The sequence below is a fragment of the Nycticebus coucang genome, chromosome 11 (assembly GCF_027406575.1).
Source record: "Nycticebus coucang isolate mNycCou1 chromosome 11, mNycCou1.pri, whole genome shotgun sequence".
Classification (NCBI taxonomy): Eukaryota; Metazoa; Chordata; class Mammalia; order Primates; family Lorisidae; genus Nycticebus; species Nycticebus coucang.
The window spans coordinates 114,083,827-114,146,365 of NC_069790.1; the positions used below are offsets into that span (position 1 = coordinate 114,083,827).

Below are 62,539 nucleotides of genomic sequence, written 5' to 3' on the forward strand. Positions count from 1 at the left end.
CTTCTCTCTAACTACTCATCCTCTGCTCACCCCCCAGTTCTTTCCTTAGCTAGACTTCTTCCTTCAAGATGATATCCAGTCTCTCTCTTTTGTGTTTACATTTACACATGTGCTTCAACTATGCCCTTCATGTGGATAATTACCAAAGCCCGGACTGGCCTCAAGACTCTAAGCTTATATCATCTTCCATTTAGTGGACATCACCACCAGAGGGTACCATGAACACTCCAAACTTAGCAAGTTAAAAATGTTCCTTTCTTCTCCTCCTCTGCCTTTCCTTCTCCTCTCAGCCTCCTCTACTGCTCAGTTGAATCTTTTTTTCTTTTACTGCTATGTAGTAAATTTGGCTTATAGCCTGAGTGAATTCCCACTCTTCCCACTCTGGTGAGCCCCCGAACCAATTTGCTCGGGCTATAAGCCAAATTTACTACATTGCAGTAAAAGAAAAATAGAGTTCACCTGTTTTCAAGTTTTATCTCTGTAGTGTCTTCATCATTTGTCCTCGTCTTCCCATTCCTGTGGTTTCTTGTTTACAGTCTCCTTCTCTCTCACCTGGGCTGTTTAGATTTTTTTCTTCAGCACTTTCTCCAATACACTGTTCTCCACCACTCCAATCAAAATGACCATTAATGGATTAATCTCTGAAAGTATAATTGATCATTTGACATACACCCCAGCCATCTTTCAGCACCTATTCAGCAAAGCACAGCCCTTCACACTTGGCATCCAAGGACCACCATAAGCAGCAACAGCTTTATCATTTACTGCTTCCACTCTAGTAGAATCCTATTTTGCAGGGAATTTAGAATGATCATTGTTCTGTGCATACCTGAAATTTCCTCTCTCCTGAAATGTACTTTCTCACTCCCAGAAGTACTTGTTCAAAATCCTACTTAACCTTTTCTTTTCCTGCTTAAGTTTGAAAACTTCTTTGGTGAAGAGTTTCTGGATGCCCACCCAAGCTTTGGTCTCTCCCACCTTTGAGGATATAAAAATTGGTGTTCCTCAGTTGTGACATGATTCTGTCTTGTGATTCTATTATTTGAATACTTGCCTTCTCTTCCTTAGAAAATGTTAAAGTTCTCAAAAGCATTGGCTGCCTTATACTCTTAAATGCATGCTCTGAAGTACTTGCTCGCTACGTTGCCCAGAATGATTCTGTTGCACCTGGAAACTAGCTATCAACACATGTACTCTCATCTGTATACTTTTATCTTGGATACCTACTACGCTTTTATGCCTGTCTTTAAGCTGCATTCCTTTCACAAGCTGACTGGCTTATTTTTTTTTTGGAAGTCACGCCTGTATTTCTCTTTGACTTATGCACAATGTAGAAATAATAAATGGGTGAGTGAGAGAGTAAAATTTGTCTGATTTTGTGATGCCTTTGACTTCTTTTCTTGTACATTTGCCTGTTGCTAAGCAACAGTGCACAGCAACCTTCAGGCCTTCCTGTAGGGATCCAAGTGAGGTACCGGGTCTCCTCTTTGTTCCTGAGCTGCCTCCCTTTCCAAAGCACCCTATATAGGAGTACTTTGTTCCTTTCACTCTTCACATCATTAGCCTAGGAGACTAGAACATCTTCCAGAATCTGAATGATTATCCCCGACAGGGACAAGTTCCCTTGCAACTTGAACAGGCAGGGAAAAACAAAAGTAAAAGCAAAGTTTGCTGTATTTTAAAAATACCTGCTAACTTATTATTATCATTAGTTTTGTCCATACTTCAACTTCATCCTGTATTACAATAATGACGCTAATAATGATCATTTGCGGAATGCCTATTTTGTGGGAGGCATGGAACTAAAACAGTTATTTACCTAAATCTTTTATGTACTCAATTCTTTAAAAACACACTGTAAGATGGAAACAGAAAGAGAGATATACTAAGGTTGCATGGCCATTAAATGAAAGAATTGGAATACTTTAGTGCTATAGTATTTAAAACAGTGTGGTATTGATGTAGATAGTAGGATAATAGAAAATAATAAAGGGAGAGAATAAATGAATACATTAACAGAGAGTCCAGATAATAGTTACACAAAAAATCACTTATGATAACTAAAGCATATTAAGCCAATAGGAAAAAGAAGTATTGAGGCATACTAGTACTCCAGTTGGAAAAAGAAAAGTGAAGTTAAAGTCAACATTTCATCATATGTTCCAGACAGATAATCTTTAACCTAAATATTGACTTTTTTCAAAGCCCCCTTTTTTAATTTTTTAAAAATAATTTCATGTTTTCTATATTTTATTACTTAATATACTGCCTTTAAAGTTTAAAGGTATGTTTATTTTGCTTTTGGATGTCATTGTAGAGTATATACACAAACTTCAACTCTCACAAGTCAGAGAAGCCCTGTTTTCTTAAGGCTGCCTTAAGCAAGACTAGAATATCAAATCATAATGGAAATCAATGGTAAATATGAGTACAGAAGTAATAAAAACTTGTTTTGAAATGAAGATACTAAACATGTAGGAATGAATTACTGAAGTCCTTTTCAGTTTTATTTGTTTATTTATTTATTTATTTATTTGTAGAGACAGAGTCTCACTTTATTGCCCTCAGTAGGGTGCTGGTGGCGTCTCAGCTCACAGCAACTTCCAACTCCAGGGCTTAGGTGATTCTCTTGCCTCAGCCTCCCAAGTAGCTGGGTCTACAGGCACCTGCCACAACACCTGGCTATTTTTTTTTGTTGCAGTTTGGCCAGGGCTGGGTTTGAACCCACCACCCTCGGTATATGGGGCCAGCGCTCTACCCACTGAGCCACAGGCGCCACCCACTTTTCAGTTTTAAAGGACAAGTAGCAGACATCCAGAAAATACTTACAAACATTTTTTAAAGGATGAAAGTTAATGTCTTTAATATACAAAGAGCTCTTACAAACCAGTAAGAAAAATACAAATAAACTAATAGAATGGTGGTTAACTGGCAAAAATAGATAATTCACACAGAAGGAAATGCACATGAAATAAAACTAATATTCAATTTTAATCAGGGAATTGCAGAATAAAAAATATTCTTTGCTACAAACACAACTCCTTAAGTTAGTAGTTTCACCCTCTTTCCCTGGAAATCATACAAGCGCAACAAAAAAGTTGAAAATGGTTCTGAAAACTTTATTTTCAGTGTAGCTGAGAGATAAATAATCCCCAAATTTTGCATTATGTTAAATCACTGTCAATCACAGCTAAAATCAAGAAAGTAAAATGAAGAAATATGAAGTGAAAGGGCCAAGTAGGGGCAGAATCTTTAAGAAAATTACAGTGAAAATAAACTTCCTGCAAAAAAGAGACTCATCTTGAAAAGGAAAATCCCCTTAGAATCATGTATTAGCTTTCTATTGTTGTGCAATAAATTGCTTTAATACTTAGTGGCTTAAAACATTTATTAACTCAGTTTCTGTGGATCAGGAATCCAGGCAAGTCTCAACAGGTCCTCTGGGTTTCTCACAAGGCTGAAGTCAAGGCTCATCCAGGCAGGATCTCTTTCCCAGCTCACTCAGGTAGTTGTTGGCAGGATTTAGTTCCTCATGGGTTGCTGGCCTCAGGCATCAGTTCCTTATGAGCTCTGGGCTGAGCCTCCTTCCATTCCAGGCCATGTGTCTTTCTCAGGGTGTGTTACTTCATCAGAGTGGACAAGAGGGCAGCAGAGAGTGCTAGGAAAACAGAAGTCACAGACTTATAAAAATAAGCTAGTCAATTTGCTCATGGATGGCAGCTAATATAAATGTGGGCCAAAGAAATACAAAACTATAAGAATCATGTAAAATTATAGTTATAAAGGTAAGCAGTAGAGTAAAATACTTCCCTTACAATTAATAGAACCACAAGCAAAAATGAAGAAATATACATCATAATAAGAATTCAAAGAAAAATCTCCAACCTTAAAAAGAAAACAAAAAATAAAATAATGTGTCAAAACTAAGACCAAACATATTGGACGTATAATTAAATAAAAATAAAAATGGATTTTATGCCTAAAACAGAGCAGTTTTCAGATTGGCTTAAGAAATAAAACACAATTATGATATTTATAGTAGCTATAAATAAAACAAAGTATTACAGAATGTTTGAAAATAAATGATGAAAATAATGTTAGTTAAATGTAAACTAAAGGAATTCCTGCCAATGATTAAATGAGGTGTCAAGATAAGTTTTTACTGTTGAGATAAAATGCAAAATTAAGTTAGAATTGGTATGAATCTCTATATATATGGTTAACCCAGTTTCTGTGGCAGGGAAAGGACAGTCACTTCAATAAATGGTGCTTGGAAAACTGGATATCTATATGCAGAAGACTATAACTAGATCCTATTTTTCACCATATTAAAAAATCACATCAAAAATAAATAAAAAAATAAAATAAAATAGAGTAAAGGCTTAAATATAAGACCTAAAACAATGAAGCTACTAGAAGAAAATACTGTTTTCTCATTAACATTGTAAGGAAACAATATTGATCAAAATGATACTATGCCAGGATCTGCTGTGCAACCAAATAAGTTAGCTGTTATTGGCAGATATTAACTGTATACACACAGAATCGAAAATATGTCTTTGCAAATACCAATGAAATCAAAACATTAGCCTGAGGAAAGCTTTCTTGGATAGCTTTCTTGAGTAACTCTCCAAAAGCACAGGTAATGAAAGCAAAAATGAACAAACAGAATCACATCAAACTAAAAAGCTTCTGCATGGCAAAGGACATGATAGTCAAAGTGAAGATACAATTTAAAGGAAATATCATTTTTTATACTTCATACAAGGCAAAGTTATTTTAAACGATAATACTTAATGTTGGCAAGAAAGCATGCATACACTGCTGGTAGGAATATAAACTGATAACACTTTTCTGGAAAGCAATTGAACTAGTATGTATCGAGGGCCTCAAAAGTCCATGTTCTTGAATCAGTAATTATTATAAAATCTATAATAAAAATAATCAAAGATGATACAAAGATTATTAGAAAAAAAAATGGGAGAATATATTCGCAAACTCTCCACCTGACAAGGGATTGATACTGAGAATATATAAGGAGCTCCAACAACTCAATAGGAAAAAGTCAAATAATCTGGTTTAAAAATGGGCAAAGGATTTAAATATATATTTATCAAAAGAAGACATAAAAATGGCCACAACAACAAAAAAAGTTAAACATCATTAGTTGTCAGAGAAGTGGAAATCAAAACTACCATGATGTATCCTCACAATCCGGTTAAAATGGCTTTTATCCAAAAGACAGGCAATAATGAATGCTGGCTAGGATACAGAGAAAGGGGAACTTTGGTACACTGTTGGTGGAAATAGTACAACCACTGTGGAGAACAATATGGAAGGTCCTCTAAAAACAAAACAGAATTACCACATGGCCCACAAATCCCACTGCTAGGTATATATCCAAAAGTGGGAAATCATAGGCTAATTGATATAAATAGGAGTTAAGTTCCTGTGGCATATTTCTAGTCAAAAACATTATCCAACTTCTAAATACATACCCCAAACACCTTGCAATTAAACATTGAAATAAATGTGAGCCATTGACACATTAAAGAAAGATTAATAAAAACAAGTAAGAAAATTATTTTCCCCATTTTGGGTGCATCAGTAAGTGATGATGGTAGTGAGCTAAATCAAGGGATGGTTGTTTGCAGCAGATATTTTGAGCAGTACCACTTATCACCATGAAGTTATAAAGCAAGCAATAAAGAGCAGGGCAGGCTCACTGAACACTTCTAAATTTCATTGCTTATTGTCATGCATTTGTATGACTATTGTATACTTTGTGAATTTTTATTTTTTAATAATTTGTATTCATTTCTTCATTTAGTTTTCAACCCGCTTATTCCAGTTCAAGGTGGCAGACAGCCAGCTCTGGGCACAGAAAGAGACCAAACCTGGACAAGATGTTGTCCTCTTGCAGGGATCATACACACACCTGCACTCACACACGCACTTGCACCCGCTGACACTGGGACCATTTAGATGTGCCAGTTAATGTTATGTGCACATCTTTGGGATGTGGGAGGAAAACCTGAGTGGCTAGAGCACACCCACGCAGACATGAGAAGACTATGCCAACTCCACCACTCAGACAGTGGCCTGGGATTGTAAACAATCTTTTTTTTTTTTCATTAACATTGTTAGAAAACAGCATTGATCAAAATGATACTATTCCAGGATCTGCTGTGCAACCAAATAAGCTAGCTGTTATTGGCAGATATTAACTGTATACACACAGATTTGAAAACACGTCCTTGCAAATAGCAATGAAATAGACATGAAAACTGAGATAACCAAATTGCACAAAACAAAAAACTATAACCCAATCTCACTTATGCATACAAAATCCCAAATAAAATATTAGAAAATAAAATCCAGCAGTGCATTAAACATTATATCATTACCAGGTATAGTCTAATCCAGAAACTTAAGGATGATTCAGTAACAGAAAACTCATTATATAACTTATCATATAAATACATCTAAAAGACAATTCATATGATCATCTCCAAAGATCCTAAAAGGGAGTTAAATATTTAATACTATTTTTTGATAAAATGTTCAGTAATGTAAATATTCAGTAATATGAAAAAATCTCTCAACTTGCAGCCTAAATAATGAATCTAGAAACATTCTTACAAAAATTGAGAACATTAAAAAGCATGATTATTATCATTACTATTCGTATTATAATGGTGAAAATACCCAATCTAATTAAATAAGAGAAAGAAATTATAGTTGTAGATATTGGAAAGAGGAAGCAAAAATACAGGCTTAGTTATGTATTTTTGAAAAAAATAGTTGAAAAACAATCCATACAGTCAACATCAGTGTCAATGTAAAAGCATCTATAGAACAATAGCAATTTAGTAAGGTGGTAGGGTAGAAAATGAATACACAGAGTGGCTATTTTCCAATCTGTAAAAATAACAATCAGTTGGAATATAGAATGAAAAGTTATTTTATTTGCAATAAGAACAAAAAGATAAAATATCTGGAGATAAATTTCATAAGAAATATTTAAGATCTACATGAAGGAAACTTTAAAGCATTCAGGAAGATGTGAGAAAGGACATGAACTAATAGAATACAGCATCATCTTAGATAAGAAGACTTGGCACCATAAAGAAGTTAATTATTCCTAAGTTAATATGTTGATTTAATATAAGACCTACAAAAATACTCTTTTCCTTTTTTAAAATCTATAAAAATAAGACTAAAATATTCTGAAGTTATTATGAAAATTGAAAGAAGCCAAGAAAGAAAATGGTGAAGGTAGACAAATTCTATTATATCTTAAAATCGAGTATAAGCCTTAAACTTTAAATGTATGTGTGGCCTGGCACGGTGGTGCACACCTATATTCCTAGCACTCTGGGAGGCCATGGTGAGAGGATGGCTTGAGCTGAGGAGTTTGAGACCAGCCTGAGCAAGAGCAAGACCCAGTATTTGATGGGACCTCATCTATTGTGCATAATCCAATAGTACATTTCAAAACTACTAAGAGTACAGTATAAATGTCTTATCACAGAAAACAAATAAGTGAGATGATGGCTATGTTAATCAGTTTCATTTAAGCATTCCATGTTGTATATCAAATCAGCACATTATACCCCATAATTGCGCACAGTTATGATTTAATAAAAAAAAAAAAAAGAAAAATTAGCATTCACTCAGGAGGCTGTGAGGCTGGAGTATTGTTTGAGCCCAGGAATTTAAGGTAACAGTGAGTTATAAAGATGCCACTGAGATACTGTCTCAAAACAAAACAAATCAAAAAAGAAAAAAAGAGTATATGTGGATATACACCAGTAGAATGTATAGTACTAGAATTCATATTCATATGGTAATTTAGTACAAATCCAATGTACGTAAAGTAATATTTCAAAGTAGAGAAAATGTAATGACTAATGTTCAGCTAACATTTGAAAAAAAAAAGGTAATGTTAAACTACAAACCAAGATAAAGTCCAGTATATCAAATATTTTAATGTTAATAATGAAATAATAAGAGTGTTAGAAAATATGGGAGGAGGAAGATTCTAGAAATCCTTTTAAGCACATAAAGAAAAAGATTGATAAATTAAAATTTAAAACATTCTGCATGGCAAAAATTTATAAGAAAGTTACAAAAAAAGAAAAAAGCTGGGAAAATATCTGCAACTTGTATTATAATAAAAATTTAATTTCCAATATATAAAAAGAGCTCTTAGAAATGATGAGGAAAAGATCAACACCCCAAAGAAAGAGAGAAAAGGCAAAAAATATGAATATGTAATTCACAGAAAAGAAAATACAAATGGTTTCTTCAACACAGGAAAGATACCCAACCTAATTTATAATAAGAGAAATGTAAATTAAAACTATAATGAGTTGCTATCTTTACACCATCCATTTGGCAAAACTTCTAAACTTTGAAAACATGCTCTTTTGCCAAGTTGTTGGGGGGAAGCATGCTCTTTTACACATTGCAGATGGAAGTATAAATTAGTATACTCTCTCTGGAGGGAAATTTAGCTGGGAAGAACATGTGAGGCATGTGTGTGACCATTGGGGCATCTCTTAGCCCTTTTATAACCCGTTCCACTATATACAGGTAAGCACGCCAACACTGCTTATAAGGACATGGCAGTGAGGACTCAGATTTCTCAAGGATGAGGGTCTGGGAGCCTTCATCAGGCGAGCTATCTAACCCAGCACTAAGTACTAGCCAAAGGTAAAAGGAATCTGGAGTGGCTAGTAGGAGAGCATAAAGATGTCTATTAATGATGGCCTCTCAGCCACCTGCAGCACGGGAGGCTGTATATGGTCTGTTTCACTCAGTCTCTCCTAAATTTCTCTAGGAATTTTAATCAACCAGAATCCCGATGAGGCTGTGACCAGATGGAGTGAACCTAAAGTGAAAATAAGGTAAAACTGGGTGGCACATGGGGTAGATTGCAACAGATGCTCAAGATGCATCCTGCCCCCAACCTGATGCACTTCACACACTAGTTTTAATTAAATAGATGAGTAGGACTTTACTTTTTGATGTTGGTGGCTTCCAGCTCTACTGACAGAGTCCTTGGGATGCTATAATTTGGGTCAGCACCAAAAGCAGGGCCCATTCAATTCTGTAAGGATCGGCTATAAGAACACTATTGTCTTTATTATTGGCATGTTACAAACGGAGAAGAAAAAAATTGCAGATCCAAAGAGTTAGGCGTGAAAAGCCTTTAGATTCTAACTCCTCTCTTCCATACTTGAGGAATCCATAAGGACACTGGGAAAAACTTCATTTCTCAACTTGAAGCCTATGACTTATATTTATGTGAGCCAATAACACCTCATTTTACTTTATATATGTTTGATTTTTTTTTTCTTTTGGGTGAGAGTCATGTTCTGTTACCTAGGCTGGAGCGCAGTAGCAAGATCCCAGCTCACTGAAAACTTGACCTTCTGGGCTCAAGTGATCCTCCTTCCTCAGCCTCCTGAGAAGCTAGGACTGCAGGTATACACCACTATGCTCAGCTAAGGTTTTAATAGAGATGGGGTCTTGCTGTGTTGCCCAGGTTGGTCTTGAACTCCCAGCCTCAAGTGATCCCCCCCCACCTTAGCCTACTCCACCCAGCCATGTTTGGGAATTTTTATTGCATGTATTATTATAGCTAAGTTTTTACAATTCTGTTTTTTTTTTTTTTAAATCACCTCCAACCTTTAGTAGTGAGACTAGACTTTCAGGGTTCCAGCAAATAAGACTGCAAACATCTTTGTATGTGTAACGTACTTTAGAGACATTACAGTAGTTTATGGCTATGTGAGGAAGATCATGATGATGAAAACATATATATGTTTTCTTCTCAACATTCCAGAGTCAGTTGCAAACTTTCTGCTTCTATCATAGCATTTATATAAAGTTTTGCCAACTCAGTCTCCTCAAATAACCAAATATTGAAAGCATCTGTACCAAAATATGTAGTGACACATCAAGTTTATTTTTAAAAAGAAAAGCAACTAACCTCATTCATTTGACAAATATTTCCTTTGTGTCACTATGTGGGGGATGTGGGGACTAAAGAAAGTCTTTGCCCATTGAAAGAACAACATATTTCTTTATAAGACCAAAAGCTCTGCCTGAAATTAAAGCACAAATTAAATGATTAAGGCCTTACGTTGTGTTCAGCAGTCTTTGAGCAAATCCTTTTAAGAGTCAAAAGATGAATAGTCATGAACACTTTGTGAGGGAGAATCAATGAGGCACAGGGAATTAAAGCTTTTACAAGTGCTGATGGGTGAAAGAATCATAAATTTTATACATTCGTAGCCTTTTTATTTTCACCAGAGCAGGGACAGAGAAACACACTGCAGAGTATTTTGACTGTAAGTCCCTTGGATGTGGGGTGCAGCTTGGCAGTTGCTTTGTGAAACAACCTTGGAATGTCCCTGAGCCAGAGGCATGTGCCGTGCTGCAGCTGCAGGTGCACCCACCCAGCCATGCACATGTCCACGAGCCCTTCTCTCCTCTGGAGCATCACATCCCAGAAGCTCTGGTTCTCTCACATCTAGAAGGATCTTAAAACTATAGAGCTTGGGGTAGCCAGACGCCATCCTAAAATTGACAGGATGCTTATTTGGGTATAATGAACTTGAATCTTGAGATGTTTTCATCTGCTTACCTCTGTTCACCATTTACATTTCGTTGCTTAGTTTAAACTTCAGACCCCAATCTGGTTAGGTCTGACTGTCTCATAGAAACTCTTAAAATTGAACTGGTTTCCTATGGGAGACTTGGCTCCTGGCTTGTTCCCTCCAGTTGGTCTAGCACTATGCTTGCTGCCTTTAACTCCCTCTTTGACTCCTGGTATTGCATGCATTGGTCCTGTGCTTGTTTTTAACAATGTCATACTTTATGAACTTGAATGATTTGTATCTTAGCTTCTCCTGGTCAGCCTGGCCCTGTGGCAACCAGTAGTAACCCAGCCGTGAGAAATAAAATTGGCAAAGCCTCCAAAAGGTTTCCTTTCTTTTGTTTTGACTTACAATTTGTAAATAGTTTACATGACCTTAGGGAATCCTGTGGAGTCAGAAACTGGAATTTGGAATAGGTGAATCCAGTGCCTTAATCATAGCCAGATGTTCTGATAACTAATTCCCAGGATACAAATGTAGGTCAAACCCTTTCATACACTACACTTGGCATTCTACTGCAGACACCCTACTCCTCAAACAATAGCAGAGACTGAGGAAGACACACATACAGAGATAGATACGTAGGTAGATAGATAGATGATAAATAGATGATAGATAGATGACAGATGGATAGATAGATAGATAGATACTGGTTTGGGCTTCTATTTTGGAAATCAAAGGACTTTCTTTGATGAGAAGAACTAAACACAAGGGCTCTTGAAGAATGTGTTAGTGTCTTGGAGTCAAGACCTAAGTTAAAATGCTAGTTCCTTTCTGCCTCATATTTATGCTGTCAAATTGGGAAAGTCATTATTCTCACAGGGCCTCAGTTATTGTATGTGTACAATGGGAGTAGAGTTTGAAATCCTCCATTTTTTAAAAACTTAATTCAAATTAATATGGAGGTACAATTTTTATGTTACATTCTTCTCACTTCCAGGGTAAAGTTCCATTTGTAGAAGAGCCCCCACCCAGGGAGTGTGTTATACATCTTTACAATGAGCACATTAGGTGAGATCCTGCTTCATGCCCTCTCTCCTTCTGCCAAACATCCTTCCCCCTCCCACTTCCATCTACCCCGAACTAGACTATATTAGTGTTTTATCGTTCTTATGAACATGTAATTGTTTATATATTGATTTAATATATAATCAATGTATGGAGTACATTGGATATTTATTTTTCCATTCTTGTGATATTTTACTAAGAGGAATGTATTTATTATTCAGCCATTAAAAAAATGGAGACTTTACATCGTTTACATTTATCTGGATGGAGTTGAAATCCTCAAGTTTTGATGGTGAAGGCAAGATGTCTGTGCTGGTATGGATAGTGGCAGTCTGTGTTTGCAGGGATGGGAAGGGCAGATGTGATGAAAGATTTAGTTGGATCAATTAGTCAAATGTTCAATATTTATATAGAAGATTAGTGGAAAAGCAGCAATAATTAAGTGTTTTGAAGATTAACGTAAAACTCTGCATAACGGTGGGACCTCAAACACTGCTACCTGTTCTGTCCTGCTCTGCCCTTCCTCCAGCCCCCATGCTAGGTTGATCACCTCAATATTCTCAAACCACAGGCTCTTCCAGCTTCAGGTTATTAAGGAGTTAAAGTAGAGTTCCTTTGTCTTCCTTAAATATATCTGTCTTAGTTTGTACTTGCTGTTATGACAAAATACCTGAGACTAGACAATTTACAAACAACAGCAATTTATTTTCTCATGGATCTGAAGGCTGGGAAGTCTACAATCAAGGTATCTGTAGGCTTCATGTCTGGTGAGGACCTGTTCTGTCGATAGCATTATCCCTTACCTGGTGCCATCTTCACCTGGTGGAAGAGATTGAACAGCCAAAAGGGCAAAAGGCAAAGGGCACTCCCTTCAACATTTTATAAGAACATTCTTCTATTCGTGAGGTTACACGCCCTCACGAATGGATTAGTGCTCTTATAAAATCCATTCTTGACTTAATCACTTCCCCAAATGCCCCACCTCTTAATACTGTCACACTGACCATTAAGTTTCAACATGTGAATTTCCAGGGACAAATTTAAACTATAGTAACATCACAAATAATTTATAAATTTAAAAACCTCAATAATTCTTTTGTGATAATATGTGATTATTTCAGGTAACTTAGAAAATAGAATATTATAAAAAAATTTAAAGAGGTCTAATTTATTACCCAGAGATAATCACAGTTAGCACTCATTAGTCCTGCCAGAAATTTCTCCTCACCTTGAATTAGGCTCATATATGTGCATTCCACAAAAATGTACAATGGAAATATGTCAAATATACAAACATAATTTTTCAAAATTAGAATCATAAATTTATATATATATATATATTTTGTTTTATATCATTTAATGCCCAGTCCCTGTTCAAATTTCTCCAATTGGTGGTTTGGGTTTTTTGTTTGTTTTGAAACAGTCTCATTCCATGCCCTGGGTAGAGAGTGTTGTAGCATCATAGCTCACAGCAACCTCAAACTCCCGGGCCCAAGAGGTCCTCTTGCCTCAGCCTCCCAAGTATTTGGGACTACAGTTGCCCACCACGACTCCTGGCTAATTTTTCTTTCTTTTTGAGACAGAGTCTCATTCTGTTGGCAAGGCAGAGTGATAAATTTATATTTTTTAATGTGTTATGATTATTTCCCTTATCTTTAATGACAGACACAAGAAACCCTTTTCATAAGTATGAAAATAAATTTCAAAAGCATAAAAAATATAAAATGATGAATAATGAGCAAAAGAATTCTTACCATTTCACATGAACAATCATTTGTTTTCATAGATGGCAAACTTCTAGAATATCCAAATATGGGGAAGTATTGTATAAAACATTAAAAAACCCATAATACTTAGTAGAAATATTTGATTAAATGAGTTTACCAAAGCAGAATTTTATTGCAAGTCTTTTTTTTTTTTTTTTTAACATAGCCTTCCTGGGTTTTCCTTAGTTATTGTGTTAAGAAATTTATATTCAAAAAAAAAAAAGATATTTATATTCTACATTTAGTAAGTTTCACATGTACCCTTGTAAGATGCACCATAGATGTGGTCCCACCAATTACCCTCCCTCTGCCCATACTCCTCTCTCCCCTCCCCTCCCTTACAGCAATTTAAAATGGGCCCAGAATGAAATGAGCTTGGTAATGTTGTTTCAGAATTCTTCCACCATAGTGATGCTCTCTGCCTCCCAAATCCAGCACAAATCCTGACCATTTTATTTCAGGCAAAATCTTTGTATCTTTGCTCATTGTTTTATAGTCTACATTGTGATGACTCTTATTGTAAACATTTCATTTTCTCTCTTCAGAGAGGAACTCATGGGCCACTCCTACCCAAGGTTCTCAGCCATTATAACATTATGCATTGTAACATTATGTCCCCTGGAGCATGCTTTTGTGTGTATTGATCTTACATTTCCTGTTTTGAACCACTGTAGGTAAATGTTACATTATCTAAGACTATCCTAGGTACTGTATTTGTTGACTTTCTATCACTTTTGGGATATTTATTAGGACTATTCTATTTTGTATAATTTTGCATGATTGCAGTGGTTTCTGTCTCTTACACATACATGTGCACACACACACACACGTACTCTGTGGTGGTAGATTTCATGACATTTGGAATGTAGAGGGCAGAGCATAGGGCTCAGAATGAGAAACGCTAACTATAGAAAATCTTCCTCTGGTGACCTTGGGGAAGTCGCCTAAACTCTTTGAGCATAAATTTTCTAATCTATTATGATAATTCCTATTTTGCTGATGGTCATCAGAATAAAATGTAATAATAGAGGTGAAATGCTTAGCATAGTGGTTGGTCGACAAGGTAGGCATTTAATTTATTAGAATCTAAATGAGGATTAGATTTCCAAATTAAGTTGTATACCTTATTTGGAATATATACCATGATATACCTGTGTCAATATATCCAAGCATCCACCAGAAATATTTGCAAAATTTACTTAAATTTTTACCTAAACATTGGGATAACACAGAGACAACCAACATGTATATTATTTTGCTATATATTCTAAGAACCAGTTATGGATACAATTCAGCACTGCAGGCTTCAGAGAACATGGTAAGAAGACTGTGTTAGCTTTCTATTGTTTCAGAACAAATTATCATGAATGTAATGGCTTAAATGACATTTATTAGTTTGTATTTCCACAGGTCAACAGTCCAGGTCTTGTGTGGCTGGAAGCCCTACTTAGGATCTCTCAGTGCTGAAATTAAATGTTGGCTGGGATTTTTATCCTCACTTGGGACTCAAGGTCCTCTTCTAAGCTCAGTGTTATTGAAAGAGTTCGTTTTTTCATTTCTAAGACTGAGTCTCCATTTTTTTGCTAGCTCTCAGCTCCTAGAATCCACCCTCAGTCCCTTACCACTTGGCCCTCATAGATAATTCACCACATGGATGTTTGATTTCTTTCAGGCCAGAATGAGCATATCTTTCTGACTTCTTCTGCCACCAGCTGGGAAAACCCATGCTTTTGAAGGTCATATGATTAGGCCATGCTCACTCTCATTAAACACTCACAAACCAAAGGGGAGGGAAGGGACATGAGAAAACGAATGGTCAATGACCACCTCACCCACATTGACATGTGACTGTAAGGTCAATTGATTTGAGACAGTCATAACCTATGCTAAATCCTTTCACAGAAGTACCTAGATTTGTGTTTCATTTAATAACTGGGAGGAGGTGTGTGTAAACCATGAGGGTTGGAATTTGGGGTCATCTCAGACTTCTGTCTTCTATGGAAGAATAATCTTGGTCTTTTTTTTTTTTAGTGATTTCTACTGTTTTTCTGTGGATAAATTTATGAAAAGCACTTTTTTCCTTGGGTATCAGCTATTTTAGGTACTAGTGACAAAAAATTCAAACTGGCTTAAGAAAAACTTTGGACATTCATGGGTTGGAAATCTAGAAGTGTTGTGCTGTTACAGACATGACATTACCCAGCAGTTATACAGTGTCCTCAAGGCTTTGCTCTTAGCTTTCTTTGTGATTGGCTTTTGCCAAATGCCTGGTGCAGATATATTCTTTCATGTGCTAGGGGAGGATGGTAGTAGGTGGCTGTGCTCACACACCCAGTGGGAGAGAAACCTTCTCTCTCGGCAGGATTAATCTGGCAAACCTCAGGGCAGCTCTAGACTGGCATAGATGCCCATTCTTGGTCCAGTACTTCTGCCCTGGGGTTAAAATATTCTGATTTTCCATTCTGGGTCATTGCCCAATCCTGAGTCATGATTGGAGTGTAGGGCATGGTGATGGCATCTCAAAACTACACAGAGGCAAAGCAGAATGCTATAAGCTGAGAACTCAAGAGAATTTGGGTACCTGTTGAGAGAAAGTTGTCAAGGTGAGTATAATCAATTTGATAGGGACCTTTATGGAACAGAAATTATTTCCTTTCCTACAAATGATGGACTCATCATGCTTGGATTAGTCTGGAAAATTACTAATATAAGGATAACTAGTAGGTCTGGACTTGATAAATACATGACAAACTTGTTAACTACTGATGCCCAAATTATAATGGTTAATGCACTCTCACTGATTTCTGGTCCTCGGTGCTCCTGCCCTCTGAAAAATGTTTCCCCAGTTGGGGAAGTGGGGTTTTCTAATGGTTATATTTCACATTTTCACATAACAGGTTCTACATGGCATATTTTGCTCTCCAAGTCTGCCTCTCTGGTTGATTTCCACATCTTTTTTTTTTTTTTTTATTGTTGGGGATTCATTGAGGGTACAATAAGCCAGGTTACTCTGATTGCAATTGTTAGGTAAAGTCCCTCTTGCAATCATGTCTTGCCCCCATAAAGTGTGACACACACCAAGGCCCCACCCCCCTCCCTCCGTCCCTCTTTCTGCTTCCCCCCCATAACCTTAATTGTCCTTAATTGTCCTCATGTCAAAATTGAGTACATAGGATTCATGCTTCTCCATTCTTGTGATGCTTTACTAAGAATAATTTCTTCCACTTCCATCCAGGTTAATATGAAGGATGTAAAGTCTCCATTTTTTTAATGGCTGTATAGTATTCCATGGTATACATATACCACAGCTTGTTAATCCATTCCTGGGTTGGTGGGCATTTAGGCTGTTTCCACATTTTGGCGATTGTAAATTGAGCTGCAATAAACAGTCTAGTACAAGTGTCCTTATGATAAAAGGATTTTTTTCCTTCTGGGTAGATGCCCAGTAATGGGATTGCAGGATCAAATGGGAGGTCTAGGTTGAGTGCTTTGAGGTTTCTCCAGACTTCCTTCCAAAAAGGTTGTACTAGTTTGCAGTCCCACCAGCAGTGTAAAAGTGTTCCCTTCTCTCCACATCCACGCCAGCATCTGCAGTTTTGAGATTTTGTGATGTGGGCCATTCTCACTGGGGTTAGATGATATCTCAGGGTTGTTTTGATTTGCATTTCTCTAATATATAGAGATGATGAACATTTTTTCATGTGTTTGTTAGCCATTCATCTGTCATCTTTTTTTTTTTTTTAATTTTTTTATTAAATCATAACTGTATACAATGATATGATTATGGGGCATCATATACTCACTTCATAAACCATTTGACACATTTTTATCACAGTGGTTAACATAGCCTTTCCGGCGTTATCTCAGTTACTGTGCCAAAACATTTACATTCTACATTTACCAAGTTTCGCAAATACCCCTGTAATATGCACCACAGGTGTGATCCCACCGATTCCCCTCCCTCTACCCACCCCCCCCTTTCCCACTTCCCCCTGTTGTTAAGTTGTAGCTGGGTTATAGCTTTCATGTGAGAGTCCCAAATTAGTTTCATAGTAGGGCTGTGTACATTGGGTATTTTTTCTTCCATTCTTGGGATACTTTACTAAGAAGAATATGTTCCAGCTCCATCCATGTAAACATGAAAGAGGTAAAGTCTCCATCTTTCTTTAAGGCTGCATAGTATTCCATGGTATACATATACCACAATTTATTAATCCATTCGTGGATCGATGGGCACTTCGGCTTTTTCCATGACTTAGCAATTATGAATTGGGCTGCAATAAACATTCTGGTACAAATATCTTTGTTATGTTGTGATTTTTGGTCTTCTGGGTATATGCCCAGCAGAGGAATTACAGGATTGAATGGCAGATCTATTTTTAGATCTCTGAGTGTTCTCCATATATCTTTCCAAAAGGAATGTATTAATTTGCATTCCCACCAGCAGTGCAGAAGTGTTCCCTTTTCTCCGCATCCACGCCAACATCTCTGGTCTAGAGATTTTGTGATATAGGCTAGTCTCATTGGAGTTAGATGATATCTCAAAGTAGTTTTGATTTGCATTTCTCTGATGATTAAAGATGATGAGCATTTTTTCATATGTCTGAAGGCCGTGCGCCTGTCTTCTTCAGAGAAGTTTCTCTTCAAATCCCTTGCCCAGCCTGCGATGGGATCCCTTGTTTTTTTCTTGCTGATGCGTTTGAGTTCTCTGTGGATTCTGGTTATTAAACCTTTGTCAGAGTTATACCCTGCAAATATCTTGTCCCATTCTGAGGGCTGTCTGCTTGCTCTGCTTACTGTGTTCTTAGCTGTGCAGAAGCTTTTTAGTTTGATCAAGTCCCAGTAGTGTATTTTTGAAGCTGCTTCAATTGCCCGGGGGGTTCTCCTCATGAAATACTCACCCAGACCAATTTCTTCAAGGGTTTTCCCTGCATTCTCCTCTAGTATTTTTATAGTTTCATGTCTTAAGTTTAAATCTTTAATCCAATGAGAGTCTATCTTAGTTAATGGTGAAAGGTGTGGGTCCAATTTCAGTCTTCTGCAGGTTGCCAGCCAGTTCAGCCAGCACCATTTGTTAAATAGGGAATCTTTTCCCCACTGAATGTTTTTAATTGGCTTGTCAAAAATCAAATAGCGGTAAGTAGCTGGATTCATCTCTTGGTTCTCTATTCTATTCCAGATATCTACTTCTCTGTTTTTGTGCCAATACCATGCTGTTTTGATCACTATCGATTTGTAGTAAAGTCTGAGGTCTGGTAGTGTGATTCCTCCTGTTTTGTTTTTATTTCTGAGTAATGTCTTGGCTATTCGAGGTTTTTTCTGATTCCATATAAAACGAAGTAATGTTTTTTCAAGATCTTTAAAATATGACAGTGGAGCTTTAATAGGGAGTGCGTTGAAATTATATATTGCTTTGGGTAGTATGGACATTTTGATAATGTTGATTCTTCCTAGCCATGAGCATGGTATGTTTTTCCATTTGTTAACATTTTCAGCTATTTCTTTTCTTAGAGTTTCATAGTTCTCTTTATAGAGATCTTTCACGTCTTTTGTTAGGTAAATTCCCAAATATTTCATCTTCTTTGGCACTACTGTGAATGGGATAGAGTCCTTAACTGCTTTTTCAGTTTGACTGTTGTTGGTGTATATAAAGGCTACCGATTTATGAATGTTGATTTTGTAACCTGAGACGCTGCTGTATTCCTTGATCACTTCTAGGAGTTTTGTAGTAGAGTCCCTAGTGTTTTCCAGATACACAATCATATCATCTGCGAAGAGCGAGAGTTTGATCTCTTCTGACCCTATATGGATACCCTTGATCGCCTTTTCTTCCCTAATTGCGGTGGCTAAAACTTCCATTACAATGTTGAAAAGCAATGGAGACAATGGGCAGCCTTGTCTGGTTCCTGATCTGAGTGGAAATGATTCCAATTTAACTCCATTCAATATGATATTGGCTGTGGGTTTGCTGTAGATAGCCTCTATCAGTTTAAGAAAAGTCCCTTCTAGACCAATTTTCTTGAGTGTTCTGATCATGAAGGGATGCTGGATATTATCAAAAGCTTTTTCTGCATCAATTGAGAGAATCATATGGTCTTTGTTTTTTAATTTGTTTATGTGCTGAATTACATTTATAGATTTACGTATATTGAACCAGCCTTGAGACCCTGGGATAAAACCAACTTGGTCATGATGTATAATTTGTTTGATGTGTTGCTGGATTCTGTTTGTTAGGATCTTGTTGAATATTTTTGCATCTATATTCATTAGTGATATTGGTCTATAATTTTCTTTTCTTGTTGGGTCTTTTCCTGGTTTGGGGATCAGGGTGATATTTGCTTCATAGAACGTGTTGGGTAGTCTTCCTTCTTTTTCTACATTTTGGAACAGGTTGAGTAATATAGGTACTAATTCCTCTTTAAAGGTTTGGTAGAATTCTGACGTGAAACCATCTGGTCCCGGGCTTTTCTTTTTAGGGAGGTTTTGTATAGTTGATGCTATTTCTGAACTTGATATGGGTCTGTTCAACATTTCCACTTGATTCTGGTTAAGTCTTGGAAGGTGGCGTGCTTCCAAGTATCGGTCTATTTCCTTCAGATTTTCATATTTCTGAGAATAAAGTTTCTTGTAATATTCATTAAGGATTTTTTGGATTTCTGATGAGTCTGTGGTTATTTTGTCTTTGTTGTTTCTGATTGATGATATTAGAGATTTTACTCTTTTTTTCCTGATTAGGTTGGCCAGAGGTTTATCTATTTTATTGACCTTTTCAAAAAACCAGCTTTTTGATTTATTGATCTGTTGTATTATTCTTTTGTTTTCAATTTCATTTAATTCTGCTCTAATTTTGGTTATTTCTTTTCTTCTACTGGGTTTGGGGTTGGAATGTTCTTCCTTTTCCAGTTGCGTGAGATGTCCCATTAAGTTGTTAACTTCCTCTCTTTCCGTTCTCTTGAGGAAGGCTTGCAGTGCTATAAATTTCCCTCTTAGAACTGCCTTTGCAGTGTCCCAGAGGTTCTGATAGCTTGTGTCTTCATTGTCATTTTGTTCCAAAAAATTTGTGATATCTTTCTTAATCTCATCTCTGACCCAGCTATCATTCAGCATAAGGTTATTTAACTTCCATGTTTTTGTATGGGTATGCAGATTCCTGTTGTTACTCAATTCAAGTTTTATTCCATGATGGTCCGAGAAGATGCATGGAATAATTTCTATTCCTTTAAATTTACTGAGGTTAGACTTGTGACCTAAAATGTGATCAATTTTGGAGTAAGTTCCGTGGGCTGATGAGAAGTATGTGTATTCAGTTTTGTTGGGATGAAATGTTCTGTAGATGTCTGCTAAATCTAAATATTGGATGGTTAGGTTTAAATCTAAGATTTCTTTGCTCAGCTTCTTTCTGGAGGATCGATCCAACACTGCCAAGGGAGTGTTGAAATCTCCAACGATTATGGAGCTGGAGGAAATCAAGTTACTCATGTCTGTTAGAGTTTCTCTTATAAATTGAGGTGCATTCTGGTTGGGTGCATAGATATTAATAATTGAGATCTCGTCATATTGAGTATTACCCTTAACAAATATGAAGTGACCATTCTTGTCCTTCCTTACTTTTGATGGTTTAAAGCCTACTGTATCTGCAAATAAAATTGCAACACCTGCTTTTTTCTGATTACCATTTGCCTGAAATATGGATGACCATCCTTTCACCCTGAGTCTGTATTTGTCTTTTAAGTTGAGATGTGACTCTTGTATGCAACAAATATCTGGCTTAAGTTTTTGTATCCAGTCAGCTAACCTATGCCTCTTTAGAGGACAGTTTAAGCCATTCACATTGATGGAGAGTAAGGATAAGTCTGGTGGAATTTTGGGTATCGAGTTTTTCAAAGGTCCAGTGGACATTTTTAATCCTTTCGCCAGTGTGGAAGTTGGAGTTTGATCCGAAGTTTCTGATTGAGTTTACTTTTGTGGTATAGGATTGGGTTGGTCATTGTGGAGGATAGGTCTGAGAACATCCTGAAGAGCTGGTTTACTTATGGCAAATTTTTTCAACATATGAATGTCATTGAAGTATTTAATTTCTCCATCATAGATGAAACTCAGTTTAGCTGGATACAAGATCCTGGGTTGAAAGTTTTTTTGCTTTAGGAGATTAAAAGTTGATGACCAGCCTCTTCTTGCTTGAAAAGTTTCAGCAGAGAGATCTGCAGTTATTCTAATATTCTTACCTTTGTACGTTATAGTTTTCTTTCGCCGGGTTGCTTTGAGAATCTTCTCTTTCATGTTAACTTTAGTGAAGCTAATTATGATATGTCTGGGAGATGGCTTATTGGGGTTGAATCATACTGGGGTTCTGAAGCTGTCTGCTATCTGAATTTCAGATTCTCTAGGCATGTCTGGAAAATTTTCTTTCATAATTTCATGTAGAAGGGCCTCTGTGCCCTTGGCTGCCACGTCATCAGTCTCCGAAATTCCTATAACTCTTATGTTATTTTTTTTCGAATTATCTGAGAGCTCTCTGAGTGAGTGATCCGTTTTTGCTCTCCATTTCTCTTCCTCTTTGAGAGATTGGGAGCGTTCGAAGACTTTATCTTCAATGTCAGAAATCCTTTCTTCTGCTTGCTCCATTCTGTTACTGAGGGATTCTACTGTATTTTTCATATCTTTGAGGGCTGTAAGTTCTTGTTTCAGTGTGTCTAAGTCTTTGGTGGTTTTGTCTTTAAATTCGTTAAATTCTTGAGACAGTTTTTGAATTTCTCCTCGAATTCCTAATTCCATTTTATTGATCTTGTCTGCAAACCAAATTCTGAATTCGACTTCTGACATCTCAGCCAGTTGTTTATGAATGGGATCTTCAATCACATCTGCCGTATCTTTTCTTGGGGGCGTTGATCTATTCTGGTTATTCATGTTACCAGAGTTTTTCCGCTGATTCCGCCCCATGGTTTACTCCCTTTGGTTTTTCCCCTGGGGTTTTATCGAGGGCCCGTACAGTGTTGTGGCCTGAGAAACTGGGGCCCTGTCTGGTGTGGTGGAGCAAAGTGGTTCTGTCTTGTTTTCAGCTGGTTTCTGTTCGATCCTATTGCAACTTCTACTCTGGCTTGAAGTCTCAGCTGTGTGGAAAAATCAGCAATTAAGTCACCCCGCCTGCCCACCTTTGGCCCCAGTTGGAAAAGGAGAATCAAACCTTCCTACAATCGCACACCCAGGGCACCACCTGAAAAGTCCTCAGTCTATTAGCCCAGTTCAAAAGGTCCGAATCAACTGTCTCAATCGGCACTTGTCTCGGGTGGAAGGGTTCAAGAGGTCTCTGGGAACTGGATCACAGGGGCCTGGTGACTCCTCTGAGACAGCTCACCCCAATGCAGCATGGAGTCAGGAGGAGCCACCCTGCAAACAGAGCAGTCTGGGAAGGTTGACGTCTCCTTCCCCACTTTGCCCCTCCGTCGGACCCAGTCACTGGTATCTCTGCAGATGGCTAACCCAGTTGCCTGCAGTGAACAGACACTCCAGTGGTTTGCACCTGCCTGAATCGCGAGGAAGTCTGCCAGGCCCCCGCAGACTGCCGCTATCTAGCAGGAGGAGATGGGGCCTGACATCTTGGAGTGTTTGATGCAGGTGATGGGAAGGAGGTGTTCACTCAGGCTTAGCCCCGTCCCTGATGGATGCTGCTAACAGAACAGAACAGAACAGACAACTTTGTGAGGTTCTGTCTCTGTTCCTGTCGTCCCCTACAGGAGACGGGTTGTTTTGAGTTCAAACGTCTTTGCTGCTGGAGAATTGCGTCTGAACACCTCTCTGGCTCGGCCCCGCCCTGGAGGCTTCCGGGTTTGTGAGCCGTGTCACCGGTGGCCTCCTCTGGTTGCCCAGGGAGACAGGGGGTGTGGCCTCAAAATATCCAGAAGTGAGCGTTCTGCCGTTAAAGAAAAAACGGCTGTTGATCTACCTCCAGGGAACTGCTGCTCTGGTGTGGGCACTCAGGCGACCCTTTTCTCCTCTGTCCCGCGCCCCAGAGTCAGCATTGAGCGGCCGCAGTTTGTGCTGGGTCCACACCCCTTAAGAGATCCCCCAAGAATCAGAACTCTTGGGGGATGGGCCCCCAGACCCCGATTGGGAGTGGGGGGGGGAAGCTAGAGTTTCATTCAGTTTCACGCAATACTACGGTCCGGGGAGGGCTCCTGCACTGCACCGCAGGGAAGTGCCGCCAAGGCTTGATTTCCCCTCAGCAGAGTGCCCTCTCCTCGCTCACGTATCCCAGAGTCAGCGCTGACCTGACGCAGCTCAGGCACTGTGCACTCCCTTCGAGAAATCACCCAAGGAGCCGAACTCCGGAGGGATAGGCCCTCAGACCCCGAGTGAGAGTAGGGGCTCTCAGCTCTCAGCGGGGAGGCCAGAGTCTGATTCAGTCTTGGGCCCCGTATGTCCGGGGAGGGCTCCTGCACTGCACCGCAGGGAAGTGCCACCAAGGCTTGATTTCCCCTCAGCAGAGTGCCCTCTCCTCGCTCACGTGTCCCAGAGTCAGCGCTGACCTGACGCAGCTCAGGCACTGTGCACTCCCCTCGAGAAATCACCCAAGGAGCCGAACTCCTGGGGGATAGGCCCTCAGACCCCGAGTGAGAGTAGGGGCTCTCAGCTCTCAGCGGGGAGGCCAGAGTCTGATTCAGTCTTGGGCCCCGTATGCCCAGGGAGGGTTGCTGCACTGCACCGCAGGGAAGTGCCGCCAAGGCTTGATTTCCCCTCAGCAGAGTGCCCTCTCCTCGCTCACGTATCCCAGAGTCAGCGCTGACCTGACGCAGCTCAGGCACTGTGCACTCCCCTCGAGAAATCACCCAAGGAGCCGAACTCCTGGGGGATAGGCCCTCAGACCCCGAGTGAGAGTAGGGGTTCTCAGCTCTCAGCGGGGAGGCCAGAGTCTGATTCAGTCTTGGGCCCCGTATGCCTGGGGAGGGTCGGTGCACTGCACCGCAGGGAAGTGCCGCGAGGCGTGACTCCCCCTCAGCCCGGTGCCCTCTCCTCACTCGCGCGCCTCAGAGTCAATGCTGACCAGTCGCAACTCGGGGACTGTCCACTCCCCTTGAGAAATCACCCAAGGATCCGAAGTCCTGGGGAACAGGCCTCCAGACCTCAGTGGGCGGGAGGGGAGCGCCGGGTATTCAGGGTTGCCGGCAAAGGATTCCCAAAGTTTTATTCAGCCCTATGTCCGGCAGGAGAACGCCACGGCACCCCAGTAGGGGAGGTAGGTCCAGTTTTTAGAAGGTCTCTCCCGTGGAGTGTAGTGGGAGGGGCTTTAATTTCTGCCCGCTTGTTCAATTGTGGGGCTCCAGAGCCGGTCTCATGGGGGAGGGGGACTCCCGTCCGCTTGGTGGTGGATTTTGTACCTTTTGTTTGCGTCCTTGTGATCACAACTTGCCTCAGCGGTGTTGATGTGCGTTCTTCAGCCTTCTCTCTTGGTGAGGCTCAAGTCCACCAGGATACTTACTAAATTCTTGTCCCTTAACTCTCCTTCTGGACGGGAGCCTTTGTTGAAAGCTGGCTTCAGTTCGCCATCTTGTCTCCCCCCCTCCATCTGTCATCTTTAGAGAAGGTTCTATTCATGTCTCTTGCCCATTGATATATGGGATTGTTGGCTTTTTTCATGTGGATTAATTTGAGTTCTCTGTAGATCCTAGTTATCAAGCTTTTGTCTGATTGAAAATATGCAAATATCCTTTCCCATTGTGTAGGTTGTCTCTTTGCTTTGGTTATTATCTCCTTAGCTGTACAGAAGCTTTTCAGTTTAATGAAGTCCCATTTGTTTATTTTTGTTGTTGTTGCAATTGCCATGGCAGTCTTCTTCATGAAGTCTTTCCCCAGGCCAATATCTTCCAGTGTTTTTCCTATGCTTTCTTGGAGGATTTTTATTGTTTCATGCCTTAAATTTAAGTCCTTTTTCCATCTTGAATCAATTTTTGTGAGTGGGGAAAGGTGTGGGTCCAGTTTCAGTCTTTTACATGTAGACATCCAGTTCTCCCAATACCATTTATTGAATAGGGAGTCTTTCCCCCAAGGTATGTTCTTGTTTAGTTTATCAAAGATTAGGTGGTTGTAAGATGTTAGTTTCATTTCTTGGTTTTCAATTCGATTCCAAATGTCTATGTCTCTGTTTTTGTGCCAGTACCATGCTGTCTTGAGCACTATGGCTTTGTAGTACAGATTAAAATCTGGTATGCTGATGCCCCCAGCTTTATTTTTGTTACTAAGAACTGCCTTAGCTATACGGGTTCTTTTCCGGTTCCATACAAAACGCAGAATCATTTTTTCCAAATCTTGAAAGTACGATGTTGGTATTTTGACAGGAATGGCATTGAATAGGTGGATTGCTTTGGGAAGTATAGACATTTTAATAATGTTGATTCTTCCCGTCCATGAGCATGGTATGTTTTTCCATTTGTTAATATCCTCTGCTATTTCCTTTCTGAGGATTTCATAGTTTTCTTTATAGAGGTCCTTCACCTCCTTCGTTAGGTATATTCCTAGGTATTTCATTTTCTTTGAAACTATGGTTAAGGGAGTTGTGTCCTTAATTAGCTTCTCATCTTGACTGTTATTGGTGTATACAAAGGCTACTGACTTGTGGACATTGATTTTATATCCTGAGACATTACTGTATTTTTTGATGACTTCTAGGAGTCTTGTGGTTGAGTCTTTGGGGTTCTCTAAGTATAAGATCATGTCATCAGCAAAGAGGGAGAGTTTGACCTCCTCTGCTCCCATTTGGATTCCCTTTATTTCCTTGTCTTGCCTAATTGTATTGGCTAGAACTTCCAGCACTACGTTGAATAGTAAAGGTGACAGAGGACAACCTTGTCTGGTTCCAGTTCTAAGAGGAAAAGCTTTGAGTTTTACTCCATTCAGTAAAATATTGGCTGTGGGTTTGTCATAGATAGCTTGAATCGGTTTTAGAAATGTGCCACCTGTGCCTATACTCTTCAGTGTTCTAATTAGAAAAAGGATGCTGGATTTTATCAAATGCTTTTTCTGCATCTATTGAGAGGATCATGTGGTCTTTATTTTTGCCTCTGTTAATATGGTGGATAACGTTTATGGACTTGCGTATGTTAAACCAGCCTTGCATCCCTGGGATGAAGCCTACTTGATCATGATGAATGACTTTTTTGATGATAAGCTGTAATCTATTGGCTAGGATTTTGTTGAGAATTTTTGCATCTATATTCATGAGTGAGATTGGTCTGAAATTGTCCTTTTTGTTTGGGTCTTTTCCTGGTTTTGGTATCAGGGTGATGTTTGCTTTGTAGAATGTGTTGGGGAAGATTCCTTCTTCCTCAATTTTTTGGAATAATTTCTGCAGTACAGGAATAAGCTCTTCCTTGAAGGTTTGATAGAATTCTGGAGTGAAGCCATCTGGACCAGGGCATTTTTTGGTTGGAAGATTTTTTATTGTTTCTTTGATCTCAGTGCTTGAAATTGGTCTGTTCAGGAGCTCTATTTCTTCCTGGCTAAGTCTAGGGAGAGGATGTGATTCCAAATATTAATCCATTTCCTTCACATTGTCAAATTTCTGGGCATAGAGTTTCTGGTAGTATTCAGAGATGATCTCTTGTATCTCTGTGGGATCAGTTGTTATTTCCCAGTATCCCACAGGTTTTGGTAGCTTGTGTCTTCATTGTTGTTATGCTCAAGGAAGTTAATGATTTCCTGTTTTATTTCTTCCTGCACCCATCTGTTATTCAACAGAAGATTGTTTAATTTCCAGGCCTTTGGGTGGGGTCCAGCATTTTTGTTAGAGTTGAGTTCCACCTTTAGTGCCTTATGGTCTGAGAAGATACAAGGTAAAATTTCAATTCTTTTGATTCTGTTGATATTTGTTTTGTGTTCCAGGATATGATCAATTTTAGAGAATGTTCCATGGGGTGATGAGAAGAATGTATATTCTTTACCTTTGGGGTGGAGTGTTCTATATGCGACTATCAAGCACAGTTGTTCTAGGGTCTCATTTAAATCTCTTATATCTCTGTTTAATTTCTGTTTAGAGGATCTGTCCAGCTCTGTAAGAGGAGTGTTAAAGTCCCCTGTTATGATGGTATTATCAGATATCATATTGCTCAGACTGAGTAAGGTCTGTTTCAAGAATCTGGGAGCATTTAAATTGGGTGCATAAATATTTAGAATTGAAATGTCTTCTTGTTGTAGTTTTCCCTTGACCAATATAAAGTGACCATCTTTGTCTTTTTTGACTTTAGTTGCTTTAAATCCACATGTATCTGAAAATAAGATTGCAACTCCTCTTTTCTTCTGAATTCCATTTGCCTGAAAAATTGTCTTCCAACCCTTGACTCGGAGATTTAATTTGTCTTTTGAAGCCAGGTGTGTTTCTTGCAGACAGCAAATGGATGGCTTGTGTTTTTTAATCCAGTCAGCCAATCTATGTCTCTTCAGTGGGGAATTCAAGCCATTAACATTTATTGAGATAATTGATAAGTGTGGTAGTATTCTATTCGTCGTATTTGGTGAGAGTCCATTGCTTAGTTTTATCTTTTGCATCAGTGTGGAGGTTAGGTTCTGTCCTTTAATTTCTGAGTTCTTACTTTGCTGCTGATCCATTGTGGTGGTCAGTGTGCAGAACTGGTTGAAGTATTTCCTGTAGAGCTGGTCTTGTTGTGGCGAATTTCCTGAATGTTTGTATATCCGTAAATGATTTGATTTCTCCGTCAATTTTTGTTTGTTTGTTTTTTTTTTTTTGTAGAGACAGAGTCTCATTGTACCACCCTCGGTAGAGTGCCGTGGCGTCACACGGCTCACAGCAACCTCCAGCCCTTGGGCTTACGTGATTCTCTTGCCTCAGCCTCCCGAGCAGCTGGGACTACAGGCGCCCGCCACAACGCCTGGCTATTTTTTTGTTGCAGTTTGGCCAGGGCTGGGTTTGAACCTGCCACCCTCAGTATATGGGGCCGGCGCCCTACTCACTGAGCCACAGGAGCCGCCCCTTCTCCGTCAATTTTGAAGCTTAGCTTAGCAGGGTACAGAATTCTGGGCTGAAAATTGTTCTGTTTAAGTAGATTAAAGGTAGATGACCATTGTCTTCTTGCTTGGAAAGTTTCATTAGAGAAGTCTGTGGTCACTCTGATGGATTTGCCCCTGTAGGTCAACTGGCGCTTACTCCTGGCAGCTTGCAGAATCTTTTCTTTGGTCTTGACTTTGGACAGGTTCATCACAATGTGTCTTGGAGAAGCTCGGTTAGAGTTGAGGCGACCTGGGGTCCGATATCCCTCTGAAAGCAGTGTGTCAGAATCTTTGGTGATATTTGGGAAATTTTCTTTTATAATATTCTCTAGTATGGCTTCCATTCCTCTGGGGCATTCTTCTTCCCCTTCTGGAATTCCTATAACTCGTATGTTGGAACGCTTCATAAAGTCTCATAATTCTGACAGTGAACGTTCTGCTTTCTCTCTCTTCTTTTCTGCCTCTTTTACTATCTGAGTTATCTCAAAAACTTTGTCTTCTACCTCTGAAATTCTTTCTTCTGCATGGTCTAACCTGTTGCTGATACTTTCCATTGCATCTTTAAGTTCCCTGATTGACTGTTTCAGTTCCTTCAGCTCTGCTATATCCTTTTTATATTCTTCATATCGTTCATCTCTTATTTGATTCTGTTTTTGAATTTCCTTTTGGTTATTTTCCACTTTATTAGCAGTTTCCTTCTTTGTTTCCATCATTTCTTTCATTGTTTTCAACATGTGTATTCTAAATTCCCTTTCTGTCATTCCTAACGTTTCTTTTTTTTTTTTTTTTTTTTTTTTGCCGGCAAGGATACCAACTGTTTTATTTATTTATTTTTTTAATAATTATAATGGCTATTTTCTTATTTATTGAATTATTTAAGTAACACTGTTATTTTCTCCCTAATTCTTTTTTTTTTTTCATTAATCATAACTGTATACAATGATATGATTATGGGGCATCATACACTCACTTCATAAACCATTTGACACATTTTTATCACAGTGGTTAACATAGCCTTTCCGGCGTTATCTCAGTTACTGTGCCAAAACATTTACATTCTACATTTACCAAGTTTCGTAAATACCCCTGTAATATGCACCACAGGTGTGATCCCACCGATTCCCCTCCCTCTACCCACCCCCCCCTTTCCCACTTCTCCCTATTGTTAAGTTGTAGCTGGGTTATAGCTTTCATGTGAGTCCCAAATTAGTTTCATAGTAGGGCTGTGTACATTGGGTATTTTTTCTTCCATTCTTGGGATACTTTACTAAGAAGAATATGTTCCAGCTCCATCCATGTAAACATGAAAGAGGTAAAGTCTCCATCTTTCTTTAAGGCTGCATAGTATTCCATGGTATACATATACCACAATTTATTAATCCATTCGTGGATCGATGGGCACTTGGGCTTTTTCCATGACTTAGCTATTATGAATTGGGCTGCAATAAACATTCTGGTACAAATATCTTTGTTATGTTGTGATTTTTGGTCTTCTGGGTATATGCCCAGCAGAGGAATTACAGGATTGAATGGCAGATCTATTTTTAGATCTCTGAGTGTTCTCCATATATCTTTCCAAAAGGAATGAATTAATTTGCATTCCCACCAGCAGTGCAGAAGTGTTCCCTTTTCTCCGCATCCACGCCAACATCTCTGGTCTAGAGATTTTGTGATATAGGCTAGTCTCATTGGAGTTAGATGATATCTCAAAGTAGTTTTGATTTGCATTTCTCTGATGATTAAAGATGATAAGCATTTTTTCATATGTCTGAAGGCCGTGCGCCTGTCTTCTTCAGAGAAGTTTCTCTTCAAATCCCTTGCCCAGCCTGCGATGGGATCCCTTGTTTTTTTCTTGCTGATGCGTTGGATTTCTCTGTGGATTCTGGTTATTAAACCTTTGTCAGAGATATACCCTGCAAATATCTTCTCCCATTCTGAGGGCTGTCTGCTTGCTCTGCTTACTGTGTTCTTAGCTGTGCAGAAGCTTTTTAGTTTGATCAAGTCCCAGTAGTGTATTTTTGAAGCTGCTTCAATTGCCCGGGGGGTTCTCCTCATGAAATACTCACCCAGACCAATTTCTTCAAGGGTTTTCCCTGCATTCTCCTCTAGTATTTTTATAGTTTCATGTCTTAAGTTTAAATCTTTAATCCAATGAGAGTCTATCTTAGTTAATGGTGAAAGGTGTGGGTCCAATTTCAGTCTTCTGCAGGTTGCCAGCCAGTTCAGCCAGCACCATTTGTTAAATAGGGAATCTTTTCCCCACTGAATGTTTTTAATTGGCTTGTCAAAAATCAAATAGCGGTAAGTAGCTGGATTCATCTCTTGGTTCTCTATTCTGTTCCAGATATCTACTTCTCTGTTTTTGTGCCAATACCACGCTGTTTTGATTACTATCGATTTGTAGTAAAGTCTGAGGTCTGGTAGTATGATTCCTCCTGTTTTGTTTTTATTTCTGAGTAATGTCTTGGCTATTCGAGGTTTTTTCTGATTCCATATAAAACGAAGTAATGTTTTTTCAAGATCTTTAAAATATGACAGTGGAGCTTTAATAGGGAGTGCGTTGAAATTATATATTGCTTTGGTTAGTATGGACATTTTGATAATGTTGATTCTTCCTAGCCATGAGCATGGTATGTTTTTCCATTTGTTAACATTTTCAGCTATTTCTTTTCTTAGAGTTTCATAGTTCTCTTTATAGAGATCTTTCACGTCTTTTGTTAGGTAAATTCCCAAATATTTCATCTTCTTTGGCGCTACTGTGAATGGGATAGAGTCCTTAACTGCTTTTTCAATTTGACTGTTGTTGGTGTATATAAAGGCTACCGATTTATGAATGTTGATTTTGTAACCTGAGACACTGCTGTATTCCTTGATCACTTCTAGGAGTTTTGTAGTAGAGTCCCTAGTGTTTTCCAGATACACAATCATATCATCTGCGAAGAGCGAGAGTTTGATCTCTTCTGACCCTATATGGATACCCTTGATCGCCTTTTCTTCCCTAATTGTGGTGGCTAAAACTTCCATTACAATGTTGAAAAGCAATGGAGACAATGGGCAGCCTTGTCTGGTTCCTGATCTGAGTGGAAATGATTCCAATTTAACTCCTTTCAATATGATATTGGCTGTGGGTTTGCTGTAGATAGCCTCTATCAGTTTAAGAAAAGTCCCTTCTAGACCAATTTTCTTGAGTGTTCTGATCATGAAGGGATGCTGGATATTATCAAAAGCTTTTTCTGCATCAATTGAGAGAATCATATGGTCTTTGTTTTTTAATTTGTGTATGTGCTGAATTACATTTATAGATTTATGTATATTGAACCAGCCTTGAGACCCTGGGATAAAACCAACTTGGTCATGATGTATAATTTGTTTGATGTGTTGCTGGATTCTGTTTGTTAGGATCTTGTTGAATATTTTTGCATCTATATTCATTAGTGATATTGGTCTATAATTTTCTTTTCTTGTTGGGTCTTTTCCTGGTTTGGGGATCAGGGTGATGTTTGCTTCATAGAACGTGTTGGGTAGTCTTCCTTCTTTTTCTACCTTTTGGAACAGGTTGAGTAATATAGGTACTAATTCCTCTTTAAAGGTTTGGTAGAATTCTGACGTGAAACCATCTGGTCCCGGGCTTTTCTTTTTAGGGAGATTTTGTATAGTTGATGCTATTTCTGAACTTGATATGGGTCTGTTCAACATTTCCATTTGATTCTGGTTAAGTCTTGGAAGGTGGCGTGCTTCCAAGTATCGGTCTATTTCCTTCAGATTTTCATATTTCTGAGAATAAAGTTTCTTGTAATATTCATTAAGGATTTTTTGGATTTCTGATGAGTCTGTGGTTATTTCGTCTTTGTTGTTTCTGATTGATGATATTAGGGATTTTACTCTTTTTTTCCTGATTAGGTTGGCCAGAGGTTTATCTATTTTATTGACCTTTTCAAAAAACCAGCTTTTTGATTTATTGATCTGTTGTATTATTCTTTTGTTTTCAATTTCATTTAATTCTGCTCTAATATTGGTTATTTCTTTTCTTCTACTGGGTTTGGGGTTGGAATGTTCTTCCTTTTCCAGTTGCGTGAGATGTCCCATTAAGTTGTTAACTTCCTCTCTTTCCGTTCTCTTGAGGAAGGCTTGCAGTGCTATAAATTTCCCTCTTAGAACTGCCTTTGCAGTGTCCCAGAGGTTCTGATAGTTTGTGTCTTCATTGTCATTTTGTTCCAAAAAATTTGTGATTTCTTTCTTAATCTCATCTCTGACCCAGCTATCATTCAGCATAAGGTTATTTAACTTCCATGTTTTTGTATGGGTATGCAGATTCCTGTTGTTACTCAATTCAAGTTTTATTCCATGATGGTCTGAGAAGATGCATGGAATAATTTCTATTCCTTTAAATTTACTGAGGTTAGACTTGTGACCTAAAATGTGATCAATTTTGGAGTAAGTTCCGTGGGCTGATGAGAAGTATGTGTATTCAGTTTTGTTGGGATGAAATGTTCTGTAGATGTCTGCTAAATCTAAATATTGGATGGTTAGGTTTAAATCTAAGATTTCTTTGCTCAGCTTCTTTCTGGAGGATCGATCCAACACTGCCAAGGGAGTGTTGAAATCTCCAATGATTATGGAGCTGGAGGAAATCAAGTTACTCATGTCTGTTAGAGTTTCTCTTATAAATTGAGGTGCATTCTGGTTGGGTGCATAGATATTAATAATTGAGATCTCGTCATATTGAGTATTACCCTTAACAAATATGAAGTGACCATTCTTGTCCTTCCTTACTTTTGATGGTTTAAAGCCTACTGTATCTGCAAATAAAATTGCAACACCTGCTTTTTTCTGATTACCATTTGCCTGAAATATGGATGACCATCCTTTCACCCTGAGTCTGTATTTGTCTTTTAAGTTGAGATGTGACTCTTGTATGCAACAAATATCTGGCTTGAGTTTTTGTATCCAGTCAGCTAACCTATGCCTCTTTAGAGGACAGTTTAAGCCATTCACATTGATGGAGAGTATTGATAAGTCTGGTGGAAATTTGGGTATCGAGTTTTTCAAAGGTCCAGTGGACATTTTTAATCCTTTCGCCAGTGTGGAAGTTGGAGTTTGATCCGAAGATTCTGAGTGAGTTTACTTTTGTGGTATAGGATTGGGTTGGTCATTGTGGAGGATAGGTCTGAGAACATCCTGAAGAGCTGGTTTACTTATGGCAAATTTTTTCAACATATTATGAATGTCATTGAAGTATTTAATTTCTCCATCATAGATGAAACTCAGTTTAGCTGGATACAAGATCCTGGGTTGAATGTTTTTTTGCTTTAGGAGATTAAAAGTTGATGACCAGCCTCTTCTTGCTTGAAAAGTTGCAGCAGAGAGATCTGCAGTTATTCTAATATTCTTACCTTTGTACGTTATAGTTTTCTTTCGCCGGGCTGCTTTGAGAATCTTCTCTTTCATGTTAACTTTAGTGAAGCTAATTATGATATGTCTGGGAGATGGCTTATTTTGGTTGAATCGTGCTGGGGTTCTGAAGCTGTTTGCTATCTGAATTTCAGATTCTCTAGGCATGTCTGGAAAATTTTCTTTCATAATTTCATGTAGAAGGGCCTCTGTGTCCTTGGCAGCTACTTCATCAGTCTCCGAAATTCCTATAACCCTTTTGTTGTTTTTTTTCGAATTATCTGAGAGCTCTCTGAGTGAGTGATCCGTTTTTGCTCTCCATTTCTCTTCCTCTTTGAGAGATTGGGAGCGTTCGAAGACTTTATCTTCAATGTCAGAAATCCTTTCTTCTGCTTGCTCCATTCTGTTACTGAGGGATTCTACTGTATTTTTCATATCTTTGAGGGCTGTAAGTTCTTGTTTCAGTGTGTCTAAGTCTTTGGTGGTTTTGTCTTTAAATTCGTTAAATTCTTGAGACAATTTTTGAATTTCTCCTCGAATTCCTAATTCCATTTTATTGATCTTGTCTGCAAACCAAATTCTGAATTCGACTTCTGACATCTCAGCCAGTTGTTTATGAATGGGATCTTCAATCACATCTGCGGTATCTTTTCTTGGGGGGGGTTGATCTATTCTGGTTATTCATGTTACCAGAGTTTTTCCGCTGATTCCGCCCCATGGTTTACTCCCTTTGGTTTTTCCCCTGGGGTTTTATCGAGGGCCCGTACAGTGTTGTGGCCTGAGAAACTGGGGCCCTGTCTGGTGTGGTGGAGCAAAGTGGTTCTGTCTTGTTTTCAGCTGGTTTCTGTTCGATCCTATTGCAACTTCTACTCTGGCTTGAAGTCTCAGCTGTGTGGAAAAATCAGCAATTAAGTCACCCCGCCTGCCCACCTCTGGCCCCAGTTGGAAAAGGAGAATCAAACCTTCCTACAATCGCACACCCAGGGCACTGCCTGAAAAGTCCTGAGTCTATTAGCCCAGTTCAAAAGGTCCGAATCAACTGTCTCAATCGGCACTTGTCTCGGGTGGAAGGGTTCAAGAGGTCTCTGGGAACTGGATCACAGGGGCCTGGTGACTCCTCTGACACAGTTCACCCCAGTGCAGCGTGGAGTCAGGAGGAGCCACCCAGCAAACAGAGCAGTCTAGGAAGGTTGACGTCTCCTTCCCCACTTTGCCCCTCCGTCGGACCCAGTCACTGGTATCTCTGCAGATGGCTAACCCAGTTGCCTGCAGTGAACAGACACTCCAGGGATTTGCACCTGCCTGAATCGCAAGGAAGTCTGCCAGGCCCCCGCAGACTGCCGCTATCTAGCAGGAGGAGATGGGGCCTGACATCTTTGAGTGTTTGATGCAGGTGATGGGAAGGAGGTGTTCACTCAGGCTTAGCCCCGTCCCTGATGGATGCTGCTAACAGAACAGAACAGACAACTTTGTGAGGTTCTGTCTCTGTTCCTGTCGTCGCCTACAGAAGACGGGCTGTTTTGAGTTCAAACGTCTTTGCTGCTGGAGAATTGCATCTGAACACCTCTCTGGGTCGGCCCCGCCCTGGAAGCTTCCCGGGTTTGTGAGCCGCGTCACCCGGTGGCCTCCTCTGGTTGCCCAGGGAGACAGGGGGTGTGGCCTCAGAATATCCAGAAGTGAGCGTTCTGCCGTTAAAGAAAAAACGGCTGTTGATCTACCTCCAGGGAACTGCTGCTCTGGTGTGGGCACTCAGGCGACCCTTTTCTCCTCTGTCCCGCGCCCCAGAGTCAGCACTGAGCGGCCGCAGTTTGTGCTGGGTTCACATCCCTTAAGAGATCCCCCAAGAATCAGAACTCTTGGGGGATGGGCCCCCAGACCCCGATTGGGAGTGGGGGGGGGGAAGCTAGAGTTTCCTTCAGTTTTACTCAATACTACGGTCCGGGGAGGGCTCCTGCACTGCACCGCAGGGAAGTGCCGCCAAGGCTTGATTTCCCCTCAGCAGAGTGCCCTCTCCTCGCTCACGTATCCCAGAGTCAGCGCTGACCTGACGCAGCTCAGGCACTGTGCTCTCCCCTCGAGAAATCACCCAAGGAGCCGAACTCCTGGGGGATAGGCCCTCAGACCCCGAGTGAGAGTAGGGGTTCTCAGCTCTCAGCGGGGGGGCCAGAGTCTGATTCAGTCTTGGGCCCCGTATGCCCGGGGAGGGCTCCTCCACTGCACCGCAGGGAAGTGCCGCGAGGCGTGACTCCCCCTCAGCCGGGTGCCCTCTCCTCACTCGCGCGCCTCGGAGTCAATGCTGACCAGTCGCAACTCGGGGACTGTCCACTCCCCTTAAGAAATCACCCAAGGATTCGAACTCCTGGGGGATAGTCCCTCAGACCCCGAGTGAGAGTAGGGGCTCTCAGCTCTCAGCTGGGAGGCTAGAGTCTTATTCAGTCTTGTGCCCGGGGAGGGTTGCTGCACTGCACCGCAGGGAAGTGCCGCGAGGCGTGACTCCCCCTCAGCCCGGTGCCCTCTCCTCACTCGCGCGCCTCAGGGTCAATGCTGACCAGTCGCAACTCGGGGACTGTCCACTCCCCTTGAGAAATCACCCAAGGATCCGAAGTCCTAGGGGACAGGCCTCCAGACCTCAGTGGGCGGGAGGGGAGCGCCGGGGATTCAGGGTTGCCGGCAAAGGATTCCCAAAGTTTTATTCAGCCCTATGTCCGGCAGGAGAACGCCACGGCACCCCAGTAGGGGAGGTAGGTCCAGTTTTTAGAAGGTCTCTCCCGTGGAGTGTAGTGGGAGGGGCTTTAATTTCTGCCCGCTTGTTCAATTATGGGGCTCTAGATCCGGTCTCATGGGGGAGGGGGACTCCCGTCCGCTTGGTGGTGGATTTTGTACCTTTTGTTTGCGTCCTTGTGATCACAGCTTGCCTCAGCGGTGTTGATGTGCGTTCTTCAGCCTTCTCTCTTGGTGAGGCTCAAGTCCACCAGGATACTTACTAAATTCCTGTCCCTTAACTCTCCTTCTGGACGGGAGCCTTTGTTGAAAGCTGGCTTCAGTCCGCCATCTTGTCTCCCCAATCCCCTAACGTTTCTTTATAGGTGGAATCATCTGCAGTATCTACCTCATGGTCCCTTGGCGGTGTTGTTCTGGACTGGTTCTTCATGTTGCCTGGAGTTTTCTGCTGATTCTTCCTCATGAGTGATTTCTTTTATTTGTTTCCTTGCCCTAATTTTCCTTTCAGCTTCTCTTGCTCTTTAAGTTCTCGTGCCTGTGGAAGTTGCGGGCGGGTTTAGACCGATTGAACACACGCGACCATTTGCTGGTTTTCCACTGTTTTAGTCCTCCTCTTGGGGTCCAGAAGTCTCTTGCTGACTCACTGTGTCCTCGCAGGGGTGATGATAGGCAGATCCCACCAGCCAGAGATGCCTGGAGTCCTATCTCCCCAGGCTCACGGTCTGATTTCCACATCTTAAAGGCTGCCTAAAGAAGCCTCTGTGAGGCCACCAGCATCCATGCACAGGGGCTGTGTCCCAATGCACCCAAGCCCCCAGCCCCCAGGATACCAGTGTAGAGCTGGCTCTGTGCAGATACAGCAAAAAGAGCCTCCCCCTGCAGCAGAGCCCCAAAGCACCATGCCTATGACTGAGAGTCACAAAAGCTAAGGGTCTCCCTCAAAGTAGAATTCTCTTCTTTTGACTGCTCAAGTTTCCAAAAATGGATTCCTGTGAACTTCAGGCTAGTTCAAACAGCTGACAGTGGCATGTCAGGAGCTGCCACCCTATCTGGCATCACCCTGTGACATCTGCTCCATCTTTTTCCCTTTCTATATGACCATTTTCAGCTCCCGCCATTCTGAACTACCTTGAGATATCTCTCCCTTCCCATGCTTTTTCCTATCAAAATCCTTTCTCTTTAGCTTATCTCCTTCCCTTTCCACCCTAATTTGCTTTTTAAAATTCTACATGAAATTCAGGATTCAAGCCAGGTATTATATCTTCTTGCAAGACCTCACCAACACCCACCTTCTCTTACCTTTTCCCTTGCACATCCCACCCAGATGTTGTGTATTTTTTGTGCTTTCAGAACAGACACAGAGTATTTTAAAGGTGAAGAATATAGGCTTTGTAGCTACACTGGCTGAATTAAAATCCTAGCTCTGCCACTTGTTACAGGTATGATGACAAGAAGTTATTTCTCATGTACCTGTATTTCCTTATCCATATAATGAGGACAGGAACTATACCTAACTCATTGGATTTATTTGCATTATTTTTAATTTCAATGCTTAAATTTTCCCTTTCTTTCCAGGCAGGCCCCCTGTGTCTTTCAGCTATAGCCACCTGTTTTTTTAAAAGTTTTATTGAGGTATACTTCATATGCCATACAATGCATCCATCATTGATGCCCTTTTTTCATTTCTTTTTATTGGCAAATAATATTCTATTGCCTGGATATACCACATTTTATTTTATCCATTCATCAGTGGATAGACATTGGGTTGTTTCAACTTTAGGGCTATTGTGAATAGCGCTTCTATGAGCATCCATGTACAAGTTTCTGTATGGATATTCACTCATTTTCATTTTTCTTGAGTGTATACCTAGGAGTGGAATTTCTGATTCATATGATAACTCTGTTTAACATTTGGAGGAGCGGCACCCAAGTAGTTTCTCAAAGTAGCAGCACCATTTTGCAATCGCACCAGCAGTGTATTGGGAGTCTGATTTCTCCCCACCTTTGTCAACACTTCATTTTGTAGTAAGACATTTATAATTTACTCTTAGTCATTTTGAAGTGAACCCTTGCATTGTGCACATTAGGCAAGATCCCACTAACTGCCCTCCTTCCCCTCACCCTCCCCTCCCCTTTCCTTGCCTTCCCCTCCCTTTTGTTAGACTATTATTTGTGTTTTATCATTCGTATGAGTGTATAAGTGTTTATATATTGGTTTCATAATAGCATAGTATTGAGTACATTGGATACCTTTTTTTTCCATTCTTGAGATACTTTACTAAGAAGGATATGTTCCAACTCCATCCAGGTTAACATAAAAGATGTAAAGTCTCCAACTTTTTAAATGGCTGATAGTATTCCATAGTATACATATACTACAATTTGTTCATCCATGGATTGATGGACATTTGGGCTGCCTCCATGACTTGGCAATTATGAATTGGGCTGCAATAAACATTCTGTTGCAAATGTCTTTGTGATAAAATGATTTTCATTCTTCTGGGTAAATACCTAGTGATGGAATTGCAGGATCAAATGATAGGTCAACTTTTAATTCCTAAGGATTCTCCATAGTTCTTTCCATAAAGGTTGTATTAGATTGCAACCCCACTAGCAGTGTAGAAGCATTCCCTTCTCTCCACATCCATGCCAGCATCTGTAGTTTGGGGACTTTTTGATGTGGGCCATTGTCTGTTCTTTTAGTTTTAGCCACCCTAGTTGCTAAAATAATTTGCAAATATTTTCTTTAATTAAGTGGTTTCTTTTCACTTTGTAATTGATGATTTTTGATTTGCATTTTTAATTTTGACCAAGTCCAATTTACTTATTATTATTTTTTAGTTACTTGTACTCTCAGTGTTGTATATAAGAAGGGTTTGTCTAATCCACGGTTATGAAGATTTACCCTTATGATTTCTTCAGAGAGTTTTGTAGTTTTGACTGTTCAATCCACTTTGAGTTAGTTTTGAGTATGTGGTAAGAGGAAGGAGAACAGCTTCATTCTTTTGGATGTGAATATCTGATGGTTTTAGCATCATTTTGATAGTCCTGGAGATTTTATGACAATAACAATATTAATATATTTAAAGCACTTAGCACATGGGGATGCATAGCACTGATTGTATATTAATTATTATTTTATCATGTATGATGCCAAATTATCACATTTGCTTATCTTTCTTCATCAAGAGACTATCTTAAGTTTTGTACCCATATGCCTGGTCCAGTGCCTGACAGACAGTCTCTCTGAATAGATTTTGCTAACTGGATGGATGCCCTTTGCTTTAGCAGTGTTACCCTGATGTGCTAATACCTGAGGTTTATTTGTAAGTGAGGGCCTCTCAAACATTAGAATATGTTGACAGAGTCTGTGTTAGGGCATTTCCCAACAGAGCATATCATACAAGTTAGGGTTAGGACTAGGGGTAGGGTAAAGGCACAGTTCACCCTGAAGATCTACCATCTCTTTAGCATGTTTTTCAGTCTAGTGTTGCTATCCTCACCTTTTTTGTGTTTTCCCCACCCCATCCATAAACATGAGCTCAGAGAACAGAATTCTTCTCTAATGTCAGTGTTAGCCAAATTTCCTCTGTGGGAGCTTTTGGTTTTCACCTTCTACTGGTTGAAGGTGCCAGGCTTGCTCCTGGCACCTGTGAGTCTTCATCTCTATCTTCCCCTGGATGATCTCATCTAGTTTAATGGCTTTAGATAGCATGTGAGTGGGGATGACTCCTAAACCTGTTACTCCAGCCTAAGCTCTTTGTTGAAATTCAGACTTACATTTCAATTTTCTGCTTCCTGGCTCATCTTAGATATGTGATAGGCATCTCAAACTTAACATGACCGAAAACAGATTTCCCTCACAAAGATATTATTTTACTGAAGTAAGAAAAGAAAAGCCCAGGATCTGTCCTTGATTTCTTTCTCTCACCTCTATTCATGAGGCAAATTTTATCAAATCCACCTTGAAAATACACCAGCATCTTATTACTGCTCACCCCCTCCAGTGCTTCTTCTGCCTGAGGACAAACTGCCATCCACTTGTACATGGCCTAATGTAGTAGCCTCTGACCTCTCCCTTCCATCTTTGCCTCTACCCAGTTCTATTCTCTAGGTAATATTTCGGGGGGGGGAGGGGCTGCTTAAAAACATAAATTAGATCATATCACTTCCTTGTTTAACACCTCCCCCATGGCTTTCTATTACAGTAGAATCACATCCAAATTTCTTACCAAGATTAACATGATTTTCTTGATCTTGCCTTTTTAAATAAAAGGATGGTGAAAGTTGAGATTTCTACTAGGTACATATATTTAATAAGATGAGATTTCAAAGTGAACAGCCAATTCACTATATTCAGATTTTTCACAAAAAATATTAACTTATTCCATAACTATTGAAACAGTTTGATACAATAAAAGGGTTGAGATGGTTGAGGAGAGATGGTTTTGTGAAGATAAATATCTAGAAAAAGTCATGGTCTGAGTCCCATCTGATATCCCATTGAGGAAGATAAGGAGTTCCTCCCTCATATTTCAAAACTAGTGGTGATCAGGAATTTCTAAGGGGCCACTCATGAAGCTTACTGTATGATTTCTTTAGTTGGCAGAAACAATGGACTGGAGTTTTACCTCTGCGTAGTGGATTTAGAGGATGAGAGAAACTTGACTAGCTAATGTTGGGAGCAGAGTCAAAAGAACATGGCTACGTTAGGATATTCAGGGTAGGGTGAAGAGGCCAGCTATGGGCCATCATAGAGTATTCTCAATGTCTCCCAACATTCCTGTATTAAAGTGTAATCACTAATGTAATAGTATCGAAAGGTGAGGCCTTTAGGAGGTAATTAGGTCATGAGAGCTCCACCCTAGTGGATGTGAATAGTCCCTCCTAACAGGGCTACAGAAAATGGGGTAGGACCTTTTTGCCTTTCTGTCCTCTACAATGTGTGAACACAACAAGAAGTATTACTTTTGACGCCTAGAGAAGCTCTCAGCAGACACCAAACCTTTGTTTCCATGATTCTTATACTCCCCCACTTCCAGAACTCTGAAAGAATAAATTTATGTTGTGTATAAATCCCCAGTCTCCACCACTTTATTATAACCATGTAAGAAGACCAGGACAGGGGAGAGCAGGTGTGTATGTGGGTTCTTGAAGCCTGATCACAGGGATGCCTAGTGGAGTGTGAAAGTCCAAGGAAAATGGGTGGCAAATGTCCAGGGGCTGGAAAGGAGTCACAAAGGATCATCCCAAATAGAGATGCTTCTTCCCAGTGAAGGGAATTGCAGGAGAGAGGGCCCAGTAGGAACTATCCATGAACATTCTCCATGAGGGAGAAAGTCAGCACTAAATACTTGCTGGGCCTGAAAAGCAGAAAGCCAGATTCTTTTTGTGCTAGTCTGGGTAAGACTTTTTATGCTCCTTTTCCATTCTCCCTCTGCATTAGCCAATGCCAGACAGATTGGAGATGCAGTTATCTAGTTATCTGGTATTCATACACTGGAGTCAAAAGAACACGGCTACATTAGGAGCCACTGGAGTGAAATTTCCAATTTTTGATTTGAGGCTTTTGTGTGTGTGTGTGTGGCTTGAAGTGATTGTGTGACAATCTATTTGGTAAGAGTAAAAAGCCATGCAGCCTGCCGGAGTTCTCATTCTTTGGCAGGGAAAGATTTCCCTCTGAATAAAGTTTGAAAGAATAATAGAAAGGAATCAATAAAATTATGATTTGATAATATTATGAATGCAGCCACTTACAAAGGACTAAATCTCTACTTGCTTGGGCCCCTTCACTCACATGTCAGCTCCTGAGAAAAATTCTTCCAGTCCAGGCCTAAAAGGGCAACTTTTTCCTGTCTGGACACTCTCCAGCAATCTTAATTTCTTACTTTCTTCAAAGAACTGATTACTACCTGAAAGTATGTTGTTAGTGTGTTTGCTTATTGTCACTCACCTTCTATTAGACTTCAACTTCCATAAACACAGGGACACTGCCTGTTCGGTTCACTGCAGTATACCCAGTGACTAGAATAGTGCCCAGTAAATATGTAAATGCTCAACAAATATTTGGTGGGAAAATGAATGAATAAATGAAAATAGTGTAAGACATATAGATCTGGAATGAGAGAAATTCTTTTTCACCCAAATTTAACTGGATCTCTCTTTTTATTGTGGTTATTACTTTTAATACAATCATACGTTTATACTGTGGTAGTAAAACCTTTACATTATTGGTATGTCTAATTTTCTCTGTTTTCTTTATCATGGCAAAATTGTAATCTAAAAGTATACACTAACATTAGAAAGCATTAAAAACAAATGTGGAGAGAGAATACATTTGAAGTATTAAACAGAAAGCATTTGACTAGATCAACTTGAATTCATTTGCATTCAAGAAAATAGCTTTACAACAAGATTGTATATTGGAATTCTCAACCTATGCTGCCCCACAGAAACACCAATTTAACAATTATCCACTGATTAATAATAGCTCTCAGAGAGCTTGTGAGTACAATGAAGAGCATGTAGTGACCCAACAGAGAACACAAAACTAGGACGTCTGTATAGACAAGCATAGGAAGCATTTGCCTATGTCAGTCCCTTCCACTGCTTGGCTCAGCTCAGTGCCAAGGGGGATAACTTTAGTGTAACCTTCTCTTATGGTGAAAAGGAGCAGGAGAATTCCAGCAGCCCTTAACACAGAGGACCCTAGCAGCCCTTGTCGCCATCATGGATACTTGCAGCTTTTTCCACTAAGGATCCTGAAGTTTATACCAATGCTGATACCAGCTGATGGAGCTACCATACCACCATGTGGCTGGAGGAGAGAGAGAGAGGGAGTGGGAGAGAGAGACATATTACTTATTTGAAAAAATAATGGCTGAAATTTTCCCAATTTGGGGGGAGGCAAGTAGATACCCAGATTCATGAAACTCAAAGGACACTAAAGAGTTTCAAATGAAAGATTAAAACATATTGGAATGAAATTGTTGAAAGTCAAAAGCAAAGATATATATATATATTTTCAGTTAAACAATGTTTTTGTCACTTGAGTTCATAGACAAATTTATGCAACCAGGGCAGAGGCTGTGGATGACTCACACTTCCAATCAGGAGGAAGAACTCACTTGGTCTTATAATATGGAGCTAATCAATTAATTTGGCTTTCTTTCAGAATCAGAATTTAGCATCCTTATCCTTCCTTCCTCTCAAGATGCTTTTGAACAGCAATTGCTTTCTTAATTAAATGGTAGAGATCCTCAGGAAGATCAGGAGCATATCCTTCAGATTTAAAGATTTTCAGGATTTTATTGCCTGCCATGAAACTTACTTGCACAACATCATGCGAGTCCCTCAGGATCACACCATTCTGTGAGGGAGTCAGGCCCTTCTTGACCAGTTTGTAAATTTGCTCTTTCAAGTCATCCGACATCAACTTCAGCCAAGTGGGAACATCGTAGTGATAGGGCAAAGCTGACTGGGCCAGGCCTACCCGGGAGAAAGCATAGGACCTTCGATGGCAGCAGTCAGGCAGCAAAAAAAGAGCAAGCCTGGGAACATATCAGGAAACCACTCAGCTCTCAGGAAGTGACCTCACACCACAAACAGATAATTTTGAAAGCAGTGAGAGAAAAACTACTCTTCATACATCAGGGAACATACCTTACAGCATCAACAAATTTCTCAGCAGAAACTTTGAAGGCTAAAAAAGTAAGATGATATATTGAAAATACTGAATTCCCTCCACCAACCAAAAGGAGTCCCATACCCCCCAAAACTACCCATTAGAAAGACAGAAAAGAATGTGTTTCAAAATTTGTATGTTCTTATTAGTTTGAAATTAAAAAATAAAATAAAAATTATAAAAATCTGTTATAAGGAAGCCAATAAACAGATGTTATTACTTTGAAATTTAAAAACAAAAAATGAAGAAAAGATAAAGTCTTTCCCAGAAAAATGAAAACTGACAAAGTTTATCACCACTAGAACTGCCTTATAAGAAATGCTTAAGGGAGTTCTTCAAATTGAAATAAAAAAAGCTAAAAAGTTATGAAAAACCATGTGAAGGCATAACCGTCACTAGTAAGGATAAATTCATAGATAGAGAAATACAGAATCATGAAATGTAGTAATGGTGGTGCATAAATTATTTTTAATCCTATTATCCTATTTAAAAGACAAAAATTCCTTAGTGGAATTTATAAAAAGAAGCAAACTCTTACTATAAAAGCACAGTGTGTCCGTGTATGTGTGTGAAATTAAATGTGTAGTGTTTCAATATGCAATTGAAATTAAATTCATATTAACATAAAAGATATTTATGTTAATAAATATGAAACTTACTTGCACAACATCTTTTATAAATAAAAGATAAAAGATAAGATATTTTATCTAAGCTTCAGCTTCAAGATACCCATAAAGAAAAGAGCTATAATAAACACAAAAAAGAGAAAATACTTAAAGCAAATCACTACAAACATAATTAAATAGAAAAGTAAGATGGCAAAAGAGGAACAAAATAACTGAAAAACAGAAAACAATAAAATGGCAATAGTAAGTTCTCAACTATGAATAATTACCTCAAATAAAAATTGTTTAAAGTATTCGATCTAAAGTCAAAGAGTGAATGAATTTCAACACAAAGCAAGATTCAGAGATATGCTGTCTACAAGAAACTCACTTTAGATTTAAAGACACACGGATGCTGAAAAAGAAATTTCATGCAAATAGTAACCAAAATAAATTAGGATTGGCTTTACTTTTACCAGATAAAGTAGACTTTACATAAAATATTTCTCTACAAAGGAGGCATTATATAACGATGAAGGGTCAATTTAACAGGAAAGATGACAATTCTAAAAATATGCACCTAACATCAGAATATCTAAATCTATAAAGCAAATACTGACAATTCTGAAGGGAGAAATTAACAGCAATAGTAAGGTAGTTCAATGACTGACTTAAAATAATGAATAGAAAGAACATCCAGACAAAAAGTAAACACGAGTCGACTTGAATAACATTTTAGACTAAATGGATTTTTCCTCCTAATAGCAGCAGAATAACACATTCTTCTCAAGCGCACACATAATATTCTCTAGGATAGATCCCATCTTAGGTCACATATAAATCTTAACAAATTCAAGAACACTGAAATTATTCCATGTGTATTTTCTGACCACAAACATTATATAGGGAATCAAGAACAGTAGAAAACAGAAAAATTCACAAATGCATGGAAGTTAAGCAACATACTCTTGAATAACTATTTCATCAAAGAGGAAATAAAAAAGTAATTTTAAAAGTATTTCAAGACAAATGAAATTAAAACACAACATCTCAACCCTTATGCGAAAGCACTACTAGGAAGGAAGTTTTAGTAATAAACACCTACGTGAATAGATAAGAGATCTCAAATAGAAAACTTAATCGTAAGCCTCAAGGAACTCTAAAAAGAAGAACCAACTGAGCCCCAATGTTAGTGGGATGAAGGAAATAATACAGAGTAGGGCAGAAACAGAGTTATTTTTTAAATAAGATAAGCAAACTGAACAAGCCTTTAGCTAGACTACCCAAGGAAAAAAGAGAGATGATTCAAATAAATACAATCAGAAATGAAAGAGGGACATGACAAGGATGCCTCTGACATGAAGAGAATGGGGGAGCCATATTACCCACACGGGGTATAGGAAGTCCTGACTCTCTCTCCACCCGTGGACACACCAAATAAACATCTATTCATGGATCAATTCCCTCTGAGAGAAAGAGACTAGTTGAGAGACTCCTACCTTCTGGGCAACTGAGAGACTCCTACCCTCTGATTCACATGGGATGACTAGGAAAGGCTGAGGCACACTTGGGCATGGACCCCACCCTGGGCACTGTGCCGTATTATCAGGAAAGGAATCCTCGGCATCATCTTCTCCTGTGGAGAGGAGAGTTTGGGCCATACACACATATGGCAGCCTAATTCTACAGTTCTTTGAGGTTTGCCCTTAATTACCAACTCTGTGAGTGCACAGTGTGCAGGAGATTAGATAAGTACACCCACGAGTTGTTCTAACCACAGGAAAAAATTATTGGTTTGGTACAAGCTCTCAAGCATTTGTAGGGGATTTATCTTTCAGCAGCAGTACAGAGACAGGGCTTTAAAAACACAGTTCCCTGTTTATGACACACTCTTCCAGGGGCTACTTGGTGGGCTGGCTTCTAACTAACTTGCACTGGGGGGTTAGAGGATTAAATATTACACTGCTACTGCTAGCCTGAGAAGCAGATCAATAGTTCCTGAACTCACCCTCGTTCACCCCATTGATAACTCCAAGTCAATTAATTATTTCCTTTTGGAAGCAGTCTGTCCACACATCAAATGTCCCAAATTTAATAGACTTCATCCAAGGGACTGAATCCTAAGCCTACTACTTTTCAGCAAAGGGTACTGGCTACATGGGTCTCTCTAGAATACAGGCAAAGCGGTAGTGATTTTACATGGGCATGTAAACACTTCAGGGCCTAATTCACCAAGAGGACTACAGAGAAGGGTCTTAAAAAATGCAGTCTCTGTTTCTCCCTGAAAGGGATTTCTATAACACATTCTTCCAGCGACTATTTGGCAGCCTGGCTTCTAATTAACATGCATTAGAGAGTTAAAGCAGCAGACAAGCAATAGTTCTAGCAGCCTGACAAGCAAATAGGTACGTTCTGAGCTTCTCCCGCAGCTCATCCAGTGATAACTCCAAGTCAATTAATCCTTCTGGAAGGAGTATATCCACATAGTGAATCTCCCAACTTTTAAAGCTTTTACCTAAAGGATTGCATACTAAACCTCTTACTTCCGGGTAAAGAGGGGAGTAGGCATATGTGAGTATCCCTAGATCATAGAACAAAGATGGTTTTGAACATGCATGCAAAGACTTCCAGGGGCTACCACCCATTGGAACAGTACAAAAAATGGTATGAAGCTCCCATTTTCTCTCTAGAAGAGGCTTATGACACACATTGCCAGTGGCTATTTGATGGTCTAGCTTCTAGCAATATTGCATAAGGTACTAATAAGGAAAACAAACAATAGCTCTTCTACAGCCAGAGCCAGAGCTCAGCAATTCACAAGCCTTCTCTACGGCTCACCCCAGTGACAAGTCCAGGCTTACCAGTTCTCTATGATGCCACCGCACTCTACTGAGGGTGACATAGTGACACTGTCTCAAAAAAAAATAATAATAATAAAGAGTGGATGTGCTGCAGGGAAGCTGGGCTGAGACAGGCTTCTCTGGCATCACTATGTTCCTGGGATGTCCCTCTGTACTTGTCTGTATACTTAAAGTTTAGAGAATGGTCTGATGGGAAGAGACGTGTTCACACCACCCAGGACCCAGGATTCAATAAGAAGGATGGAATTCAGTCTCAGAGACCCTGAAAAATCCTTCACACTGATGCTAACCATGGCAGCATGCAAGCAAAATCAGGGAAAAACAAATCAGGGGCAGTTGGCAGGCCTGGTGGTAACTGAGCCCAGGGAGATTTGCATCCTCTCTGAGCCAACAGCACACCTTGCCTCCCCAGCCTGAGCATCGTCCCTTCTGAGCGAGCTCTAATTCAGAGGCAAAACCTGACCATTCTTCTCATACCCAAGGAAAGCTCAAAAGAGAGACAGCAGGTGTGAGCAAGGAGGAGGCAGGGGACAAAGGCAGCAGGTGACGACTGGCAGAGGGCCCAATGCAGTCAGCACTGACCGTTCTCTTCATGCTGCTCTTCTTGCTGCTCTGCCTCCTGGGGATGCTGGCCAACGGCTTCATTGTGCTGGTGCTGGGCAGGCAGTGGCTGCGGTGCGGCAGGCTGCTGGCCCTGGACACGATCCTCATTAGCTTGGGTGCCTCTCGCTTCTGCCTGCAGTGGGTTGGTTTGGTGCATAACTTCTACTACCGTATCCACTTTGCCGATTACAACTGGAATCTGTCCCGACAGCTCTTCGGTCTACACTGGTACTTCCTGAACTCAGCCAACTTCTGGCTTGGTGCCTGGCTCAGTGTCCTGTTCTGCCTGAAGATTGCTAACATCACCCACCCCACCTTCCTCTGGCTCAAGTGGAGGTTCCCAGGGGTGGTGCCTTGGCTCCTGCTGGGCTCTGTCCTGGTCTCCATCATCGTAACCCTGCTGTTCTTTTGGGGAAACCACACTCTGTATCAAGAATTTTTAATTAGAGAATTTTCTGGGAACATGACCTTTCAAGAGTGGAAGAAGAGGATGGAAATTCACTATTTCCTGCCCCTGAAACTTGTCACACTGTCAATGCCTTTGTCTATTTTTCTGGTGTCAATGGCACTGCTGATTTGTTCTCTGAGGAGCCACATCCAGAGAATGTGGCAGACCAGCCACTCCCTGCAGGACCACAGCATGGAGGCTCACACCAGAGCTCTGCAGTCCCTCATCTCCTTCCTCATCCTCTATGCTCTCTCCTTTGTGTCCCTGATGATTGATGTTGCAAAATATTTTTCTTCCGAGAGCCAGTGGTACTGGGTCTGGCAGATTATAAGCTATTTTACTATATCTGTGCATCCCTGCATCCTCATCTTCAGCAACATCAAGCTTCGAGGCACGTTCAGGCAGCTACTATTGTTGGCCAAGGGCTTCTGGGTGGCCTAAATGGCAGGGTCCCTTACCCAGAGCCCCAGATTAAAGCGTCATGGGAGGATGACACCCCTGTGGTGTGCTGACATGGCAGTGTCTTCATAGGCAGACGACTACTGGCTCCTGCTGTGGGGTTCTGCTCTGGGAAGGAGAGGAGACGGGAAGTTCTGGGAACTCTCCCAACATGCTTCCTTTCCTTGGGACACAATACCATTCAGATCAAGTACCGTGGGTCCCAATGACCAGTATTGTTCAGGAGTTCAGAATGTAAAATATTGTCCTTTCTTCATATTTGTACCTCCTTTGTCATCTGGAAGGCTTCAGTCAAAAGTCTTAATTAACTGTACCATGTTATCTCAACTGCCTTCTGGAGAGTTAGAAAATGTGTGTGCCAGGGAGTGGATGGGGAAGCCACAAGCTTCTTGAGGACAATATAATGTTTACTTTAAGGGTTTCAAGGGACAGGTGGTTGTGGTGGGCTGTGACCAGGGCTGTGAGTGTTAATCACCTTTCACTGTATGAAGATTCTTTTCTTCTTCAGAGATTGGATACTCTGCTTTTAACTTTGTTAAGATTCCTGGAAGATTTCTTTATGCCACCCCACTTCTTTTTTCGTTAATATTTCTATTGCTTTGCCTTGGATTTTCTTTTCACTGAAGTCTGAATATCTGTCAGACTTTTCTCTTTGTCATTCCTGTAGAAAAAGAGACTTTGTGATTTTCTTCTTTTAAAAATTGACTCTGGCACTTTTATTTTCTCAAACAAATATCACAGAGCCACATCTGCATTGAAGAAATATAGATTTTTTGTTTTGAAGAACAAAGACTCCAGAACTTGACTTAGTTTTTACCCAAAAGCAATTGTAATGTGTTTTATAAAAGAATCACCTGGTTCAAGTTTATGTTTAAATATTCTTTTAAAGTAACATTATTTTAGAAATAATTTTAGAAAACTTGTTAATTAGAGATGAGTCCTTCTCTAAAGCAGGGCTAAATGTTTTTGCTAAAATACATCAATGTGCAAATTTCAGAGACCAGCTTGCAACTGGATTCCTGACAGGGAGAAATTGTAATCTCCTCTCAGAGTGGAAATTTCCCTCTGATTTGCATAAATGCCACTGAGTGAATGCAAACCCATAATCTGTAATCTTTGGGCAAATGACCCAACATGTTTGAATATTTGTATTTTAACATGGGTAATACATGTACACTTACATGTTTAAAATTTCAACATGTATTGAAGAGTATCCACCGAAAATATTCCTCCTATTTTTTTTTCTTTGGAGACATTCTTAACAGTTTTATGTCTGGCCTTCAGAAAGACTTAGTTTTGTACCAAAAAACCACTAATACCTACCTAATAAATGAGTCAATTAACTTGCATACTGGTATATTCTGTATCAGCACCTAGCTTACCAACCAACCAAATAATTGATTAACTATGTTGTCTCTGTATCTTTCTACATAGAGATTGTACAATATGCACTCTGGTCTGCTTCCATATTTTTTCCAGGTAACAATGTAGCAATGTATCTAGGAGCTATGCATATGTGTGCACACCTGGTATATCCTCACTTTTATTTTAAGCATGATGTACAAATTTTTTTTAAGTAGTTATGTGTCTGTGGTCACTTAGGTTACTTCCTATCTTTTGCTATTCTAATAAACTACTGTCATGAATAACTACTACATATGTAATTTGCACATGCACAAATTCACTATAGGATAGATGCCATGAAATGGAATTACTGTGTCAAGTGGTATGTGCATTTTCTAATTTTGACAAATATGCTCTCCATAGCTTTGCATCAATTTTCTTTCTCACCAGCAATTTTCGGAGGTGCTTATTTTCATGTTTTATTTTTTTTGTAAATCTGCTAGATTAAAAAAATGGCATTTTTGTAGTTGTAGTTTGCACTACTCTTATGGGTAGGAGTTTATCATTATGCTATGTGTTTAGAGCCATACATGTTATTTCTGTGGACAGTCTACAGCTTTTCTGAATTTGGTTTTTGACCTTTTTCATACTGGTTAGTAGGAGCTCTATATGTATTAGTTATTAGTATTTTTTTTTTTTTTATTGTTGGGGATTCATTGAGGGTACAATAAGCCAGTTACACTGATTGCAATTGTTAGGTAAAGTCCCTCTTGCAATCATGTCTTGCCCCCATAAAGTGTGACACACACTAAGGCCCCACCCTCCTCCCTCCATCACTATTTCTGCTTCCCCCCCCCATAAACTTAATTGTCATTAATTGTCCTCATATCAAGATTGAGTACATAGGATTCATGCTTCTCCATTTTTGTGATGCTTTACTAAGAATAATGTCTTCCACTTCCATCCAGGTTAATACGAAGGATGTAAAGTCTCCATTTTTTTTAATAGCTGAATAGTATTCCATGGTATACATATACCACAGCTTGTTAATCCATTCCTGGGTTGGTGGGCATTTAGGCTGTTTCCACATTTTGGCAATGGTAAATTGAGCTGCAATAAACAGTCTAGTACAAGTGTCCTTATGATAAAAGGATTTTTTTCCTTCTGGGTAGATGCCCAGTAATGGGATTGCAGGATCAAATGGGAGGTCTAGCTTGAGTGCTTTGAGGTTTCTCCATACTTCCTTCCAGAAAGGTTGTACCAGTTTGCAGTCCCACCAGCAGTGTAAAAGTGTTCCCTTCTCTCCACATCCACGCCAGCATCTGCAGTTTTGAGATTTTGTGATGTGGGCCATTCTCACTGGGGTTAGATGATATCTCAGGGTTGTTTTGATTTGCATTTCTCAAATTTATAGAGATGATGAACATTTTTTCATGTGTCTGTTAGCCATTCGTCTGTCATCTTTAGAGAAGGTTCTATTCATGTCTCTTGCCCATTGACATATGGGATTGTTGGCTTTTTTCATGTGGATTAATTTGAGTTCTCTATAGATCCTGGTTATCAAGCTTTTGTCTGATTCAAAATATGCAAATATCCTTTCCCATTGCGTAGGTTGTCTCTTTGCTTTGGTTATTGTGTCCTTAGCTGTACAGAAGCTTTTCAGTTTAATGAAGTCTCATTTGTTTATTTTTGTTGTTGTTGCAATTGCCATGGCAGTCTTCTTCATGAAGTCTTTCCCCAGGCCAATATCTTCCAGTGTTTTTCCTATGCTTTCTTTGAGGATTTTTATTGTTTCATGCCTTAAATTTAAGTCCTTTATCCATCTTGAATCAATTTTTGTGAGTGGGGAAAGGTGTGGGTCCAGTTTCAGTCTTTTACATGTAGACATCCAGTTCTCCCAACACCATTTATTGAATAGGGAGTCTTTCGCCCAAGGTAAGTTCTTGTTTGGTTTACCAAAGATTAGGTGGTTGTAAGATGTTAGTTTCATTTCTTGGTGTTCAATTTGAGTCAAAGTGTCTATGTCTCTGTTTTTGTGCCAGTACCATGCTGTCTTGAGCACTATGGCTTTGTAGTACAGACTAAAATCTGGTATGCTGATGCCCCCAGCTTTATTTTTGTTACTAAGAACTGCCTTAGCTATACGGGGTTTTTTCCGGTTCCATACAAAACGCAGAATCATTTTTTCCAAATCTTGAAAGTACGATGTAGGTACTTTGACAGAAATGGCATTGAATAGGTAGATAGCTTTGGGAAGTATAGACATTTTAACAATGTTGATTCTTCCCATCCTTGAGCATGGTATGTTCTTCCATTTGTTAATATCCTCTGCTATTTCCTTTCTGAGGATTTCATAGTTTTCTTTATAGAGGTCCTTCACCTCCTTCGTTAGGTATATTCCTAGGTATTTCATTTTCTTTGAAACTATGGTGAAGGGAGTTGTGTCCTTAATTAGCTTCTCATCTTGACTGTTATTGGTGTATACAAAGGCTACTGACTTGTGGACATTGATTTTATATCCTGAAACATTACTGTATTTTTTGATGACTACTAGGAGTCTTGTGGTTGAGTCTTTGGGGTTCTCTAAGTATAAGATCATGTCATCAGCAAAGAGGGAGAGTTTGACCTCCTCTGCTCCCATTTGGATTCCCTTTATTTCCTTGTCTTGCCTAATTGTATTGGCTAGAACTTCCAGCACTATGTTGAATAGTAAAGGTGACAGAGGACAACCTTGTCTGGTTCCAGTTCTAAGAGGAAAAGCTTTCAGTTTTACTCCATTCAGTAAAATATTGGCTGTGGGTTTGTCATAGATAGCTTCGATCAGTTTTAGAAATGTGCCACCTATGCCTATACTCTTCAGTGTTCTAATTAGAAAAGGATGCTGGATTTTATCAAATGGTTTTTCTGCATATATTGAGAGGATCATATGATCTTTATTTTTGCCTCTGTTAATATGGTGGATAACGTTTATGGACTTGCGTATGTTAAACCAGCCTTGCATCCCTGGGATGAAGCCTACTTGATCATGATGAATGACTTTTTTGATGATAAGCTGTAATCTATTGGCTAGGATTTTGTTGAGAATTTTTGCATCTATATTCATGAGTGAGATTGGTCTGAAATTGTCCTTTTTGTTTGGGTCTTTTCCTGGTTTTGGTATCAGGGTGATGTTTGCTTCATAGAATGTGTTGGGGAAGATTCCTTCTTCCTCAGTTTTTTGGAATAATTTCTGCAGTACGGGAATAAGCTCTTCCTTGAAGGTTTGATAGAATTCTGGCGTGAAGCCATCTGGACCAGGGCATTTTTTAGTTGGAAGCTTTTTTATTGTTTCTTTGATCTCAGTGCTTGAAATTGGTCTGTTCAGGAGGTCTATTTCATCCTGGCTAAGTCTAGGGAGAGGGTGTGATTCCAAATATTGATCCATTTCCTTCACATTGTCAAATTTCTGGGCATAGAGTTTCTGGTAGCATTCAGAGATGATCTGTTGTATCTCTGTGGGATCAGTTGTTATTTCCCCTTTATCGTTTCTGATTGAGGTTATTAGAGATTTTACTTTTCTATTTCTAGTTAGTCTGGCCAATGGTTTATCTATTTTATTTATTTTTTCCAAAAACCAACTCCTTGTTTCATTAATTTTCTGAATGATTCTTTTGTTTTCAATGTCATTGATCTCTGATTTGATTTTGGATATTTCTTTTCTTCTACTGAGTTTAGGCTTAGATTGTTCTTTTTCCTATTCCATAAGATCTTTTGTGAGATTGTTGATGTGCTCTCTTTCTGTTTTTCGAATGTAGGCATCTAAAGCGATGAATTTTCCTCTCAAAACTGCTTTTGCAGTATCCCACAGGTTTTGGTAGCTTGTGTCTTCATTGTTGTTATGCTCAAGGAAGTTAATGATTTCCTGTTTTATTTCTTCCTGCACCCATCTGTTATTCAACAGAAGATTGTTTAATTTCCATGCCTTTGGGTGGGGTTGAGCATTTTTGTTAGAGTTGAGTTCCACCTTTAGTGCCTTATGGTCTGAGAAGATACAAGGTAAAATTTCAATTCTTTTGATTCTGTTGATATTTGTTTTGTGTCCCAGGATATGATCAATTTTGGAGAATGTTCCATGGGGTGATGAGAAGAATGTATATTCTTTATCTTTGGGGTGGAGTGTTCTATATGCGTCTATCAAGCATAGTTGTTCTAGGGTCTCATTTAAATCTCTTGCATCTTTGTTTAATTTCTCTTTAGAGGATCTGTCCAGCTCTGTAAGAGGTGTGTTAAAGTCCCCTGTTATGATGGTATTATCAGATATCATATTGCTCAGACTGAGTAAGGTCTGTTTCAAGAATCTGGGAGCATTTAAATTGGGTGCATAAATATTTAGAATTGAAATGTCTTCTTGTTGTAGTTTTCCCTTGACCAATATAAAGTGACCATCTTTGTCTTTTTTGACTTTAGTTGCTTTAAATCCACATGTATCTGAAAATAAGATTGCAACTCCTCTTTTCTTCTGAATTCCATTTGCCTGAAAAATTGTCTTCCAACCCTTGACTCGGAGATTTAATTTGTCTTTTGAAGCCAGGTGTGTTTCTTGCAGACAGCAAATGGATGGCTTGTGTTTTTTAATCCAGTCAGCCAATCTATGTCTCTTCAGTGGGGAATTCAAGCCATTAACATTTATTGAGATAATTGATAAGTGTGGTAGTATTCTATTCGTCGTATTTGGTGAGAGTCCATTGCTTAGTTTTATCTTTTGCATCAGTGTGGAGGTTAGGTTCTGTCCTTTAATTTCTGAGTTCTTACTTTGCTGCTGATCCATTGTGGTGGTCAGTGTGCAGAACAGGTTGAAGTATTTCCTGTAGAGCTGGTCTTGTTGTGGCGAATTTCCTCAATGTTTGTATATCTGTAAATGATTTGATTTCTCCATCAATTTTTAAGCTTAGCTTAGCAGGGTACAGAATTCTGGGCTGAAAATTGTTCTGTTTAAGTAGATTAAAGGTAGATGACCATTGTCTTCTTGCTTGGAAAGTTTCATTAGAGAAGTCTGCGGTCACTCTGATGGATTTGCCCCTGTAGGTCAACTGGCGCTTCCTCCTGGCAGCTTGCAGAATCTTTTCTTTTGTCTTGACTTTGGACAGGTTCATCACAATGTGTCTTGGAGAAGCTCGGTTAGAGTTGAGCCGATCCGGGGTCTGATATCCCTCTGAAAGCAGTGTGTCAGACTCTTTGGTGATGTTTGGGAAATTTTCTTTTATAATATTCTCTAGTATGGCTTCCATTCCTCTGGGGTATTCTTCTTCCCCTTCTGGAATTCCTATAACTCGTATGTTGGAACGCTTCATAAAGTCCCATAATTCTGACAGTGAACGTTCTGCTTTCTCTCTCTTCTTTTCTGCCTCTTTTACTGTCTGAGTTATCTCAAGAACTTTGTCTTCTACCTCTGAAATTCTTTCTTCTGCATGGTCTAACCTGTTGCTGATACTTTCCATTGTATCTTTCAGTTCCCTAATTGACTGTTTCAGTTCCTTCAGGTCTGCTATATCCTTTTTATATTCTTCATATCGTTCATCTCTTATTTGATTCTGTTTTTGGATTTCCTTTTGGTTATTTTCCACTTTATTAGCAATTTCCTTCATTGTTTCCATCATTTCTTTCATTGTTTTCAACGTGTGTATTCTAAATTCCCTTTCTGTCATTCCTAACATTTCTATACTGGTGGAATCATCTGCAGTAGCTACCTCATGGTCCCTTGGTGGGGTTGTTCTAGACTGGTTCTTCATGTTGCCTGGAGTTTTCTGCTGATTCTTCCTCATGAGTGATTTCTTTTATCTGTTTCCTTGCCCTAATTTTCCTTTTACTTCCTCTTGCTCTTTAAGTTCTTGTGCCTGTGGACTAAGGGTTAGAGGACCAGAAGGGTGAGAAGAGTGAAGAGCAAAAAAGGGGATGAAAGAAAGGAGGACCGAGTGATAAGAAAAAAAGAAAGATAGAGAAAGGAGAGGGGGTGGGTATGAGGAATATTGACAAAAAGAAGAGAGGCAAAGAAAGAGGGAGACAGGGCAATATAGGTGTACAGTAGGGTACTTTGACACAACCTTAAAAAACCCCACCTTCTGGGGGTGCCCAGTTGCGTGGTTCCCTTGAGGTCAGCAGCTCTTTGCTAACCTGATCAGACACAGTACCCCACCTCCACCAAGTAGAGAGGAAAGACAAAAATGCTATAAATCAAACCAAAACAAGCAAACAGAAAACTTTACGGGGATAAAATTGGGTGAAAAACCAATTTATATCGGTAGAAACACTAGCAAAAATGAAGTTGAAGTTATTAAAAAAGGCAGCAATGGGAAATTATAATTAAAGTAGGAAAATTGAGAAAGAAAAAGGGATCTGTGTGGAAAAGATTGAAATTAAAAAAACAAAAGAACATAAGCAACGTCAAAATAAACAAACAAAAAAAACAACCAAATAAAAAAAAAAAGAAAAAAATACACAACCAAAAACAAAGCAGTTTGTATATGTTATTGAATATTGTCTGAGCAACACGTGGTCTTCTGGGGTATGAGATATTAGTCACAGTTCTGATATGACTGGAGGCTGCTGATTTCTCAAACCCCAGCAGGTAGACACCCTAAATCTCTCTTCAGCCTACTTAAAAGGCACTTTGAACTTGTAAACTTGCTGAGCAGAAGCTTTCCCAGCTTTCTCGCTGGAATCGCTGCTGAAGTGGCTATCCACTTACCCAGTGTGCCAAAACCTGTCTCACTCTGCCCCTGAGGGTTAGGGCTGCAAGGTGGCTCAAACCCCACCCTTAGGCTACTTGGTTGCTGGGTTACCAGCTCCCACCCGTTTCTAGCTCTGCGACCCTGAGGGCGGGGCTTGCCGGGGCAGATCACTGACAATGGATCCGTGTGACCCACCGCCAAACACTATTAGCTCCGTCTGGCTCAGCGGCTCAGACTGGGGCCCTAGACAACGGCCAAAGTTCTCCACACTCCCGCTCAGGCCTTCCCCAAGGCAGTTCAACTCAGTGCCAAGTCCAAGGACATCAAAACAGTTCACAGGCAAGGCCCTTCTGGTTTGCAGTCTCGCTGCTACTGAACTTACAGCTGTGGGCGGCTTTAGACGGATTGAACACACGCGACCACTTGCCGGTTTTCCACTGTTTTAGTCCTCCTCTTGGGGTCCAGAAGTCTCTCGCTGACTCCCTGTATCTTCATAGGAGTGATGATAGGCAGTTCACACCAGCCAGAGATGCCTGGAGTCCTATCTCCCCAGACTCACGGTGCCCAGATGCAAGGAAGCTGTTACTCGGCTGCCATCTTGCTCCGCCTCAAGACACTCATTTTCATTTTATCGACTATTTTGGTTATTTCTTGGAAAATATCATAGTTTATTTTCACCATACTTCCTGTTATCTACAAAGCTTCTGATATTTGTAATCCACAGTATGAACGCTCACTAAACATAGTCTAGTTATTAGTTTTTTATCTGTCATATTTTTATCTGCTATGATGAGTCGCATAATGCTTCCCCACTCTCAGTATTTTTTTATTTTAACTTTCCTTGATCCTAATATTAATTTTAAAAGCTCTCTTATTAATGATAGACTTACAGGGAGATGCACAGGTAGTATAGAGTTCTGTTAATCTTTATCTAGCTTCCTCCAGTGGTGACATTTTATGTAGTTGTGGTACAATATCAAAACTAGGAAGTTACATTGGTATATTACCATTAATGATTCTTAGAGTCTCACTTTATCACCTACCCTCGGTAGAGTGCCATGGCATCACACTGCTCACAGCAACCTCCAACTCCTGGGCTTAGGTGATTCTCTTGCCTCAGCTTCCCGAGCAGCTGGAACTACAGGTGCCGGCCACAACTCCCGGCTATTTTTTTGTTGCAGTTTGGCTGGGGTGGGGTTTGAACCCACCACCTTCAGTATATGGGGCTGGCACCCTACTCACTGAGCCACAGGCACCGCCCACCATTAATAATTCTATAGATGTTATTTAGTTTTTACTATTTTTTTAAACTTACATTTGTGTGTGTATGTGTAATTCTATGTGGTTTTATCCCACATATAGGTTTGTATAATTATAGTCAAGTTGCAGAACAATTCCATCTCCACAGAAGAACTCCCACGTTGTCACGGGCTTGTATTATCATACTTCCCTTCACTGTGCCCTTCATATTTTTATTTGTTTGTTTCTATGTTTTTTTTTTTTTTTGTTCTTTTTCTTTTTTTTTTTTTAAGAGACAGAGTCTCACCCTATGGCCCTCGATAGAGTGCCGTGGCCTCACACAGCTCACAGCAGCCTCCAACTCCTGGGGCCCAAGCGATTCTCCTGCCTCAGCCTCCCGAGTAGCTGGGACTACAGGCGCCCGCCACAACGCCCGGCTATTTTTTGGCTGCAGTTTGGCCGGGGCCGGGCCTGAACCCGCCACCCTCAGCATATGGGGCCGGCGCCTTACCGACTGAGCCACAGGCGCCGCCCTGTTTCTATGTTTTATAGTGGCTTTTTCTATCCATAAATATTTGCTGATTTTATTCCAAATAAACTTAGTTACTTTTGGAATTAAGCTCACAATTAGAAGACAACCCTCACTTTGATATCATAAAAAATTCTCTTTCACTTTCTTAAAGTACTATTTTGTTTTGATTTTTACATTTATAATTTATCCTGATAAAGGCATCATGTATCAGTGAATTTTATTTTTTCCTGATGATTAACTTGTTCTAATGTATCCATTGAAAAAATTTTTTCTCTACTAATATAAAATGTGACTTTTTATCATATATTAACTATATATGTTGACTTATTCCTAGACTTTCTGTTCTGTTTTCCTGCTTTGGTACAAGCATGTACCCTGAGTATAGGATGTTAATTATTTTAGGTTTATAGTATGTTTGAATATCTGGTAAATTAGCCCTTCTCTATTAATCTCCTTTTTCAGAATTTTCTTGGATATTATTTAAAAATAACTTTTATGTGGTGCAAAACAGAAATTTCTTTTTTTATAATATTAATCGATATTTTGTTAAGTATATAATTTAACATGAGGAAGCACGTATCTCCCTAGCGTTGAGTATTCCTGTGTAAAAATATAGTCTGTCTTTCCCTTTGTTCTTATTTCTTCTTGTATTACTCTCAGTTGTGTTTTAAATTTTTTTTTTTTTTTTTGGTAGAGACAGAGTCTCACTTTATGGCCCTCGGTAGAGTGCCGTGGCCTCACACAGCTCACAGCAACCTCCAACTCCTGGGCTTAAGCGATTCTCTTGCCTCAGCCTCCCGAGTAGCTGGGACTACAGGGTGTTTTAAATTTTTAAAATATAGATTTACCACATTTCTTTACATGCATTCTTATAGATGTACTTAGTCCTTTATCCCTGAGTTTGCAATTTCCTGGGATGTTAAATGGGGTAATAGTTGCAAGGTTTGAAACACGTCACATAGGTACATGACACATAAGTAGTACTCATTATACCTTTTTAATAGTTATCCTAATAACTCAAAATTAGTATTATTATTCTGATTATTTCATGGGTCTGCATCAGTATTAAGAGAGCAGAGAAAACTGAGTATGGCAAAGACTCTTCTAGTCATCAGCAAAGACTAGTTATTTTATTTTACTTTTTTCTTTCTCTGACACTTTTAGCCCTCATTCTTAAACTTTTACCAATTTTATTCAGTTGTCAAACAAAGCAGAAATAATGAGTGTGACTCAGACAAACAAAATCCAATGATGATGACAAGAAATCACTGGGCAGGCAGTCTGGCCCTGTAGTAGGTCCAGGGCTCACAAGAGGCTCACTGAAGGGTATGGTTCTAAGAGAATAATTCACTCAAGTTGCATTTTATTTTAACACCAAGCAATGGAGGTGAGAAGAAAGGGCTAAGAAGATTGTTGTTTTTGTTGTTGTTTTTTAAGGTACAGGAAAGTAGGAAAATAAAATACTAAGAGTTGCTAAATAACATATAACTATTATCCTGAACTTTATTCTACCATATCATGTTGTAAAGGTTGCTATATCAGATTGTTTTCCAATACATCCCTGTATTTGCCTTTGTGACTAGACACTAGTCTTTCACCCTCTGGGAGGCTGCAACCCTGTGAGGGTCAAACGGTGTGACATTTTATCTTCACACAAGCAGATATAAGGATGTATTGGAAAATATTTTGATATAACAATCTTATGCAGCATGATGTAGCAGAACACAGTTTCAAGATAATGGCTGCAGTTAGGATGCATTGGAAATCAGATCAGATCAACTGGAAATCAGTTTTATTGATGGACCCTCTAGCTCACGGACTAGAGGCTCTGCCATCTTTGGCTGATAGAGTTGCCTAACAAGTCCAGTTTCCTGGTGTCATGAAAACTTATCTAAATACTTGTCTTATCAATCAGCAGCAAATATCACAGTTCACCACTGAAGGTTCTATACAAGACATTTTATAAAATGTAAAATTGTGTTTATATACACCAAATTATACATCACAACCAATTCATCACAGATCGAGAATTGATATTTTTTGAGTGCTTGTGGAAAGGCAATGCCGTGTGGGGAATGAGGTGGTGAGCAGTGTGGCAGGCACAGTTCTCCCCTCAGGGGGTTTGCATCTCCCGGGGAGCTAGGGACAAGTGTCCAGTCACACAAACAGGCCTATCATTGCTACCTGGGGAAAGTGCTCTGAGGGGAAAGCACCTGGCCTAGCAGTGGGAGTAACAGGAGGCAGTGGCTTCATTTGGAAGAGAGATAGAGGGAAGGATGTGTCAGAAGAGAGAAGGATTCCCTCAGGGAGAGATGAAACTGTGCATGAGGTGACATTTTGAAACACGCTCCAGGTGCTCAATTATGCTGAAGCCTGTCAAGAGCTTATGCTGTCTGTAGTGGTTTGGTCCTCTGGTTATGTGGAGGGACGTTGCTGGATGGGGAAATTCTGTTTGGGGTAGAAACAGGGAGAAGCAGGGAGTCCTGCCGTCAGGGATTCCAACATGGGAGTTACCAGGCGTGTTGAGAATGGCTGCAGACCAAGGTTCTGTCATGCCCATTTGCTCTCTCCCCTGCGAGTCTAGAAACCCTCTCCTCATTCTGCTCCTACTGCCCTCCTCCTCTCCCTTTGTTCTCCAGAGGAAGAGCCATTCCTCGTAACGTGACCTTGGGCCTAGAGTTTTGCAGTCAGGGGCATGAGGCATTGATGTATTCTCCTTGAAAACAACAAAGAAAAGGTCTGACAGCTTTCCTAGGCCAGTGCCTTTGGTGAGATTTAGACTCTGTTGTGTGAGTCACTATCAGAAAAGCAAACTCCAAGTCCCTCCCTAACCAGAGTGGGGACCTGTCTAACCAGGCGTTTGCCTTTTGATATGTGGAAAGAGATCAGATGTGGGGCATTACCACAGACGGCCCTTATAGAAAGCACAAAGTAAGCTCTGTTTATCTTGCTGAGATGCCAGAGTTACTCAGATGGCAGAGTATCTTCTCATACTAAAAACAGAGCAAAACAAAAAAAGAACAGAAAAGTTAAAAGCACCTTGTCTACAGATACACCCTTTGTTCAATTCTCAACTTTAAGATCCATTCATTCATTTTTACTTCTAACATTTGTCATGTTCTAAATAACTTCTAGTCTCTGTCCTCCAGCTTCCCGACTCTTTTAGGTTTGGCACCCCCCTAACCTTAAACCCCACCTGTTTTGCAAAGTCTGCTTTAATTATGGACTATGTCATTTTACTCCTTCCATTTAATCATAAAATAGAGAGTTCTTGTTCAAGAAGAAGAAAAAAAAATGCTATTATCTTTTTTTCTTTTTTTTATTAAATCATAACTGTATACATTGATATGATCATGGGGCATCATACACTCACTTCATGGACCATTTGACACATTTTCATCACAATGGTTAACATAGCCTTCCTGGCATTATCTCAGTTACTGTGCCAAAACATTTACATTCCACATTTACCATGTTTCGCAAATAACCCTGTAAGCTGCACCA

At 39.7% G+C, this 62,539-nt stretch overlaps 1 protein-coding gene and 1 pseudogene across 1 annotated transcript; one reads left to right on the top strand and one right to left on the bottom strand.

Annotated features, from left to right (window-relative positions):
• Positions 1 to 43,619: 43,619 nt before the first annotated feature.
• On the bottom strand, positions 43,620 to 44,319 carry LOC128598407 (40S ribosomal protein S13-like; annotated as a pseudogene).
• Positions 44,320 to 48,268: 3,949 nt separating this feature from the next.
• Positions 48,269 to 49,195, top strand: LOC128560304 (taste receptor type 2 member 41). The gene has a single exon (XM_053553869.1). It carries the CDS (start codon positions 48,269 to 48,271, stop codon positions 49,193 to 49,195), a length of 927 nt encoding a protein of 308 aa, XP_053409844.1.
• The last annotated feature ends 13,344 nt before the right edge of the window (positions 49,196 to 62,539 follow it).

Excerpts from the sequence above, each read along its gene's own strand:
- LOC128560304 (XM_053553869.1), top strand. The coding sequence starts at position 48,269 with ATGCAGTCAGCACTGACCGTTCTCTTCATGCTGCTCTTCTTGCTGCTC.